We start from the raw sequence: 72,089 nt of genomic DNA, 5'->3' as shown, positions 1-72,089 counted from the left end.
TGAGACAGCGCTTCCATAGAAAAGATGTGAGACTAAAGGAGAGAGGGTTTAATTGTGTTATAGTGGATGAGGTGGACTCACTAATGTTGGACAAATGTCTTGAAGTGGTCTACTTGAATAGTAATATTCCTCTCATGGAACCGTTGAATGCAATACTAGCCGAAATTTGGTTGATCATCAACCAGCTGAAACGTTTAGAGACTGGTGAGATTTTAGGGCCCCCTCGGCTCTTCTCTCAGGTTCTGTCTGAAATCATGAATGAAAATAAAAACACTGATCAACTCAGTATTGTGCAGAATACTTTAGATGCTGCAAAACAACTAGATAACGCAAGTGTTAACCAAACAGAAGCATTTTTAACCACATTTATGGGAAACTTCCCAGAGTATTTCTTCATACTTTACCAGGAAGAACCTGATGGGAATTTACAGAAACTGAATGAAATTAGTCCCACAAGAACAAATAAGAAACATGAAATATCCGTTCTTCTCCTTGGAAATGGAAAATGTCGTTTAGTGTACTATGACGAGGACTCACTAGTTCAGTCATTGGGTAAAATCAAAGTATCTGAATCAACAAAGGAACAAAACGAATGTCATATTCCGGGTCTTGAAGAGCTCATCAATGCCAAGGTACAAACCTGGATTGAAAATGCTCTGCAAGCAACCAAAATGACTCTGGGCCACGAATACATCCTTCATGGAGATGGAGTCGTTCCAGTAGATTATAAATTCACTGGTGTTGTGCAGAACAACATGAGATGGGGAGAAGGACTTCAGCAGTTTCTGGAGATGAAACACCAAACTAAACTGTCCAACATGAGTCTAATCACAAACTTCATGTCAAATGTAGGATTGTTCAAAAAATACACAAACCAGATTTATGGGATCACAGGAACTTTGGGGGACCAAACAGAGCTTGACATGCTGAAGAAGCTCTACGGTGGCATTGACACCTGTAAGATTCCCTCATTTCGACAAAGGAAACTTTATGAGCTGGAAGGCATGGTGATACGTGAAGAAAAAGAGTGGATCGAGACCGTCTGTAAAGTTGTTCGGAAACAAGTGACTTCCACAGTCTATCGAGGTCCACGAGCAGCTCTCATCATCTGTGAAACAATCAAACATGCAGAAACGTTACACGAGACCCTTACAGACACCATCTCAAAAGACAAACTAAAACTCTATGTGAATAACAACATGAACAACTCTACAATAATAGACTCAACAGTCCAAGCCGGAGATGTCATCATTGCAACTAATCTAGCGGGTCGAGGTACAGACCTAAAGGTCTGTGAAAATGTAAATGAGGCAGGAGGTCTGTTTGTGGTCCAAACCTTCTTACCTCTGAACATCCGTGTTGAACATCAAGCCTTCGGACGAACGGCTCGTCAAGGGAGTCCAGGATCCGCTCAACTCATCATGTGCACCAGTCATTTCTCTGACTCTGTTAAACTAGTGATGAGCCTAAACGCATCTGTCACCAGCTTACTCAGCCATCTAAAACGTCTTACATCTATACTGATGTCATGTGTTTTTACAGAGAGTGCATTTGAGGAAACTGTTAATCACTACCTGACAAATCACAGCTTTCGTAATTATGAGGCAATGGTCTCTGCTTTGAAAGACCTTTTAACCATGAAATCATTTCCACCACAAGACAGTAATTTGAAAAAGGCAAAAGAAGCCAGGAACATTCTGGTGAACATCAGACTCTCTGGGTTTCTTGAAAAAGACATTCCAAAAATCACAAAAGAGGAAGAGCTTTTTTCTGTTTACCTTGGCGTGTTGGACAAAATTTATAAAGATGATGTTTTGTCTGACCAGCGTGAGGTAATTGTGTCCTGTCTTCATGAGTGTTGGGGTTTGTGGCTCCTGATTCACTCCAGTAAGGACACATCCATTGAGACACTGAAGGAACAGCTGGAGGTGGACTTGTTGAGTGCAAAGATGGAAATTTTGAGTAAACGGTCACCATCCACCATGGTCTACTATTACATCAGGTCTGGAAACAATCTCCGTGAGAAGGGACGCCTTGCAGAAAGCATTGAGATGTACACCAAAGCTTTGGAGGACGGTGCATGCGGGGAGATTGTTCCTCTCTATAATCGAGCACTGGCCACTATTATGAAGAAAGACACTGGCTATATTACACAAGCACTGGCTGATCTAGAAAAGGCTGACAATGCAATAGATTCATACAAGTTACATCTGACAAGGATTTTTACATTTGTGCAACTATCAAGACAAGAGCTAATAACAGAAAGTGATTCTTTGCTCAGAAAACAGTTTCAAATAAAGTGTGTAACAGTAGACCTACTGAAGATGAACATTCAAAATGCTGTAATGAAGTTGAAGAGTGCTGAAAGAAGAGGAGGAAATGTGAGCTTGACAGAAAAACTTACAATCTTTCTTGTAGAAGACTTTATTTTCAGTTCTCCAATAGTTCTGAGAGAGCTGCTAATGGAATTAATGCACATCAAGTCACTGGGTCTTGACACCGTTTTCTCTTTGGACACTATGTTTTCTCTCAGCGGCCTTTTGTCAAAGGTGTTAAAACGGTTCTGAAATGTGTCACATCTCTCAACTACTGACAGCTCTTTGGGGTCAAATTTACATTACATTTATACACATTACGGATGTGATGCACTTTGATTCTAATTTAATTTTATGTGCTAATAACTGCTAATCTAATGATTTAACATGTTCATTAATTCTTCATGCTGACACTTGTTTATTAATTGAAATGTCCTTCTGAAAATTAGAATTACAAATGATGAAAGATGGTTGCCAAAATATACAGTACATATTTATAAAGATCATACTGTACCATTTTTTTTTTAAAGAAATGTTGCTGTATATTTATGTATATAACCTTTATGGCTGATAATCTGCAACATGCATGCTTTAAGTACATGTAAGTTAATGTATTTAATCTATATGTGTATTAGAGGAAATATTATTAAGGGGGCTGTTCCCCCACAAATTAAAATACCTTTTATTCTCCCTCATGTAATTTAAAACCTGCATGATTTTTTGGTGCACAGAAGATTACAGGATAACAGAATTTTAATTATTGTGTGAACCATTTAAGATGATCAAGATTATTTTCTGCTCATCATTTGTTCTTGATTTTCCCATTTCTGAATGCTGAATGCATATATAATACAACACGTCAGAACAATTTAGGGCATGTTTGATACGTACATGGCAAATTCTGATATTTGGGTGTCAAATTAAACAAATAAACCTTCTAAGATTGACCTATATGATGAAACAGCATTGCACTGCATAAAACCAGTAACAAAAATATGTTGCATGATTTCCAAGAATTTAACACTGGTTAAATAAAAGTTTGGTAACACTTTAGATTACAGCCTTGGAAAGTACTGCGTAATTAAAGCAAATTTACAGTGTAACTTTCGGTAATTATAGTGTACCTAGGAAGTACTTACATGTAAGTATAAGGAAACAATATGTAAAGTTCGGGGAATAAAGGGGTAACAACCAGGAGAATAAAACAATTATTTATACTGTAAGTATTATAGAACTAAGGTGTACTTATTCTACTATTATGATACAACAATCTTACATTTGGGAGCAATTTAGCAAGAACATACACTGCGTACCTTTTTGTAATAATGGCTTTTTAAAAATTACAGGGTAGATATCTATGTACTTATAAAGTAATCTTTTTAACAAAAGTGCACCGAAAACTAAAACTATTGCAACTTTTACTTAAATATTGGGTAAAGATACTCTTGTTTCATGTAGTGGTGCTTGTTACCCTCTTGTTTTTATGTAGTTACAGGGTAAGTGTGACATTGCGGGCCGTAAATTAAAGTGGTCCTTGTTTCCCTCTTGTTCCATGTAGTTACCTGTAACTACATGGAACAAGATATATTTCCCAGTATTAAAAAAAAAAAATTGCAATAGTTTTAGCTTTACTTGCCTTGAAACATGTAAGCCCCCCCAAAAAACTGTATAAATGCATAGATATTACATTTACATTTACATTTACATTTAGTCATTTAGCAGACGCTTTTATCCAAAGCGACTTACAAATTAGGACTAAATAAAGCGAGTCATCATGAAGAGGCAAAAACAACAACAACGCAAGAAGTGCTCAGAATACAAAGTTCAGGCATTATTCAGAGTAGCATAAGTCTGATAAGTGATGTTTCAAAGGATTTTTTTTTTTTTTTTTTTTTTTATGAGGTTAAGTGCTCACGGAAGAGATGGGTTTTCAGCTGTTTTTTGAATGTTGCCAGTGATTCTGCATTCCGGATGAGGCCGGGGAGAGCGTTCCACCAGCATGGAGCTGTGAATGAGAATGTTCTGGAAAGTGATTTTGTGGCTCTCTGTGATGGAACCACGAGACGTCGCTCGTTGATCGATCGTAGGCGTCTGGTAGGGATGTAGACTCGTAGGAGTGAGTGAAAATAGTAGGGAGCTGAGCCTGTGATAGATCTGTAAGCAAGCGTCAATGCCTTGAATTTGATGCGAGCAGCGAGAGGTAGCCAGTGCAGAGAGATGAACAGAGGAGTGACGTGGGCCCTCTTGGGCTCGTTGAAGACAAGACGAGCTGCAGCATTTTGGATCATCTGTAGAGGTTTTGTTGCACATGCTGGAAGTCCGGCCAAAAGAGCATTACAGTAGTCAAGCCTAGAAATGACCAGGGCCTGGACCAGAAGTTGTGTTGCATGCTCAGTTAGGAAAGGCCTGATCTTCCTGATGTTGTGCAGTGCAAACCTGCATGATCGAGCTGTCTTTGAAATGTGATCTGTGAAGGACAGCTGGTCATCAAGCGTTACTCCGAGATTTCTGACCGACCTTGATGGGGTGATTGATGATGACTCTAGCTGGATGGTGAAGTCGTGTTGTATAGACGGATTGGCAGGGAGGATGAGAAGCTCAGTCTTTGCCAGGTTGAGCTGCAGGTGATGTTCCTTCATCCATGTGGAGATGTCCGCCAGACAGCTTGAGACCCGTGCAGCTACTGTGGGATCATCTGGTTGAAACGAGAGGAAGAGCTGTGATTACAAAAAGGTATGCAGTGTATGTTCTCACTAAATTGTTCCCAAATATAAAACTGCTATAGCATAATAGTAGAATAAATACACCTTAGTTCTAAAACACTTAGGCCTACAGTATAAATATTTTTTTAATTCTCCTGGTTGTTATCCCTTTATTCCCCAAACTTTACATATTGTTCATACATATAAGTGAAAGAGAAACTAAACACAGCAGCAAATTACCCAAACAAAGAAAACCTGTTTGAACTGAACACATTCTGTATTATTGTGATGATCAAAACTGAATGTTTTATACTTTGTGATTTTATGTGTAATAATTTAAAAATATATCTAAATATTTGGGGGTGGGGAGGAAATCAATATTGACAACTACATTTATCAATTTAGATTATGCTTTTAACCGAAGCTACTAAAAAACACAGTTTACAACAGTAAAAAAATCTGTTAACAGAAGACTACAACAGGAGAGAGAGAGAGAGAGAGAGAGAGAGAGAGAGAGAGAGAGAGAGAGAGAGAAAGGCACATTATGCTGGATAATTCATTAATTGTAATATCTCAAGAGAAAACATTAAGTAAATCTACTTGGTGTGTCCCACAAAACAACAATTACCACACAGCAAGTGTACTATTGTCCTGTGAGGAAAAGCATCAGTCAGTAACTAAGATTTCTTGAATAGTTGCATACAGTATCTATCCAGGGTGGACCAATATAAGGCAAGGTGATATGGCAAAACAGTTTTTTGGCTTAATTGGAATATACTGAGGTATTGTCTCAATTTGTCTATTTGGACTGAAAAAAACACCACATCACAAATGCATTAAACTGCACAAGTATCTGTCAAGATATTAAAGCAACAGCAAATAACTTTTCCTCTTTGGTCGCCCTACAGGTTTGAAGCGGAATTGTCCATTACCACTGTCGTAAATAATTTAGCCTACCGTAGCCTACTGTCGCACGCACGCTCGCTGTTTATCTAGCACTGGCTTTGGAATGAACCACATATAAGGTAGAGTATGTTGTATGATTTTATGAAAGTATGATGTATTGCGAAATCAGAAATGAAGAAAAACTAAATAATGACTACTGTAACGCTTGCCGTAAAGCAAGTCAAATTGTAGTTTCTTATGTCTCATTCGAACCTCAAAAACGCTACCCGATCTGGCAAACTTGCATAGTGCGGTTATAGCAGATATAGGGCTGCAAAGCGAATGCTCAAGTGCCGTTCACCCTGTTACGACTTGATGAACCACTAAAACGGTTTTGGAAACATTCTTTTAAGGTAAAAAAATTATCTATAGTGTTGCTTTAATACATATAGTTAAGCCCTGTCAATTACTCTTGAGTTATTATGAAGCCTTTAATATATAAAGCATGTCTCATGTTTAGGAAAAACTGGATTATGCACTTTCCCTGCAGCAGCTCACTCTGAATCTTCTACTATTTTTCATATGTGTTTGTACGAAACTAATGTATACAGATTTAAATGGTATTGCCTCATTCCATGTTGTAAAAAAAAAAAAAAACATTATACAAACTCGATTTACCACCCAGCCCTAGACCCTGGTACTCCTGTATTATTTTATAAAATCCATGCTGGCTGATAACAGAATAAGGATAAGAAACCAGCATGGTTTTCATGGCATCCACACCACACCTGAAAGACAAAGAAACATGTTTACACAAGTGATCTGTTATACCAACACCATTTGGATTTTCGGTATTTTCCAACACAACTGAAAGTGAAAGAAATGTCCTAGCAGAAAACTTCATTTGGAAAAACAACTAAAGACAGCCATGAACATACATAATGTTCAGTTAAAATGTTGTTATAAATAGACTAAATGACTTAACACAAAGTCAGCAAACATACTTCACATTTGCACCTGTGGGCATTATATACTAAAAAAACACGTTATAGTTGTAAATCTTTATAGGTGCAGCATTACCTGAAAGTGAGCACAAGTGTATAGATAAACAGTTCTTTATAACTCCACTGTTATTGTCTGATTTGGCTGATGCTCAGTGGGCTTTGTGACCTTTGGAGAAGGGGTGGCTGAAATGCAGCTTTATGTGAACTATTCCTTTATTTGACAAACTTTCCTTAATAAGCCTTTATAAATCTGATCGAGTTCTTCTGTGCTCTAAGTCACTCAAATTTTTTTTGAAAATTCAAGAAACTCTATTCAGTTTTTACAAAATATTACGTTTTCATGCCTTTTGCAAGATTATGCCTTTCATAATCAGAAAGATCTTCCTCCTCATATTGCATTAAAACTGTGACCTGCTTAAAGCAGAACTATGCAACTTTGCCGATTTCTTCGCTGTTTTCTCGCGGGTTTCTCTATAGAGCTCCCCTACAGCTTCGGAATAGATATTTGACAACACTGTCGTCAAAACTCGTTGGCGACTCGCCCCCCTCCCATCTTCTCCCGCTGGTCCTGAGCATTTGTTTTCAAAGAAGCCGGCGAACGCACGGAGCCATGTCCACTGAGGTATGTATGATACACAGAAGGCTAGCATATAAATGTTTAGATAGTGTATGTGTGCAGTGTCGTAAAGCAATTTGTTACATCGCGAGACCTGATATCACGCGATTTGGGCCCGCCAGCCCAAAGTTTGCAAGGGTGGTTTTTCGTCTCACAGGCGCTCGAGGGGTGCGAGACGACCACCATTCAACCCAAAAACAGTCATATAACCATTCCAATGACTCCGAAGCTGTTCGGTTAAGATAAAAAAGTTACTTAGTTCACCTTTAAAGGCTTAGTTCACCCAAAAATGAAAATTCTGTCAATAATTACAAAAATCTTTAAAAAATTCCGTCACCCTCATATTGTTCCAACCCCGTAAGACTTCTCTTCGGAACACAAATTAAGATATTTTTGATGAAATCTGAGAGTTGTTTCACTCCTTCATAGGCTGCTAGGTAATTGATGGTGGTTGAGCCACTCGAATTTAAAAAAAGACACTTGTGATTCAACGCTTTCAATGGCATAGACAGTAGTGAGTAAGGCTTGCAGACCTGGCTTGTGACGCGATTGACCTTGGTTCAAATCCGTCTTTTGTCAAATTCTTCCTTTTCCCATCACATCGGAAAGTGTAATCACAATAGAAATTAAGAATTTTTTTGAAAAGTGGAAATAAAGTGCCTAACGAGCAGTGTTGGGGGTAATCAGATTACTTTTTCAAATAACTAACGCTAGTTACTTTTTCACATTTATTACAGCTCTCCTGTCCCCATGTTGAGAGAAATAAAGCAAGGTGTTGTGTGCGCTGTGTAAACATGATGGTTATTTTAGTTCTAGACTAAATGTGAACATGCATTTACTCATCTCACTGGCATGAAAACATTCAGTATTCCTCAAAATGAATAAACAGTAGAATGCAATTCAGAATTTAACGCTGTTTCAATTTACAAAAATCACAAATAAAAAGACTTTTCACACATGAAACCTACTGAACCTGCATTGATGTTTTGCATGTATATAAACTACTTGTTTATTGTGAAATGTATTACAAAACAGTACTAGATATCCAATCCTAATATTTATTCATTATTTCAATTGCAGTAGTGTTGGAAACTACCAAAAAAATTACAGTGTTGGTACAGTTGTTTCGTTGTTCATACAGGTTTCTTTGTGTTTCAGGTGTGGTGGCATTTACTTTCACCAACTGGTTATTTGTGTTGTACAGTGTTTGACTGGCATGACTAAATATGATGAAAAAGAAACCAGTATAGTAGTTTTCTTCTTCAGAGATTCTTATGTTATTGTCCTGCATGATTTTATAAAATAATACACAGGAGTACTCTTTGTCTTTAAATGGAGGGACTGGTCACTCACTGATGTGTATCTTCTTTGAACACTGTGTATTGTTCACTTGCTGTGTGGTAACCAAGGAGAAATGGAAATGTGCAAATCAGTCAGATAACAAATCATCCATATGTGTGTGTGTGTGTGTGTGTGTGTGTGTGTGTGTGTGTGTGTGTGTGTGTCTTTTCACCATGTTTATTTTAGTCAGAATGTGGTGATGCACATGACAGGTGGGTAAATTTGAACTTCATTGCCGTTTGCATCTCACTTTCTTTTCTGTCACCCTCTACAGCACAGTGAGTGTGAGGGCAATAGTGCAGACGTAGACAGAGCTACCTATCACACTTACTGAAGGTTTCACCAGGAACTGGCAGTTATTCAGGAGAGAGGACTTTGTCGACCATTAGCATTCCATTTTCTCAGCTGTAGCCCTCTCAACCCGAGCTGCTGAGTCTTTAGCCATTTTCAAGAAACGGCTGAAGATGCATCTTTTTCTGCAACACCTGATCCATTAATAATAATTTTTTTTTTTTTTTTTTTTTTTTTAATGTCTGAGTTCTTTGTTAGACTAAACTGGGAAGAGTCACAGCACTTGCATATTGTTGTCCTATTGTTAGTTTAATTGCTTCTATTGCTCTCATCATTTATAAGTCGCTTTGGATAAAAGAGTCTGCTAAATGATCAAATGTAAATGTAAACTAATAATGACGGTAACTATGGAGACAAGTGGCGGGAGTCAAAACAAGGAAACACATGACAAATGAAAACAGAATGGTGACACACCTACTCCTAACAAACCTTTCAACTGTGCTGCCATTCTGGATTAATATACTTTAGAGATGCACCGATGTATCGGCCAATAATCGGTCTTTAGCCAATACATTGAACAACCCAGAACAAACATGCATACAAATGAAGGCATGAGACTATAAAATATTCCCACTGAAGAAAACACTTGCATGCATACACGCAGACAGTCAGTCACAATGCAGACTGCACACAGATATAAAGTGATTCGATTTTAACACAATTACAATGCCGAACAACAACCCCCCACCACCACTCCACACAAATGCAAAATAAATGGTGAAATTATAACAGCATTTTTAATCTGTAACAGCATTTTTTATTCTGAAATAAAATGAGCTTTTTTAAATAAATATTCTTCAAGGTTTTACTTGTCCAAGGTTTTACGATGACATCATGCACATGCGTATTACATGGTCAGTCCATAGTCTTTCATCGCAGAATACAGCATTTTTTGTCGCTTTCGGGGATCCGTGTGAATGGGAATTTGACAATAGTTTCGTCTGTACGTGGAAAATTAAAAGGAAAAACTTCTTCATTTTAAGTATATCGTTGCCATGTAAACTTACCCATCCCTGAAATTGACAATATTTTCCATCATTTATGACACAACACTTCCCAGACATTGGGGACAACGTTTTTCCGACAATTCATTGTTATACAGTATTACACATCTAACAAGCAAAGATGACGCAGGAACAAGTGATAGAAGCATTGCTTACACATGTAAGCTAACCCGATCATCAAACATTCAACAGCATATGAATCAAAACTGCCTAAACTTACTAAATAAAATGTCAAATCCACAAAGAGGATCTATCTATCTATCTATAAACACATCCATTATTGTAATAAATACAATTCATACTAGTGCATATAATTAATGCATGTTATTTATTAACATTAATATCTGGTTTATTGAAAATAAGTTCATTTCAATACATTATAATGAGTAAAATTCATTAAAATAATTTAATTTCAATAATATGCATTATATAATAAAACTGATTAAAAATGTTTGTTTAAATACATTATAAATAAAATTCATTAAAATAATTTGATTTTAATACATTATTTCCAATCTATCTATCTATCTATCTATCTATCTATCTATCTATCTATCTATCTATCTATCTATCTATCTATCTATCTATCTATGATTGCCTTAAACTTCAAACTTTCTGGTCCGGCTCTCTCAAACCAACTTAAATTTTGTCTCGACTAACTTTTTTATCTTGTTTTTGTTGTTGTTTAAAAGCAAAGGCTTTGTTATTTTTTTGAAATATTTTATCCTCAGATATTAATACAATAACATATTCTTGGGGCCGATTTTTGTGACAATTATAAAAATCTGACAAAGGCATCAGGCGAAACCTTTTATTTGATGAGGTTTAATTCTATTTGATTTTATTTGATGAGGTTTAAAGGCATCGAGCGAAACCTTTTATTTGATGAGGTTTAATTCGACGCCTCTATATGAGATGGATTTGCATGATGCCTTTGTCAAAGACCTTTTTAACCAATGCATTAATGTCTGAGATGTTTGAGGAAACATATAGGTCCTGAGACCATTCCTGGAGGTGACAGAGGAAATGTCTGCTGAAAGCCACGTCACATCCTCTAAGTTAATTGTCTTGGTGTGCAACTTGCAGAAGCTGACTACAAGTATGGCAAACACTTATGCTCCAGAGTCTGTTGGTCAGAGGCTAGCTAGCTCTTTAAACAAGCACCTGACCAAAAGGTGTGGCGACTATGAATCAACTAGGTTTGTATAGATTAGTTGTATACTGAGATATATACTAAAATTAATCAATTTATAACCAAAGTTGTTTAATTTGCCAAATGTACAACTTTAGATTTCTTGCAGTGTCCATGTTGCTGGATCCTCAATTTAAAAAAGTAGCATTCGGCAAGGATACGAATGCAGACAACGCTGTTCGAGCGTTGACATCCGAGGCCAGCCAGCTTAATGCAGAATGTCAACCGGAGGCAATGACTTCTGTTTCACTGCACATACAACAAACTGGGGCTAGTTGTGTGTGGTCTGATTTTGATTTGAAGGTTAGATTTTGTCATCAGATTCTTGGAAAAACTGTTAATTAGGGGTGTGTAATGAGATCTTGCGATATTAAGATGTGGCAAGATTTCTCTTCAAGTGAAAAGCTGTCCCGCAACATCACCATGACGAAGCGTGAAATTAGCATAGAATATGCCACTGCTATGTTTACATTACATTACGGTGTGCACTGCAGCACTGCCTTTTTTTCTTCTTTTATTAATAAGACTTTTTGGTAACACTTTAGAATAATGGTCTATAGTTAACAAGTAGCTATGCAGGAAGTAATAGGTAGTACTGCGTCTGCATTAACACCGAACTTAATACTATTAACTAATATGGAAGCAATATTAACTAAGCAGTAAGTAATATCTAATTTAGTACAAAGGTAGTTCCTTGGTAGTTATTTTATTATTTCTAAAGAAATATATCCTCATTGAGAACTACTTGTGAACTAAGAAAGAATAACCAATTAATTACTAATCACAAAAGTAACATATCTAAAAAGTGATCAATTGTGGTGTTTTTTTTTACTCTTAACATGGTCATAACATTTCAGAAGCTTGTGCCTCAAATGGGTTCTTTGTGGAAACCAGTTTATGAATATTATATTCCCCCAAATACATTAGTTACAGGTTGAGATTGTGACTACTACTCTTGCCAAAAGATGGACGTATGTTCTCTGTTTATTTCAAACTTAAACATAGAATAATACTAATAATGATAATTTGTTTAAAATTTTAAATAATTAGGAAGTGATGCTGACACTCTCATGATTGGATTAGTTCACTATTATGAGCTCTACTGAATGTCAGTTCAATATGTCTCAGACTCCAAAGACCTACCTTTATGTTACAGTAGCTGCCTGAGGAGGACTTCTCTTTAGGATATGAATATAAACATTGATGTTCTCTTGTCAAAAACAATTTGCATCCTTAATGAAGAAATTGGCTGCATTTATGTTGCGATAAGTGCAAAACCACATCTTCCAGATTACAATGTTTGTTAGAATATTACTAGTGCCTCACAGAAATGTATGCCTGTACAGTATGTGTCAAATATAAAATTAAATAACTTGTATTACTTGTGAAAAACATGCTAACTCCTTACTAATTATTCAAGCGTTACCTTGTCATCCCGCAGGAACTACTAGTGATGTGGCCCATTATTTTAAAGTGAAAAACATGCTAACTCCTCACTAATTACAACTCCTCACTAATTACTCAAGCGTTACCTTGTCATCCCGCAGGAACTACTAGTGATGTGGCCCATTATTTTAAAGTGAAAAACATGCTAACTCCTCACTAATTACAACTCCTCACTAATTACTCAAGCGTTACCTTGTCATCCCGCAGGAACTACTAGTGATTCACTAGTAGTATAATAGTGAAGTGTTTAAAAACACTAAGTGTTATAAAGTGTTTTTCACTTTAAAATAATGGGTCACATCACTAGTAGTTCCTGCGGGATGACAAGGTAACACTTGAGTAATTAGTGATTAGTTAGCATGTTTTTGACAAGAGAACATCAATGTTTATATTCATATCCTAAAGAGAAGTCCTCCTCAGGCGGCTACTGTAACATAAAGGTAGGTTTTTGGAGTCTGAGACATATTGAACTGACACTCAATAGAGCTCATAATAGTGAACTAATCCAATCATGAGTGTCAGCATCACTTCCTAATTATTAAAAATTTAAAACAAATTATCATTATTAGTATTATTCTATGTTTAAGTTTGAAATAAACATACGTCAATCTTTTGGCAAGAGTAGTAGTCACAATCCCAACCTGTTTGGGGGAATATAATATTCATAAACTGGTTTCCACAAAGAACCCATTTGAGGCACAAGCTTCTGAAATGTTATGACCATGTTAAGAGTAAAAAAAAACACCACAATTGATCACTTTTTAGATATGTTACTTTTGTGATTAGTAATTAATTGGTTATTCTTTCTTAGTTCACAAGTAGTTCTCAATGAGGATATATTTCTTTAGTAATAATCAAATACCTACCAAGGAACTACCTTTGTACTAAATTAGCTATTACTTACTGCTTAGTTAATATTGCTTCCATATTAGTTAATAGTATTAAGTTCGATGTTAATGCAGTACTACCTATTACTTCCTGCATAGCTACTTGTTAACTACAGACCATTATTCTAAAGTGTTACCGACTTTTTTATAGAATTGAAAACCTAATTCAGTTTTATAATGGTCGCTTCAATTATTTTAAACGTATGCCCTGCTCATCCAGCACGAGCTGCTGATATCAAAGCTATCTTAGGCTGGGCTGTGTAGGTATAACCACCTCTTAGCTCTGGTCTCTGTTTGCACTTTGAATATTGAGAGAGTACTTTGATTATGGTTGCACTTATTGTTTGCTTTTAATAAGACTGAGAAAAAATGGAATAAAAGTGAATTTTTATTTCTATGTTCAATTTGTGGAAAGGAGTTAATTTTAGGAGGTCAAACATGTGCAGTCTCAATCAGAAGTTCTGGAAGCTCAGAATTCATGTAAAGTAAGGTCTGAAGCGACTCGTGTGAAATCATACAGGAGAGAAGCCAGTCAGTTGAGTTTGTGGCAAAACCTTTTACAGTGCTTGTATATTGTCTTTCATTTGATAATTCATACTCAGAGAGTAGAACTGAAATGAAATTCATTACAAGATGATTAGTTATAACATTTCAAAATGTACCTGCAGAATATTTTTCCAGGCATTAATTTTATCATTGAGGATTTCTTAAAAATACAGCAAAAAGCTTCTCTCGTTCTTGTGAACCCAATCTCGTGTCTCGTGAGCTAAGTGTCTCGTCACACACCCCTACTGTTAATAAATGAGAAAATTAGAATGTGTTTTTCTTTTTCTCCTACCTGAATTCAGGGATTAATAGGCAAGATTTTTCTTGCACTGCTTTTTAAAAAAACAACCACGTACAGTATGGAGACTGACGCTGAATCGCTGAATAAGACAATATTCTGATTAAGGTGTTTACATGACTTGCTTTTAGATTATTCCGTTCATGTTCCCGTTTTACATGTTACAGATCGATTAATGGCACGCGTCATTACGTCTCCATGCCATGCAGTCCAACGTTCCTTTCAGAATTATCAACATACAGTTTGTCTTCGTTATGGTACTATAAACAGTTTAGGCTGTTTCATTTTCAAATTTTACTAAAGCTTCAAGTGCAGTTAATTGCCCCAAAGCAAAGTACGAGTCACTTCGTCGTCATATTAACAACGTTAATAGTTAGATTAAGGTGTGTACATGTCTGTAATGCAGTCCGATAATGCAACTAAAATAGGAATACTCCACCTCTTAATTCAATTTGCGTTTACTTCAATTATGACTTTAGCCAAATTAAGGTAATTAGAAATCACTGTTTACATGGTAGTTTCTTAATCAGGGTATTGATTTAGGCTAATCAGGTTAATATTGGAGTATTGTTGTCCATGTAAACAGAGTGTTTTTTAATTATGTTCCACAGAGAAAAGGCACCACTATATTCTCTCTCTCTCTTTCTCTGGTAAAACAGCAAATAAACACCAACGTGGATACCTTCACTGAAGTGAAATTGTACCTCTCACAGCCAAATGTTAGCAGATTGTCTTCAGCATTGGACTTTTGGCAAGAACAGGGACAAAACTTACAGACACTTACAAAAAAATACTTGGCCATAATGGCAACATCTGTGCCAAGCGAGCATGTATTTTTTTTAAAGTCTCAAAGTTTCAAACCGTCGCTCTTGCCTAAAGAGCTCTCTATATTTTTGCATTACAATATGTAATTGGCCTAGGCTATGATTAAAAGTTTAAAGGCCTAAAAAAAAGTGTATATGTGTAAAGGCCTAAAAAAAGTTTATATGTGTAAAGGCCCTAAAAAAAGTTTATATGTGTAAAGGCCCTAAAAAAAAGTTAAATGTGTAAAGGTCCTAAAAAAAGTTGATATGTGTAAAGGCCTAAAAAAGGTTTATATGTGTAAAGACCTAAAAAAAAGTGTATATGTGTAAAGGCCTAAAAAAGGTTTATATGTGTAAAGACCTAAAAAAAGTTTATATGTGTAAAGGCCTAAAAAAAAAGTTTATATGTGTAAAGTTTGCATGAGTCTGTTGACGTGGCAGATATTGCCCTGTTGTTCCTTATTAGTGATGGGAAGTTCGGCTCTTTTCAGAGAGCCGGCTCTTTTGGCTCAGCTCCCAAAGAAGAGCCGGCTCTTTCGACTCCTGAAAGGCTCTTAATTTAGGATTTTTTGTAGGCCTTTATTTTACCATAACTTTGCAAAAATTAATGGTTTGTGTGTTGAAAACCCTTTCATGTGCAGTGTTTTTATGCATTTATTTTGTTACAAAACCATTCTTTTGTTTAACATTTTAATCAAACATTTTATTGCACAAATTAACAACAAAACAGCAAATGAATCCACAGAACAGAACTAGAACCAAACTCAAGCAAACAGTATTAATGTCCTCAGTGAAGATTGGCATTAAAAAAAAAAACAGATGCCTCAGCTTTGATGGACTGATCCTATTTCTTCTTTCTGTGATTATCTGCCCTGTTTTTGAGAAGACAGAAGAAGCCACAATACACAGTCTCCCCTCCATCACCTTCACCAGGCGTGGAAAGACTGAGGCCTTGGCCTGCCACCAGCTCAGTGGGTCTTCTGCTCGTTGGATGATGGGCTCCTCAAGATAAGACCTCACCTCCATTATAGCATCAGCTGTAGGATTTCTTCTTGTAGCATCTCCTGTAGCTCTTTCATCAAAAAGCCTCCAAACAACAGAGGTTTGTGGTTCCTCATACACTTGGCCTTCTAATGGCGGAGCTGGCTGGCTGCTAGGGGTGCATTTTGCTGCTGCTGCACTAATTCTCTGAAGTGCCTCATCAACAGCTCTGTTGTCATTGAATGCAAGTTTTTTAAACCTAGGATCCAATAATGTGGTTTCTGAGAGGACAGTGTTGTACTCCATACGCAGAAATTTCCAGTCCATGGCTGAACAAAGAGCTGCAACCAATTCTTTCACTTTCTGCATGGTTACAGTCTGTTGGGCTGTCTCACGCTGCAAACCTTTGCATAGCAGGAGCATTTTTGAGGCCGAGACATAGATGAGGGAGAGAAAACAGCAACTTTTAAAATTAAGCTTTTTTTAAAGTATGTGGCATATTATATGTGGCACATTATACTGTATTGTTTCTGCAATGTATAATAGTGACTGAATGGTAGTAGTGAAAAAGAAATGGTTCAAGGTACCTGTCTGCACTTATCTCCACAGTCACCTCCTCAAATGGTTGCAGGACGGTGCAGACCTCTTTCACCAGCTCCCATTCCTCTTGACATAGAGCATCAACTGGTGCGTTGATGAGGGCCAGGGTGGAGATGATGGCATCTTTTGTTTCAAGAATTCGTTTCAACATATAAAATGTTGAGTTCCACCTGGTGGCACACTCTTGTTTGGGCCTCAGTTCAGGCATCCCCATCTGGCACTGTGTGGACTTTAGCCTTTGTGTTGCAACTGTGCTTTTGTGGAAAAACTCCACAACAGCCTTCACCTTATCCACGGTTGGTTTGACCACCTTTAGGGCATCTCTAATCATGAGGTTTAGTGTATGTGCCAGACATGGGTGGTGGGTCCACTTAAGAATTTTTATGGCTTTGGTGATGTTTGCTGCATTGTCACTCACACAGCACACCACGTTGTCCTCTACTTGCCACTCTTTTGCCACTCTTACTAGCTCCTCTGCCAGGTTTTCTGCAGTGTGTCTGTCTGTGAACTCAAAGCAGTCCAAAAGGCAAGATGTCATCCTGTAATTTTCAATGAAACGGCAAGTGACAGCCATGAAAGAGCAGGTTGTTCTGGAGGTCCAGCAGTCATTTGTCAGGCAAACTGATGGAGCTTGTTTCACCCTTACTTGCCATAATGCCCGGTCTGTGTCATATAGTTTAGGTATTGTTGTTTGGGACAATGTTTTTCTACTGGGTAGAGTGTATGTGGGATTTAAAGTTTTGACAAAACTTTTAAAACCTCTGTCCTCCACAATGGAAAAGCGTTGGAAATCAGTAGCTATCATTTTAGCCAGCTCTTCATCAATGCTGTGCTGTTTGGATGGGGTCATCACTTTGGGTATAAACTGGCTTATTTTGCTTTGAGCTGCAGTAGGAGAGGTTATACCTGCATGTGTGGGGAAGCCAGTAGATGCTGCTGCAGTTGCTGTTTTTTTGGGATGAGACACACCAGGATCTGTAGATGGTGTGCTAGCTTGCCCTCTCTCCTCTAACTGCACTGTAGGATGGACAGTTCTCATATGTCTATGCAGGTTTGTGGTGGAACCTGCTCTTAAAGTAATTTTCATCTTGCAGTGAACGCACTCTGCTTTGTTGTTTCCATTGTCTTTAAAGCAGCATGATCACAGTAAATGCCTCCCTTCAAGACAATGCCTCCATTTTTCCACCACCCAGACCAAAGCCAGACACTCTTTTTCAGACGTTGAATAGTTTACCTCAGGTCCTCGTAATGTTTGTGACGCATAAGCTTTTACTCTTTCGCCCTCAGGAGTTTGCTGGGTGATAATAGCTCCTAAGCCCACATCACTGGCATCTGTATGTACCTGAAAGGTTGATTGAGGTCAGGCTGCATCAATACAGGTGGGTCTTGCAATATTTGTTTGATGTTCTCAAGGCTGGTTTGGCACTCAGGAGTCCAGTCCCATTTTACTCCTTTCTTTTTTTCAGGTGATTTAGAGGAGCAGTGATGTCTGCAAAATGGGGAATGAACATGTGGTACCATCCTGCTAATCCCAAGAAGCGTTGGAGGGTTTTAAGGTCTTTGGGAGGAGTATAGTCGGCAACAGCCAGGGTCTTTTCAGGATTGACCTCCACTGCTTTCTCTGAGACGATGTATCCAAGGAACTTTAACTGTTTTTTAAAGAGGTGACACTTCTTCATGTTTAGGTTAAGCAATGCCTGGTTGAGTCTTTGCAGAATGGTGTTCAGGTGTTGTACGTGTTTGTTTAATAATCGTGAATAGATTATAATGTCATCAATGTATACAAAGCAAAGTTTCCCTCTCAATTCTGCTAGGACCTTCTCCATCAGCCTCTGGAAGGTGGCTGCGGCATTCCTGAGCCCATATGGCATGGAGCGGAATTGGAATAGCCCCTGGTTTGTGATGAAGGCTGTTTTATCTGTACTTCTTTCTTCCATTTCCACAGTCTGGGGCTCAGGTCAGGAAGCAGACAGACTGGCTAAACCGACTGTCTGCTAGCGGCCTCGCGTCACCTAGGTCAGATAAATCCCATCACATAGATAATCTTTCACCTAGACAGCATCATATAGAGACTGTGTCTGTTCCCCGAAATAGGACATACAAAAAACTCCTAAACCCATTCAAGGGTAAAAATGTAATTGATGTTCAACAAATTAAAAAACAGCTATAATACGGATGAACAAATGATAAAGCTCGGGTTGCTGAATATTCGATCCCTTACTCCAGAAGCACTTATTGTTAATGATATGATTACAGACTATAACCTAGATGTGCTGTGTTTGACAGAAACCTGGCTAAAACCAGACAATTATATTACTTTAAACGAGTCCACCCCGCAAGATTACTGTTATAAACATGAACCTCGTCTCAAAGGCAAAGGGGGAGGTGTCGCTGTAATTTATAGTAACATCTTCAGAATTACTGAGAAGTTTTGTTTTAAATATAATTCTTTTGAAGTGTTGTTGCTAAATGTAACACTATCTAGAGTAAATGATAAATCACGTTTAACATTTGTGCTGGCTACTGTATACAGGCCACCAGGGCACCATACAGACTTTATCAAAGAATTTGCTGATTTTCTATCAGAGTTAGTACTGGCTGCAGATAAAGTCCTAATTGTTGGTGATTTTAATATACATGTAGATAACGAAAAAGATGCATTGGGATTGGCATTTAAAGACATTCTGAACAACACGTGTCAGGACCCACTCATTGTCGTAATCATACTCTAGATCTAATATTATCACATGGAATAGATGTTGATGCCGTTGAAATTCTGCAGCAGAGCGACGACATCTCAGATCATTATCTAGTCTCGTGTAAACTTCATTTAGCCGAGGCTGCAAAGCCGACTTCGTGTTACAAATATATTAGATCTATCACTTCTGCCACTAAAGATTGCTTTATCAATAATCTTCCTAATCAGTTTCATCATCTCAGCATCCCGGATAGCTTAGAAGAACTCGATATTGCGACAGAAACTTTTAACTCTCTCTTTTCCAGCACTTTAGACAGAGTTGCTCCGTTGCGCTTAAAGAAGATTAAAGAAAATAGTCCAACGCCGTGGTACAACGAGCACACTCGGCGAGCAACCAGTAAAGCAAGCCTTAACTCTGATTTTATCTGTGTTAAACTATGATATCAGTTATTGATGTATTTTAAATCAGTGTTTCTCAACTCCAGTCCTCGTGACCCACTGCTCTGCACATTTTGTATGTCTCCCTTATTTAACACACCTGAACCAGATCATCAGCTCATTAGAAAAGACTCCATGAACTGAATTGAGTGTGTCAGATAAGAGAGACATACAAAATGTGCAGAGCAGTGGGTCACGAGGACTGGAGTTGAGAACCACTGTTTTAAATGTCTACCCACACAGCAGGAGACACCAAACCCGCGTGACTGTCACATTCGTTTTGGTGCCGCCCAGAGGATCAGCTCCGCCTCCGGGCGGCGCCATAAAATCTACTGTCAAACAGCGGATCCAGAGCGGACCCATGTCGGATCCTCGGACGCGGACACGCCTTTACTGTAATGGTTGACCTACGCACACCAAGAGTTGTGAGGGCCGCTGTAACCCAGTGTCCATCCTCACGGGAAGCGGGGGTGGGGGACAGATAGAAAGAGAGAGAGAGAGAGAGAGATAGACAGACTACATTACTTGTACTGAAATGTTGCTCGTCTCTCTTTCAGTGCAGCAAAGCGGTCAATGACTTTCTCATTGAAATCATGCATTTTGAGGAATAGTTCCATCTCCATGGAGAGCATGGCCAGTGCATTCAGACGTTCCTGGCCCATTGAATTTCGCAGGAATGTCTTAATTCTTTTCAAAGTTGAGAAACATCTCTCAGCTTCAGCTGTTGTCATGGGAGTAGTTATAAGAATGTTCAACAAACTCACAGTCTCAGAGAATGCCTCCTGGAGGTTGTAGCTCATGATAACCTGGTACAGTGCAAGTGCTCTCATAGATCAGAGACAGTTCTGTCTTGAACTTTGCCTTGTTCAGCGTGGGATATGCCTTCACAGTGGCATTCAGAGCCTCAGCAGGAAATGAATGGCAGTACCTTTCGAATATATCTCCCTGTACTAAGGTAGCACTCACAAGGTGGCCAGTGAAAGAGAACCTCGCTTTGGTGTGAGCCAGGATGGTGTCGCAGACCTCTTCAGACAGCTTCTGCTTCGCCTCTTCTGTCAAAGCCGTCCTTGGTCTGTCGGTTCCTGATGGCTCTTGCAGCTGGTCAGAGTCTCTGAATGCAAACAAACCAATAATGTGTTTGTTAGGCTGTGTACAGTACTGTAGTCTACGTGATGCACATGTTCACACTTTATCCAATACAAAGATGTCAGTATACCCACTGATGGTCTTCGGGGTCCATTGGACCCCAAATGACTTTTGCTTAGTTACATTTTTTTTTCTCTTTTTCCAAATGGTATTAAACTTCCTACGGCTCTCAACACTTTCTAGATCTACAATTTTTTTTTTTAAATGGAATGTTATCTGTTTTTATGTAGGCGTGACAAAAATAGTGACACTTGTGGTCTTTGGAGTCTATTGGACCCCAGACAATAACATTTAATTTTGTAACAGAAAAATCTCTCTATATTTTTTTTTTTAGAAATATAATTTTACTCTGTTTATTAATGTTTTTACTCAACATGTGTACAGTTTTTGGATGATTTATGATATTTTTAAAATTTCTATAAATAAATAAATAAATATTTATTTATCATTGGACTCAAAATAGACAAAAACCACGAGTGTCACTTTTTTTGAAGACCATCAGAGGGTTAAAATGGGCAGGGATGCATAATGTTATTGTTAAACACTGTTTTTTAAGCTATCCATTGTGCCTCACCTAACCAGGATGTCCAGCACAGAGTAAAGCAAGCTAGATTACACCACTGGCAATATATTATAAAAAAAGAACATATATTATAAAAAAGAACACAAATACAGTCTCCTTTCATGCATCTGTTCTGTTCTCACAACAAAGCTCTGCTTTGAGAAGGATCGAATAATATAAATGTTATCTTACCTAATGGTCTGCACACTGCTTGTGAAGCTCTCGAGGGCCCTTTTGATGAAGACTGCATCAATGTCCTTCTTCTGGAGCTTCTGGTACAGAATGTCGACGTTGGGCATGATTTTGTGAAAAAACCACAGAAAAAAAATAAAATCTTCGTCCTGTAGCATCCTCACGTAGCCAGATGCCTCTCTCACGCTGAGCTGGTCAAATGGACCATGTGAACCCGTCTTGATGGCTTCAAAACATTCAATGAGGTCATCTCAGTTCTCGTACACAGTGTTGACGATCCTGCTGTTAAAATTCCACCTTGTAGATGAAGCTCTGGGCAGTCTTCGTGAAACAATCTTGTCCAGAACGCTGCACCGTTTCGGTGACCGGGAAAAGAAAGACACAATACCGCTCAGATCGGAAAAGAAAACGTTAACTTTTTTGATGTGGGAGGTAGCTTGCTGCATGATCAAATTAAGCTGATGTGCATAGCAGTGCACATAATGGGCATTCTTAAAATGTTCACGCACCTTTTGCTGCACACCAGCCTTCTCTCCCCTCATCACACTGGCACCATCGTAAGCTTGTGCAACGAGTTTCATTTTGTTGTTGTCGTCGGCCAAAAGTTGGTTCAGTCTCTCCAAAAGTACACTGGCAATTGAAACTGACGTTGAATCCGAGATGGGAATAAACTCAAAAAAACGTTCCTGCACTGCATGGTTGTCATCAATGTATCTAAGCACAAGAACCAGCTGTGTCTGCGTGGAGACGTCCGTAGTTTCGTCAGCTTGGATGGCCAGATAGCTAGCTGACTTGACCTCCTCCACAATCCTTTCCCGCACAACCACTAGCATACATTCTAAAAGCTCGTTCTGCACCGTCTTGGATGTGCCCTTGAACACCGTGGCATTTTTCAGGTGCTCATCAAAAACTTCATCTAACTCTGCCACGAAGTCCACCAATCCAAGAAAAATACCTGGGTTTGTGGAGCCCTCCGTCTCATCCTTGCCTCGCAAAGCCAACTCGAACACTGCGCAAAACTTCACACACTGGATGAGCCGGTTGAGGATGTGTCGGTTCTTGCTCACCTCATCGTTGTGGCGACGAACAGCCTACCTGTATCCCTCATTCAGTTGAGTGGCAATGTTCACCCTCCCAACAGTCGCAAATCTCAAGCAGCTATCCATGTGGATCTTTGACATCTCAGGCTTCTTGATTTTCTCAGCCAGATGGTGCATATCTGTCACACCAGTCGAAACCCAAGCAGTGCTGTCTGTCGTCACGGTGTCAGGGTGGAAGAGTAGGCAGGGGTAGCAGAAGACTGCGTTAGCTTCTTCACAACCTGCTAGCCAGCTTTTTTTCACATACCAATTAGTTGAAAATCCTCGGGTGTTGGACTTTCCAGCCTTTATAGAAATTTGTTTAATAATTAATTTTGGTCTTGGAGGTCCTGATTGTTTTAATGCCAATTTGTCTGAATTGGATCGTCGACTAAAAGGAACTTCTTTCAGAGACACAACGGAATTGCACACACTAGCAGCCATTTTGAAAGTAGCAAGTGACTTGATCGAAGATATCCCCCTCGCTCTCTTTGCTCAGTTACGTATGACGCAAGCGCGTAAGTGCGAGTCCCAAATCCTCATTGAAAATTCATTGAAGGCTCATTTTCCGAAAAAAAAGTTTTAACATGAGAGTCAATGGGAGAATGCTTGGGCGATTTTCCACGTCAATGAATTCGCCCAGAGAGGCGGGACTCGGTTGTCGCGGCCAATCAGATTCGTCAGATTCAAGTCACGTTTCAAATGGTCACGCCCGCGACTCGCGTGACTTGAATCTAACGAATCTGATTGGACAATGACAGATCATATGTCTAGAACACTGAAAACTTCTTTTGCTGTGATAGAATTTGTAAAAAAAAAAAAAATCCTCTTTCTCCCAGTTGGTAGTGCGTCGCCCAAATCGCCCCTATACACCATCCGCCCCTGATAGCAGACGCTTTTATCCAAAGCGACTTACAAATCAGACAAATAAAAGCAGTTAAACTAACAGTAGGACAACAATATACAAATGCTTTGACCCTTCTCAATTAAATTTATGTTCCCTTTTGAGAGGTCTCTCGTATTGCGTAAGGCTAGCTTACGCTTTGGCAAAACTCCTTTTCTCGAGAATATTGAAGCCAAATTTTTAAAGAACGCAGTGACTATCTAGCGCGGTCATTGGCTGTGCTGCAGCAACTGCATGAGGCGGCTCAGACGCTTGAACCAATCAGGGCACTTCCCGCCCTGGCACGTCAGAGCCCGCAAAAATGGGTAGCTGCCCAGCCGGAAGCCCTGCCAAATTAGAAGGGACCTGCTATTTCGTGGCAGCCAATCAGTATCGTCCAACGTAGCAGCAACCAATCACATGTAACTGGAAGTCAAGCGACAGCAAGCAAATGGTCAATGGTGGCGCCGGCGATACCTAGTAAACCATACTAGAAACATGGCATGTTAAACCTTTTAGGACCTTGTTTAAATTATATACTACCAAACCATGTTAGAACATTTTCAAACTTTCTGGCCAAATTTTCAATGTTGCTCTATTTCTCTGTTCTTGTCTAGTTTGTAGCAATGAAACACCACCATTCAACAATGTATTTATTTAAATACAACATTAGAAACAATGATCAATTTTACACACCTGTCTTTCTTGAAAAAAACCTGCAACCTGTCTTTCTTGAAACGTCTCTTTTAGAACAAAAATGAATAGAAAGACTGTGCCTGTCTCCTTATCAACCTTAAATGTCCAACTTTACAAAAATTAAGGTTATTTTTTGGGCATCATCAAAGGGGTCTTGGTACTTTTGTTTGCACCTTTGTGTGATTATTTTCTTTTTTTCTTTTGTGACATCCAAACTGATGATCCCAAATTAAACTTTTATAGATTAGAGGCTTTTCACAAAATGTTTGGAATGTTCCTTTTTGATCCATGTTGGAGGTGACAGTAATGTAACGTAATTTAGTGATTCTGACAGGTCAATTTAGCTGAACAGGAATTATTAATTAATTTATAGGGAATTCGAAAATAATCACTTATTACGACCGAGCAAATGACTCGTCCAGGGTTCATTTGAACCGGCCGCAACTATCAGCTCTGCATCGGATATAAATATCCAAACTATAGTGAAACACTATTTATTAGCAAGGTAACTTAGATCAGCAGTTTAAGACATTAAATTCATAAGCACATAACACAAGTAACACTTCTCTTTAAATACAAACAAGACTTTATTGATTATTCTAACACATAAAACTAATATCTAACACAAACACACGCACACACATTCATACGAGTTGCAGAAAGAAAGAGTGTAGCAAATTAGCTCTATGAAATATTAATAATCAATAATAACTGGTTATAATTGATTATGAATATTTGGATCAGTTAATATAATTAACTTACTGTCGTAGATTAATATTACAATCAATTAACCTGTTTGTCCCGTGAACACTCAGGATTAATTGTTTATTAACTCTATGTAATGTACATTTCCGGGGCATGGGAAATGTCTTTCTTAATTTACAGTACTACTAAGAGCAGTAGCGAAAATCTAAATGATTAGTGACTCCAGTTATGAGCTTGAGACACGGACAACTTTACGTGTGACATGAACAAGATTTTATTAACTAGTCTAAACACTTAAACTACTCTAACATACACACACATACATGCATACAGTTTACCAAGGGAAAGAGAGCTGAAGCAGAATACAGGAAAGCAAGAAGTTATAGCATTGTTTGAAATTCAGCAGATCAACAGCCTTGAGCAAACCATCAGTTTAGTTCTAACACGCCCTTCTTTAAAGGGGTAAGGATACTTAATGTATCAAATAATGAGACTAAGTTTGATACTTGCATGTCTCGCCCATTTTAATTAAACTGTCCTGATGCAATCTGTTGAGGCTCCAGTTGATATTTGCTGATGTGGTCTTGATGAGAGAGAACCAGTGGGAGTCAGAGTATCTTTGGTGAATGGAAAGACAAGGCCGCAGCCTGGCACAAACTTGGTGGGTCCTTAGAAACTTCTAGTTCAGCATCATCTTCACGTCAGCATTTCAGAAAGGGACTAAGCGAGCTAAGAGCTGATCAGTGACTTTAACCCTCTGGGGTCTAAGGTGTTTTTGGGGCCCTTGGGATGTTTAGACATTTGTGCTTTTTTCAGTTATTTATAAACATGATAATGGCAAAGGTGTAAATTCACTCTATATTGCACAAACAGGGCTACCATAATATGTGAGCAACATGAATGTAGATGTTTGTATTTTTAAGAGAATAATGTTTATGAATGCACATGTATGTTTTGGCAAGGTTTGCCAGGAGGGGAAACTCCGTTTGATGACTTTTCCACCACTCCAACACCTTACCCCCCAAGTTCAAAGATGCAGTGTCTCTGTACTTCAGCATGGGCCAGCTCTTTAGGGGTCTTGACAGTCTGGCTAGGGTCCACAGTGCAGAATGTGTCACCAAAGAGATCTTCAAAGGGTTTTGACTTCTTGAAAGGAGGAACGTGTTCTAAAATTACAACAACAAAAAAAGCATGGCTTAGTTATGTCAGAGAAAATATAATGTGTGCCTCTTACAGTTGTTACTTGATAAATAAAAGCACATATCACATTTTCAGGCTGTTAACAGCAAAAAAGAATAGACAAATGTTTAACTACATTGTGTACATACATACCTTCTTCAGTGGTTTCAACCTGGAACACTGGCATCAATTCAGGGTCGTCGTCATCAGAAGTTTTGTCAGCAGATGAGTGAGCCGTTGCATTCTCAACCTGTGACACTGTGTCATTCTGTAGATTATAACACAGACACACATTCTCACACACATAGCGAATGGAGAGGCAGTGCATTTTAATACATTTATAAAACATTGCTGGAACTAAAAAATATATTCTTACTTTCTGGATCATCAATTCTGCAGCCTCATGGATGAGAAACTGGAAGGTTGCATCTCTTTCCTCTTCACTTAAAAAAGGCAGCTTTTTAAATCTGGGATCCAAGGCAGATGCTCTATATAGAACTTGTCTCACATCCATATATCGACGTTCTAGATCCTCTGCCATTGCCTGCTTCATCTCTGTAATTACACTGGAGTCTTCAGCCGTGACAGTGAAATGTTTCAACAATTTAGCTTGAAGAGGTGCAATGACAGATACAGTTGGCTGCACTTCCTCGCACATTATGGTGGTGGCAGTTTTCACTGGTCAGAGTAGCTTAACCATATCTTAAGCTACAGTGATGTTAATTTCATTGAGGGTATGCTGCAGGTCATTTGAGAGTTTCCTTAGTTTTTTGTCCAGCAGTGAAGCACACACTGCAGCTTGTTGCTCCAAAAATCGTTCCAGCATATCAAAGGAGCTGTTCCAGCGGGTGATCACATCTTGTTTAAGCTTGTGTTCTGGAATTCCGAGCAACCTCTGCTTCTCTTTTAAAACAGTGGTACCAATCGTGCTGCGGTGAAAAAATGACACGATTCGTCTCACTCTTCCCAAAAGACGTGTTGCAACAGCACATTTCAGGCCTTTCTGTGTTGCCAAGTTAATGGTATGCGCAAAGCATTTAATGTGAGGTGACAGATTTGCCTCTGCTCCAGCTATTGCCATATTGCTGCATTATCGGTGACCAGTGCAGGATTTTTGTCAAGTATATTCCACTTTTCACAAGCTTCTCTCAAGACTTTACCAAGATTTACCCCGGTGTGTGAGTCATTTAAAACACGTGTCTGCAGAACATAATTCTTCATTTGCCAGTCAGTGTCAATATAATGACAGGTCAAAGTTACATAACCTTCGGTTGTACAGGATGTCCATCCATCTGTTGTGATTGCGACTCGTTCTGCATCAGTTAGTGCATGCTGTATATTATCTTTCACGTGTCTTTCACTGAAGTGCTGTCTTGATGGAATGCTATATTTCGGCTCCAGAGTATGTAGTGGGTGACGAAAGCCTTCGTTTTCAACTACACTGTAGGGCCTCATATCCTTGCATATAAAAAAAGCGATCGCGAACGTAATGCTAGTTGCTCTTTTGGAGTTGTGGGCTAATGTCGGGGCGAAGAAGTTCTTCATGGGGGGTGACAGAGGCTGTTTTTCGTCAGCCAAATTACTCTCCTCGATTCCATGTTTTCTTTTCAGATGCGCTGACAAGTTTGTGGTGTTTCCCGAATATTGTAGCTCGTACTGCCAAACGTGTACACATAACATGGGTTTTATTTACCTGACCATCTTTTTTGGAAAATACAAAATGTTTCCAAACCCACGATTTGCGCCCGACAACAGTGTCAAAATGTTCAGCGTCTGTCTTTTCCATGGTCTTTTCGCTGCTACAGCCGCTTTGTTGCTGCATCTCATTCGCAATCCGACACACACAAGTGGCAGTATGGTGAGAAAAACGTAATGCGTAAACGGATGTTACGTGAGGACGTGGAGACTGTCAAAATAAAGGTACCTCATATCGATATTTTGCATCGATGCATTTTATCGTTAGACGTTTGATCGATGCATCGATCCATCGTTCAGGGTTCCCACGGGTCATGGAATTTCTGGAATGTCATGGAATTTTAAAAGGTCTATTCCAGACATTGAAAGTCAGGGAATTTTATATATTTTTTGTCCAAGTCATGGAATATCAGGGAATTTAGTTTGTTGCTTTAAATTTTAGTTTCCATTTATCAAAATGTAATTTTTCTATACCGATTTGTTTCACACATCTTTCTGTATTGTTGTGCTTAGGCTATTTTGAGCGCCATATTTATTCCCTTCCCGCTAAATTGGAAATCACTTATGGCGCTTTTCCACTACACAGTACCAGCTCGCCTCGGCTCGGCTCGGCTCGACTCGACTCGGCTCTGTTTGGTTTTCCACTGTGTAAAAGTTGTACCTGTACCTGCTTCCAGGTACTTTTTTTCGTACCACCTCCGGCGTGGTTCTAAGCGGGCTGAGGCGAGCTGAGGCGATACTAAAATGTGACGTGAAATCATGGCAGACTGCTGATTGGTCAGAGAGAATCGTCACTATTCACTGCGTCATCATTGCACGCGCCAGACGCAGTATCCTGAATAAAAAACAGCAAAAACAAAAACAAAAACATCCAAAAACAGCATACACTCGATTTCCTCCATTGTCCTGTGTGTGTAGGTAGCGGGTGTGTCTCGCGCGTCTCGCGTAAAAGATTAAGTCACGGCAGTTTCCTGCGGTGTCGCTATGACGACCAGGTACTATTGTGGAGGTACTATCTGCAATGGAAAACGGAGCGAAAAGCGAGCCGAGCCGAGCTGAGTCGAGGCGAGGCGAGTCGAGTCGAGCTGGTACTGGTAATGGAAAAGCGCCATTAGTTAACAGGTACAGGTGTCTGCATTCGACTAAGGCAAACATGCCAGGAAAATGTAAATTTCAAGAGCTTTGACTACAAAATTAACAATTTAAAGACTGGGTGTTAAAAGTAGACGACAGAAAAGCTAAATGTAAAGTTTGTAAAACTACTATTGAGCTATCGAATATGGGTGAGGGTGCACTTCGCAGCCACGCAAACAGCAAGAAGCATGCTACTCGTATGAAGCCGACAGGAGCATCATCTTCGGCCCAAGTGCCCATCACTGCTCTACTGCAGCCTCCCCATATAGCTCCAAGAGAACCGCAATCAGCTAATGAAGCCGCTCCCACCCCCAGCAGTGACAGCAGTGTGAGACACAGTGGAGCACGTCTCAGCTTAAAGGACACGTTTGGTATTTTACACTTAAAGCCCTGTTAACAGATCGTTTCTGATGAAATAGAACGGTTAAGATTAAAATTTGGACACATGCTGCTGTCCTGAGAATTTTAGGTTTCTTTCGCTTTTCCCCCCACCTACAGAATGGCAGCCTATGGGCACTGGAACAATCCTTCCTAAAACGCCAGCATCCATCTCTGTGAACGCGTGTCGACCGCTAAAAATATACATATTTAAAACTTTATAAACGAAATAATTGGCTTCCGGTAGCGGTCGGCAGATTTTGTAATCAATTAAATTTCTTTTAATTGGTTACTTTTCTTTTTATAATAAACAAAAATATAAAGGCAAATAGAACTTCATCGTTTAAGTATAAAATACAATAATCATGTTTTGAAACAAAGGTGTAGTAAGCTCTGGGCTTCTTATCTTCTGCTTGGGGTTTCTTGTCCCCAGCTCTGGGCTTCTAGGCGTCGGGGGCTCTGGCGTATCAGTATCCCGAGAGGCAGTCAGTTCATCAGTCTTTTATACTCCTGTTGTTTTCAACAGACGTTAGGTTGACACTCCTCCAAAGTTTCGCAGATCCTTCTCCAGGCAGGTGCAAGCGGTCCATCTCTTCATGTCCTTGAACTACAGTAAACTCAACTAAGATGGCTGAGTTCTAGGAGTCCTCTAGCGCAAAATAATCACACTTTTCTGCTCCTCTCAACATGGGTTGGCACAGTCACATATACATACATAACCAATTACTGTACATCTATGCCAAAACAATATAATCCATCTTTTACAAACAAAATAAATAACAACATTACACTGGCTAAATATGTGTAACAAAAAGGCATCTATAATAAACAGGGAGGCAGGTAAATGCATTTTCTTGATATTATACAACAGTATTTAGGCTACTGTTTTTCATACAAATACCATAGAAACCATAAAGTTACATTTTGCAATGATAGTGAGGTTATCATGATCTAAATGCATGATACTAAGTTTAATAAAACTCAAACAGTCAGAATATTACATTTTACCAAATAAAAATTAGCACATGCAGAAACTAAGGAATTAATTGTCCAATAACGATATTTATTTTGTTAAGGAAAAATGACAAATGTTTGAATGTTCTACCTCAGATTTGTGAAATGTTCACCAGTTTGGTAAGTGTTTGTCCTGATATGTTCTGACAATAAAGAGTAGTTTAAAACCACCATTAACGCTCTGGTTTCTACAACTTCCACTTAGGAGCAAAAATCTGCCTTTAAACTTGAAAGAAATAAAGATTTGACGTTTATCGTGATAATTATCGATATCGACTGATATAAAAAAATGTATCGTGATTTTTTTTTTTGCCCATATCGCCCAGCCCTACTGTGAACTATTTAATAAATAAAACTGTCAAAAACTGTCTTTTTGATTCAAAGAAGAGTAAAAATGTTACTTAGTTCCTTTGTAATCAAGTTTATTAAAACAAATTTTAGATAATTTATTTTTTTAAAAATGGAACATTAAAATGCCAATTAATAAATACAAAAATGAGCAATACAAATAAAATAAAAGGATAAGACAATTAATATGACCTTTATGAGGCCAATAAATGTACTAAAATAAAGAAAGGATTTAGGAATATTAGCATGGCCTTTGTGAAGGCAGATACACATTTTAGGGTGAAGAACAGACATTTAGGACTGTTTCATGTCCTCTATGATCCTCTGACCTTCATGACCTCTAAAATAAAGAGTAATTATTTAGGACAACTTCCATGACCTTTATGAAGGCAGATAAACAATATAAAGTAAAGATCAATCATTTAGGACTATTTACAGTTGGTACTCAACCAGAATAATACTTTACCATTCCCGTAAAATTGCGGGTGTGTATTTGCTGCCTTTAGAGGCGCTACAATCACAGACTTTGAAAAGTGTCAGTTCATTCTCTCTATTGCGTAATCTGCCACCGCGCTGCGGCTCATTGAGAGCGATTGAGAGCTGGTAGCAGATCAATTCAAGTGAAATATTGTAGTTAAATGAATTCATAATCACAATACTGAAATTACAATAAAAATTGAGCTAAAACAAATGTAGGCTTCTATTATTGCATCAAATTTAAGCAAAATAGGCTAAACGTTAACTTCGTGCGTCCAATTTTTCTATAAGTTAGAAAGACTATGCATGTCAATAGGTTATACTTCGTGCTATTTTAATTTGTTAGTAGATTATTAACTGAAACATAACAGTGAAATAAATTAAACTAAATGATCGTAAAATGAAAACATTGATCAGGACTTGCAAACCGATGTTAGTCGCCAGTATTTGTGTTTTAGCATTCTTAATTAAGAATTAAATAGGCTTACAGTAGGTTGTTCTGATTAGCATATTTTTCTTTAACACATAATGAAAACATTTCAACAAAAAACCTTGCAATAGAAAAATATTAGGCTACATCAATGCGGCCTTGCATGAGTATAAGAGGTTAAAGACAACAAAGCCCCCAACGGCGCCTTCCAGGCAGCGAGGGGATGGGTAGGTTTAAGGTTGAGGGTAGGGTTAGCTGCCTCTAAGGAGCCATTGGGGGCTTAAAACACCATCGAGCAACTTTGCTGAGCAGAATCATTATCTTAACCTTAAAAGCTAAATACAATATTCTTTACCGTGATGTTATGTATGGAAGCATATTTGTATAAAATTTGTCATTCTTCATAAGCCTGGGTTCCTTTGCCACTAATGATTGAACTTAACAATTGAGATGAGTGTGATTGCTGGTTAATGCCTCTTTAACTATGAATGCCTCTTTTAACTGCTAATAAAATACTTTTGTACGATTATTTATGTCTCTTGACTCCAATGGTGATTAGGACCTGTGCGTGCCTTTAGAGGTTGTGTTTAATTCTTGGGGTGAAATCCCCCAGGTGGCGTAGTCGGAAATTATATTAATTTGAGTTCGCTGAGGTATATTTTAATTTAAGTATAGTAAGCGCATCCGTCCCACCCCATAGCATATTCCCTGCCCTGCCACAATACACTGGTAATGATTTCCTTGTATTTTTACAGTAAGTTACTGGCAGCACGGTTGAAATATCTATATTAATACATTACTAAACATTCTAAACATTTTTGTAGTGCTTGTAAATATCTTCATTTGTGTTCTGAAGATGGACAAAAGTATCACGGGTTTTGGAACGACATGAGGATGAGTAAATGATGACAGAATTTTAACTTGGGTCGGTTTAACTTTGTAAGAAATCAAATTGTGTGGAACAATAATAATTTATCCTCCATGTTTTTAAAAATCCTGAAGTATCTTCTCTCAGGAAGTTCACGTAGCACATTGGGTCGTCTTGTGTGGATTTCATGTTGACCCTATAATTACATATTCAATACAGTGTTAAATACTGAACATTGAAAAAGGCATCTACAGTCATGGTCAAAATTGATGGCACCACTGATAAATATGATAAAAAATGGCTGTAAAAAATAAATCTGCATTGTTTATCCTTTTGATCTTTCCTTCAAAAAATTTGCCAAAATCTAACCTTTCATTGAAGTAAAAGAATTGAAATTGGGGGGTAAATCACATTATGAAATAAATGTTTTTCTCCAAAACATGCTGGCTGTAATTGTTGGCACCCCTAGAATTTTTTATGAGAAAAATATCTCTGAAGTATATTCCCGTTAATATTTACATTTTTAAGCACACCAGGGTGACTAGGAACATGAAATTGTCCGGCTATGACTTCTTGTTTCACAGGAGTTTAAATATGAGGAAACACAAAGGCCAAATTCCATTAATCATCCATCACAATGAGTAAAACCAAAGAATATAGTTCTGATGTGCAGCAAAAGATTGTTGAGCTTCACAAAATAGAAAGTGGCTGTAAGAAAATAGCTAAATAATTTAAAATCCCCATTTTGACCATCAGGGCAATAATTAAGAAGTTATAATCAACTAAAGATGTTACAAATCTGCCAGGAAGAGGATGTGTGTCTATATTGTCTTAATGGATGGTGAGGATGAAAGTTTGAGTGGCCAAAGACTCTTCAAGGATCACAGATGGAGAATTGCAGAGGTTACTTGAGTCTTGGGGATCAGAAAGCCAAAAAATTTTTTATCAAACAACCCCTACATCCCCACATGTTGTTTGGGTGGGTTTCAAGAAAAATCCTCCTCGCTCCTCCAGAAACAAACTCCAGCATATTCAGTGGTCAGACATGACTGGATCTTCAAAAGGGACCGGATTCTGTGGTCAGATAAAAAAATAAAAAAAGGGCTTTTTGGCAGCAAACCCAGCAGATGTGTTTGGTGCAAACAGGGATGAAGAGTACCCCATGCCTACGGTTAAATACACTGCTGGATCTTATATGTTGGGGGCCTTTTTATTTGCTGGAGGTCCTGGACATCTTGTTCAGATACATGGCATCATGGATTCTAGCAAATACAAACAGATAAAAAATCTAAACCTGACAGCCTCTGCTAGAAATCTTATAATGGGCCGTGGTTGGATCTTCCAAAAACAAACATCAAAATCAACACAAAAATGGGTAACTGAGCACAAAATGAAGCTTCTGCCATGACCGTCCCAGTCCCCTAAACTGAACCATATAGAAAATGAGTGGGGTGAAATGAAGAGAAGAAGCACCAACATGAACTTGTGAATCTGAAGGATCTGGAGAGATTCTGTATGGAGGAATGATCTCTGATCTCTTGTCAGGTGTTCTCCAAACTCATCAGGCATTATAGGAGAAGACTCAGAGCTGTTATCTTGGCAAAAGGAGGTTGCAGAAAGTATTTAATAGCAGGGTGTCAACAATTATGGCCAGCGTGTTTTGGAGAAAAACATTTATTTTATAATGTGATTTACCTCCACTTTCAGTTCTTTTACTTCAATGAAAGGTTAGATTTTTGTGAATTTTTTTAATGAACGATCAAAAGGATAAACAATGCAGATTTATTTTTTACAGCCATTTTTTATCAAATTTATCAGGGGTGCCATCAATTTTGACCATGACTGTAGACCAAACATTTATGAATGATCTGAATTTACACACATCAATACCCAGTTTTTGTAACCTTAATTTTGTTCTGAAAATAGGAGTGCTATATAATCTAATTTACTGTAAGTATGGTGTCACATTTGATGAGAACACATGTTCACATAAAATAATAAGACACATGGATACTGAGATTTATTTCTAAACTTGGGCATTAACCGTTGAACACAGCTCTTCAGATCATAAAAATAATCATAATGGAAAATCATTACTTTTTTCATATGAAGCTTCTGCTTGTAGGGTTTCAGTTAAACCACTCAACAGCCTTGAACGACCAAGACCAAAATACCATTATATCATGAATCAGAAAAATCCTATAAAGTGCATCAGAAGTTTTTCCAGTCTTTGGCGGTCGAGATCTGTGTAGAAGATGTTCTGGAAGATTCTGGTTCATAATGCATTCAAATTCAGCGTACACCCGAAACAGAGGGAAATATAGATTTATACACATTAAAAGCAGTCAGACAATACGTATGTACTCTAAACAAAAGAGGGAAAATCAATTCATTCTAATGCGTACCATATTTATTGTAAATACAATAAATTACTTTTATAAAACTAGTTACATTTCTAATTGTTTCTTACTTAAACAAGTAATGGCATCCAACTTGTTTAAATCTGATAAGAAAAATTAAGTCCTAATAGCATGGATAAAAAAAGCTAGTTTAATTTCAGCAGTTTATTAACACAAGTGGTTAAAACTGTGTAGTCTAAACATTCACTTGCTTATATATATATATATATATATATATATATATATATATATATATATATATATTTGTTTGTGGAAATGTGTGTTTAAATACCATCATCCAGCAATAAAGCTTGGTTTCCATGACCGTAAAAAAAACTTTTGTTTTAAATAATCGCGTCATATTACGTCACGAGGAGGAGTCATTTGGCGGGCTGTGCGTTTGCTCAGTGCAGAGTCAGACTCGGTTGGTGTTCAGTGAGAGCGGTCGTGATTCAGTGTGTCTTCGGTAGTTATTGTATTTTGATTGATCATCGTCATGGTAAATGATTGTGTTTGTGGAGGTTGCACAAACTCTAGGCTGTCAGGACATCGAGTCCACAGTTTAACGAGCAAGAAAAAGGACGGTACTATGATATCTAACGTGTCTGGGTGTGTTTTGTGCGATGAAGAGACGGACTTAACTTCTTTTTCTGTTTCAAACACGCGGTGTTGTGTAGCGTTCACTTTATATCTGAGGATTATCATCCCAGCGATATGATGCAGTTCAACACGGGATGCTGAAGCAAGAAACCAAGCGAGGCTCACAACACTTTCATCGGTCCGTCAGAGATAAAGCTCGACGTGAACTGCACCGTAAAATAATTGTGAAGTTAAATCAAATATCAGGACTGTTTTGGCAGCAAAAGCAGGACCGACTCAATATTATGAATGTGGTAATAATATTCCTGATCGGTGTGTATTTTAACAGCTGCAATGTTGTGTTTTGAGTTACAGTCAAACCAAAAGTTTTTCAGACACCAGATATTATTTTTTCACTAGTGGGTGCCGGACACTATAGTTAATTTATGTAGGTGAGGATAACAAAATAAAGTAAACTGTGACATTATACCCAAAAATTCCAGCATACCCAGAAAATGAAGCATTGCTTGGTATTTTATTGACCTAAATTGGTAGTATCTAATTGTGTAGTTCAATTTAACTATTCAACATTTTGTTGAACATTTGGTATTTTTCACTAGTATATTATATTAAGCCGGTGTGTGTGTGTGTGTGTGTGTGTGTGTGTGTGTGTGTGTGTATATATATATATATATATATATATATATATATATATATATATATATATATATATATATATATATATAGTCACTTCCCCTGTTTTTTTTTAAATATTTGAAACCCAGAATTAATTTTAATTTACCTTAAATGTTGAATGCCATTAATGCTGACCAAGAAATATACTAGGAATAGTGTGAATACTTTCCTCAAACACTTGGTGACGCCACAATTCAAGGTTCAGTTTAAGCACATTATATGCCTGTCTAACAGGTGTTTATTATAATTAACTTTTAAATTCACCCCAAGTGTGTGTGTGTGTGTGTGTGTGTGTGTGTGTGTGTGTGTGAGAGAGAGAGAGAGAGAGAGAGAGAGAGAGAGAGAAACATGTATTATTTCTTTGAGTCCTGCTGGTGTCGCAGTTGTGACGTCAGTGGCTTCAGTCAGTGCGCGGGAGGTCTGAGTGAGGGCAGATGTGTGTGTTGTTCACTCCCGTTCAAAAGTGTCTTAAAAGGTAAAGAATCGATGATTCATTTATCTGTATTTCGGTAAATGTACAAATGTACAACTTTAAAGCCGTTATATCGGCAAAAGTATAATTTTAACCGAGGGAATGTGAGCGTGAAAGTAAGCCTACAGGTGTGAAGAGTGACTGCTAATTTCCCTTCTGTGTTTTAATATTTGGCAGGAGCAGACAAAATAATTATATAATGATTAATAACTGAATTTGTCTAACTATGTATTTTATGTGATGTCTGAATTTGATTTGGTTATATTTAGCCTATATTAAATGCTGTGAATGTGGGTGATTAAGAGGTACGTTATAGGAGTTGAGTTTTAATAATAAGTGTGGTTTATTTTTTGTGATTGTATTAGATATATTTCTTTGATATTCAATCACTGTTGACTGCTTTAAATGAAGTCTTATATAAAATACATTTATTGCATTATTGACATCATATTGAATTTGATGTGATATTAGTTATGTCATTACTATTAACTTTATACTACTTTATTATTGTAAAATATGAGATTATTTATATTGTGAACTTGATTTAGTCTGTCCCAGAATAATGTGGGAAGAAATTAATGCATGATTTGTAATTAAACCCTTAACATTAGTGCTGTAATTAATTGCACCTAACATTTCAGTTTTAATATATTTTTATGTTGTAATAATTTAACGTATAAACTCAGAATTAAAGTAGAAACGACAAAGACAGTATATTTTAACTATTTCTTTTATGAAAGAAGGCATCGATTATACTTCTACAGATGTCTCTTGTTAAATAGTTTTTTGATTTTTCAAGTTTCATTTTTTTTTTTGTAAGTGAAGTGAACCTAAAACAATCTTCACATAAACCCATTATAACGGTCACATTTACCTGTGCGCTTCAGTACATCAGCCACACCTCTGCAGTCGGATGGTGTCACAGGAAATACTCGCTCCAGTTTGACTTTCTAAAGATTAAGCCAACTGTGCTGAACTTGCATGGTGATTTTCTTCAACTTCTTTCATCAGAAAACGCTCTAGACGAGGTGTGACTTCCGTAGACATCTCAGTGAGCTTCCAACAAGTCCATCCTTCCTGAATTTTTGGATCACTTTTGTGGCAGTTATTTAAACTAATTAATGTTTTACACATTTTATGTTTTTTATGTTTTTCACTCTTTGTGCAAATAAATTATTTTCTCGAGATTTCTGATCAATGTAGTGGATTTTCTCTTTGTTGTCAATAGCCACCTGTGTGTGGATTGATTAGACTCGTCTGCTGGTGAATTCCTCTCAACTACAATTTTATTTTATGTTTAATTTTTATTTAAACAGCTCTGTATTGCTCGCGACCTTGTTATAATATTTTATGTTCACTGGAGGCTCCCATTAACCTCATATGGTCTTCGTTTCCTGTTTACACTTATGGTCTTTCGGGTCAATATGACCCCAACAATTGATAGAGTAATTGTAAAAAAAAAAAAATATATATATACACATTTTAAAAAATACAAATATTATCTTTATTTTATTGGTTTTACTTCTCATCTATACATTAATGCTGTGTTTTGGGAGCTATGAAGTACTTTTGTACATATTTACCACACAATTCCTCAACTACACCATTAGCTTACATGTGAAATAAAAAATATGTATGAAAAATTACTTAAATGATACATTTCACTCTTTGATTAATAATAAAAAAAACATCTCGGTTTCTTTCTTTTTTTGAAAATTATGATTTGATTTGATTTGATTTGATTTATTTGACACTAAAAGTTAAAACAAGTACAATCAAGCCCAAAAGACCAATTCATACACATTTAAAAAAAAACTGTCGAGGATAAGATACACAACAAAGCCACAGGCTTATTTCCATTGTGGTCCTCTGTATTCAAAAATGGATGAGCAGTTCATAATGGGAATGAAATCAAACAACACACATCAACATATTAAGCCATATAGATATATCATTTTTTTTAAGCCACGTACACAGACAGTAATCAACAACTAGAATGTACATTTCCTGAAGAAAATGTGAGTGGTGCTTGCAGTGGCAAAACTTGGTTGCTAGGGTGTGGTACATGATTGCATACAAGCCAACAATCATGTCTGTACGATGTTCTGGTGCTGAGATATAGCTTATTTATGTGTTTGTACGGTTACTAGGGTAATCTATATAGTTGTTATAGTGTGCTTATACAGTTTATGGGATGATATTTAAAGAAGAGTTGACAGCCTGAGTCTAAACAGACTATTATTTTCTGGAGCTGAAATATGGCTTGTAAATGTTGTTTTATAGTTGCTAGGGTGCCCTAAGTGGTTGCTAGGGTGTTCTGGGTGAGCACTATATATATTGATACATTTAAAATCACATTAAAAGCACTTTTTCGGTTTACACATTTTGGGTGCGAGTCATTTCAGCTTTAAATGGTTTAAAAAAAAAATCACATTTTCTGTGACCGCACTTTTAGATGTGTGCCATATACATTTTTATTTTATAACAAGTATCCGATACCTGACCTCAAGTAATGTGAATAACAAAGAATCTGACACACTTGTAAAAATGCTCTTTATGTGAATGAGTGGGTGGCTCTTAAAAGAGCCGTTGTTGCCTTTAAAAGGACATTTGATGACTTCAGCTTTGGAGTTCCTCCCGCAGAGTTTCTCTGAGGTTGCTCAGCAGAAGCTGGTTTCCCTCTGGGCTCAGGTGGACTCCATCGCTAGACACGGTTCGTACGGGTGCTTGAAATCCTTGAAAACATTAATAGCTTAATAGCAAACTAATAACTAATTTATTGCATAAATAATGCAAACTAATTGTAAATGCAAACTAATAGTTTTTTTTTTTTGCTTAATTGCTTTAAAATTATTTTTTTGGGCACTTTTAGACAGAAAATGTAAAGACAATGACACATACAGCGAGCCAATATAAATATAATTTAACTCACCTAACCTATCGCTTGAAGCAATAATCCATCATTTGTCCTTTTGCCTATATCCAATTTAGGCATGGGGTTTTCCCTCAATTTTTATTTTCTAGCTGCTGTTTGAATGGTACCGTGGTAAATTTGTTGGCGATGAAATAAAAAATACTTCTAATCTCTATAATTAAGGTTGAAGGAACTGTAGGGTGATGGGAATGGTTCAGGTGCAGTGAGGGTTTGGTCAGCAAACAGAGTCTCGGTCAGAAGACGTCAGATGATATGGAGTGATGAAAAAGTAAGTTATTTTACCTGTTATATTTGCACTACATTGTTACTGTGCAACACATATTTACTTCAGCATTGCACTAAGTTCATGTTATGTGACACAAATAAAAAGATTTAGAATTGGCGTAGGTTTCCATCATTTATTAACACGTGGTGTGAACTTGTGGTATCAACTTGAAATACAGGCATATTTTTGTAGATGTGTTCCTAAAAATATGCATATATTTTTACGTTTGATGTGATTGTTTTAAACCCGTGTTTAGACCCGTGTTTCCCCCGTTTGTTGAAACTGCTTGAGATGTCTGTTTTTTTGGAGTAGAAAAAAATACACACATTTAAAATCAGCGTGTGTGTGTGTGTGTGTAACATGCTGGGACACACAAGGTGGTATAGGTACATGTACATGTAGTATAGGTAGGCTATGTTATGAAAAAAGAGTATCCATCGCTACTGTAAAGTAAAATTTAAAATATTCTAATAATTTCCTACCTATCTCTTGCTGCCACTGAAAAAAAAAAAAAAAAATCCCTACCGACCCATGACCTCAACTGACAACCAACAGGAACCAAACTTTTTTTTTTTAGGCCCAAGCCTGCATTTGATCAAGCATACCATAAAAACAGTTATTATGTGCATGTATATTACTACAATAAAAATAACTTTTCATAAATATACATGTAAATATATAAAGTGTGTAATTTATTCCTGTGATGCTATGCTGAATTTTCAGCATCATTACCTCAGTCTTCAGTGTCACATGATCCTTCATAATTCATTATAATATTAATTGATTCTCAATAAACATTATTATTATCAGTTGTACGGCTTCATATTTTTGTGGAAACTATGATACAGTTTTCAGTATTCTTTGAATAGAACTTTCAAAAGAGCAGCATTTATTTGAAACATTTTTTTTAAACAATTCAAAAGCTTTTACTGTGACTTTTGATCAAATTAATCTCTTTTCTGTATAAGCATTTTTTCAAAACAATAAATCTTTAAAATATTGAAAATGTTTATAAAACAGAACAATGACCAATTATAACCACATTAGAAAACTTTAAAGGGATAGTTCACACAAAAATGTAAATTCTGTCATTAATTACATACTCTCATGTCGATCCAAACCCATTAGACTTTTGTGGAGAACACAAATGAAAATATTTTTAACAGATGCCTTTGTGTGTTCAAACAATTACGTCTTTATTCACAAATGATGTATCTCAGACGCATGAGATGGCCGGCTCTCTCGCCAACACAACCCTGATGAATCGTGGTGCTCCGTGAACACGTGTCAGATGTATATTTTGTAGGGCTGGGTACAAAATATCGATTTCTCGATTTTAATCGATTCTCATTTTTCAGGGTGGCCGCGGGTCCTTAAAAAGTCTTAAAATGTCTTAAATAAAATATTCAAATGCCTTAAATTCAGATTCAATAGGTCTTAAATATTTCTGGTCACGTTACCGCTAAAATTTCTCCAGTCTGACGGACATAAGTGTCTAATGTCTAATGTCCGTCAAATAACCAGTGAAGCATCGAATCGTGAGAATGATTCAGATTTTATTACATAACCAGTAGGGGTGTAACGATACGCGTATTAGTATTGAACTGTTCGGTATGAGGCTTTCGGTTCGGTTTTCGGTAAGCATTTTCAGATGGTTCGTTGGACCATTTTTCCTGCCGACCAAAATTTCGTTATTTCAAATGTAGGTGCGTTGCGCGTGGCAAGCGCGCTCATAATGTAACAGACACTGGCGCGACCACAACATTACCCAGCATCAAATGGCAAACGTAATGCAAGCGGAACGAAACTGCTCGTTATTGTGTGGTTGAAGGACCGTTTATCAGTTTGGACCAGTTCAGCGCGAGCCGATCGTGATCATGCTACACTGTTACTACACAGCGCTAATAAGAGATCCAGTAAAGAAAGCATTTGAATTCGCCACAAAAGTAATAACATCGCTGCGAGATCTAGTGAGAAACATTCACATTTCTCCGTTATTCACGGATCAAACAGCGCATGGAAACCAGGAAGAAACATTGTGCCATGAATGAACTATCAGTGTCCACAGATCAGCAACATTCACCATGGATTTACTGTAGTAACACTAACTGCAACCATGGAAGTTTGGAGGAAAAGTAGGCATAATGCCTTCAAGTAACATTACATCGGTTTTATTTTGACATTATGAATACAATTGCTGCCCTCAAATGTTAATCTGAACTAAAATAAACCTTTGTTTATAACTACAATATTACATTTCATTTTTTTTCCAAGGAGCTGTTTTGTTTTATATGCTCCTAAGAAAAGTCAATTATAGCTCTAGAATTGCTCAAAGTAAAAAAAAAATATCAAAGTAAAAAACAATATTTATGATGTTAGTTTTAATTAGGCTCGCACTGCTTGTCTCTGTGATAGATTTTATAGGAAGAAATCAAACAAATGAGCATAACGGCAAACACAAAAAAACTCCCAGAAGAAACATACTGAGGTAAAAATTCAGAATGTTGAGTTTTTTATTTATAACGTGATATAGTTAAGTAACATAACATGACGGGAGAAATTTTGCTGAATATTCTCACGATTGCAAATGTTACATTGATTTTAGTTCAATAAACAAGTGAATATTAAATTATTTCAATTACTTAGGTTAAATATTACATATACACATGTAATATATTGTGTATTTCCATCACAGGTTTGGTCTTAAATTTCATTCAAAGTGGCGTTAAAAAGGTCTTAAAAAGTCTTAAATTTAACTTGTTTATATCTGTAGACACCGTTTTTACGAAACGATATTGATTCTTAAATCCCAAGAATCGATTAGTCATCCTGTTTTCAGTTGATGAATGAATGGAACATTGTTGCGTGCATCCCATCCCATCCAATAAATCGCAATAATCTTTGTGCTTTGTTATTATTGATATGAAACACAGTCTCAGATTTCAAATCTGGGTTCGGGCCTAACTCCGAGCTCGGAGCCCTCTCCCCGGACAGCACGCCAAATACGCATTTTTTTATTTGTGCATGGCAGAAAGCACATACTGATACTGACGTAATGACACGCATAATAAGAGTTATTATTTTGTATGGTTTTACACATCGCTTCACCCTCAGTACGTGTTTTGGACATTTGTAGACGGTTCTATTTATATATGTGTGTATTTCAGAGAGGAGGCACAGACCGAAGTTGCCATGATGAAGAAGGATTTTGCGGAGTACTCAGCTGAGAAGGAGGAGCTGAAGAGAGCTATCTCTCATAAACACAAACTCAACAAGTTCATGACCACCAAGAATAAGGCGAGAACCGCCATGGATGATGGACAGGAAAAGAGAGCTATCTCTCATAAACACAAACTCAACAAGTTCATGACCACCAAGAATAAGGCGAGAACCGCCATGGATGATGGACAGGAAAAGAGAGCTATCTCTCATAAACACAAACTCAACAAGTTCATGACCACCAAGAATAAGGCGAGAACCGCCATGGATGATGGACAGGAAAAGAGAGCTATCTCTCATAAACACAAACTCAACAAGTTCATGACCACCAAGAATAAGGCGAGAACCGCCATGGATGATGGACAGGAAAAGAGAGCTATCTCTCATAAACACAAACTCAACAAGTTCATGACCACCAAGAATAAGGCGAGAACCGCCATGGATGATGGACAGGAAAAGAGAGCTATCTCTCATAAACACAAACTCAACAAGTTCATGACCACCAAGAACAAGGCGAGAACCGCCATGGATGATGGACAGGAAAAGAGACGCAGACGAGGTCAGAGAGCAATATTTGTAACCAAGAATTGTTGTTGGTTAAATTGTGTGCACTACCAACAAAGTTCTGTCATGAAACTCTAGATGGCGCCGGCTGATAGGCCCTTAACTATGTTTGCAATCACATCTGTATCTATTGGGCACAGCTGATTGGTTCCTGCTGTATCAGTAGCCAATGAGCTGGCTGCTCAGCCTTCAAATACGCTTTCAGAAACCCTCCGCCTGTACACATCAGCTACGGCTAATTAACGAATACTGTGTTGTACTCTATCTTGCTCACAGTGGTGTGTTGGAAATGCAGCAGTGTAGCAGATCTATTTTGCAGATCTAATTTACTTTGCTGAGTAAAAATAGAATTTACTTGCTAATCCCAAACTTTTGTTATACTCTGTAACAGACTGATTGATTAATTGATTCTGAATCCAGCTATTTTTTCTATTATGGCAGAGATGGAGGAGCGGAGGAGGGCAGACGCCGAAGGGGAGACGCTTGACCCTCTGGAGGAGGTTTTCCAGGAGATCCAGAGATTGACTGGGGAAGATCATTTGGAGATGTTGGCTACACATTTCAGTCAGGGTGAGCTTTACGTTTTCTGTTTTGTGCAGACAAATGATTGCAATGCATTCTGCTACAACTCTTTATGTGTTTCTTAACAGTTGAGGACCAGAACTTTTCTCTTTGCAACTTTGTGATGAATGAGAACGTGAAAGTTGAGACAGCGAGAAAGCAAATCCAGGAGGTCAGTGTGTGAATCATAGAACTAGTCAAATAAAGACCCGTTCGCAGATTGGAGAAGAGATGAAGCGGATCCACATGAAATGTGTCCAAAAGGAACAGAAAATTCAGGTGGAATTAAAAGAGTTGAAGGGACTACAGCAAGAGTGTGAGACAAAAGCTCAACAGCACGAAGCCCAGGCTGATGACATCAGCAAGTTCCTTCATCAGATCAAAACAGGTACTAGTAAAATCACCCAAACATGCGTTAACATAATCACGTGGAAGAATCAAAAATGACAACATAGAAGAAGAAGAAGAATGATACCTGCGTTTTTATACAGTAAAGCTTATGTTGATGTCATTCTAGGGACAGACACTGTGTTCCAAAAGATTGACTGCGACCGAACACAGGTGTTAGACGTGCTGGGCTATGCCTTTAGCATCAAACACAGTAACATCATGAAGTACCTCAGCCTGGTGGAGCAGAGAATCAGTGAACTGCTCATCATTCAAGCCTTCATTAATTATAAGGTACAGAAAGGACCAGAATGTACCAACAGGTTATTTCATAGGCAGTGTCCGAAATCACCCCCTGTAGCCTTAAATAGGGCACTATTTGAGTGCACACATTCAATCCCCAGGGTTCCTACGCAGTTTGGAAAAGTATGGAATTTGATTTGAGTAATTTCCAGGTCTGGAAAAGTATGGAAAAAAGAAAGCAGATTATGGAAAAATATTTGCATTTCCAGACTATTGCCCCTGTTTAGTTTTCTATAATAGACAATTAAGAATTTAATGAACAAAAATGTCTCATAGAAGTGTGTTTTCATGGCAGCTGTTTAGTGATTGTCTAACACAACTGAATTCAAGGTGCACTTTTTCATTATGCAAAAATGCAGGTTATAAGTGTTCTGGGTTTCTTCTCGTGATATTCTTAGCACCGTATTACAGAGCCACTAAAAGGATCTTTGCAAAAATAAAAAATATGCAGACTTTCGTGTGCGCATGAGAAACCATTAAACTTAGCATAGACAATGCACACTGAGCGAGCACTATTTCAGATAGCCCGTCGGCCAGGCCGGTTATGCATTTTGGTAGCCCGACTGGAAAACACAATAGCCCCGGGACGTCGGGCGAGCGATTTTGCGAGCCCTGTGTACAGTACATGTATTGCATTGTGTCTTGTATGGAATGTGTGTGTTTGAGCATATTTTGTTTGTTGTGTGGTGTTTGTCCGCAGCCAGGAGATTTCTAGGCTGCGTGAGGAACATGAGGAGTTTCTTCGTGAGCTCGAGTGCCGATCGCGCAGAAAGAAGGACAGCCAGGACACTGAGAGAATCCAAGCTCTGCTAGAGCAAAGAAACACGGTGGAGGATCAACTAGATAATATGAGACAGACCCAAACACAGATGGAACAGGAGGTGCATATGTGCAGAGTTATTAAACTTATTAAACACACACTGTTGGTGCTACAGATGTATGATTATTTGCATGCATTTTGTTTACAGATCATGAATATGGAGAACAAACTGGTGGAAGCGAGAACGTCTCAGGCCTGCCAGACTCAGAAGGCCACCGACACCCTGCAGAACAAACTGGACTGGGTAAACAGAGAATCAAACATTTCACAGCATGCAGTTTCACTGAACACACAACTGTGGGCACCAAACATTTGGCCATACAAAACGGTTCATTTGTTCCTTAGCCTCTTATGCTCCTGGACCATTTTTGGGGAAAGCCTCCCACTTCCACATCTTTTTTTCAAAATAGACAATTTTGGTGTCATTTTACAGGAAACCCTTTACAGTTTCATAAAACCGTGCTAAAAGTGATAAACATTGAAGTATATGTTGTCTGAGCTGTAATAACCCCCCCAAAAAAGAGGCGCTTTTTTTTTTTTTTAAATCTTAAATTCATTTTTGAAAGTGTATAACTCAGGCCCTGTGGGCTCTAGCAACATGCAGACAAGTATGGCTGTTTCCTCTAGATGCCAGCAAACACTGGAAAGTATTATTTTTTTTTCTCTATAATGAAAAAGATGTTCATATTAATCTGAAGGGAGGAATATTACCTTTTTTTTTATGTAATTTCCACCTACCCAAATCTAAACTCTGCTCATACCCATATACAGTGGTACATATGCAATATTCCAGTGTCATTTTACAGAAAACCCTTTGAAATGATATAAAACACTGCTGAATGTGATCAATATTATAGTATATGTTGTCTGTGCTATAATATAGAAAAATAGGTGCTTTATGATTTTGATCATTTTATTCTTTCAGAAGATACAAGATTTAATAGACAAATTCCTTAGAATGAGAGCTTTCTTGTGATATATGACTTGACTGTTTTGTGAAATATATAAAAAAATTATATTTGTAGAAAGATTTCTTCGCAATCATAAAGCAGAATTTTTTGCCTGGGACCAATGCATATTTAAGCTAATGTTGCATTTGACTCGATCGGACTGAAATATACAATAAATACTCTCCTCTCATAAATACTGTGTCTGAAAGGGAAAGCATCTGCAATGATGTCAGCCGCACGCGATAATTCTACGGTCATTTTTCACTGCGTGTCTTTAGTACATCCTGACAGTCGTTTTTTAACGCCAAAAGAGGGTTTGCGCTGGCGAAAGCTGTTAGTAAATCATGAACTTCTCCTTAAATGTTTTTGCTGTCCCTGCAGGCTCTAAATCGGTGTAACAAACGGCTGACGAAGAACAGCCAGCTCAGAGAAGAGGTCAAGACACTTCACATGGAACGCACCCGATTCCAGAAGCTGCATGGCAGACGGGAGAAGGTTGGTCATTCTGGGTGTTTAATGAGTGTGAGGGATGCAGTGATTGAACACAGGTCAAACAAGTGCTGTTGTCTTTCTTTCAGGTCTTGCGAGATGTCCGTAAGGAAATCGGTGAAGTTATGGACAATACAGCCACAGCTTTTGATGACAGGTACTTTGAGATTTTAAGTTTCTTCGCTTATATACAAAGTTCACAAAATCATGAAAAACTTCAAAAAAAAAAAAAATCCTGTTTTAGTTTTTTATTTAGGGACCGTTCGGTATTTATGGAAGGGGCCACCGGAGGAAAATAGGGGAGGGTCATGTCTTTTTATTCTTTGTTGAGGGGAGGGTCATCCAACTTTTTTTTAAGTCTAAGGGGAGGGTCACCCAACTTTTATATTCATGAAAATAGCAACATTTCAAAGTGGCTTGTTTGGTGCTATTTTTTTCCATTTAGCTCCATGACATGTTGATCTCGCGTTATCAGCCCCCCTTCGATATCAGATGGGTCTGACCCAACAAAAATCACGTTTGCCGCTGTTCGCGCACTTCAGTTCGTGCTTAGAAAAAGTGCATCATGTCAGAACAGAATGCCAAAGACATTTTTTCCCGGCAAAGCTTTAAAGCACGAGCTAATAATGAACTTTTGTGAATGCGAATAAGTGCACAGTGTCCTGTGAGTGTACCTCTACCACTGCATTAACATGTGATGTGAACGTACGTCGAGTTTTACAGTATTGGGACTGAGGCACCAGAACTGCAGTTGATAGAATGTGCGCTAGCGCGCTACTACCATATTTTAGTTTCTATTCTTATTTTGTTTCCACGATGTGTAAGATGTAGGACTACCACATCTTTAAATTACTATTAGTATTATTTAAGTTAACATTAAATACATAGACCTACACCACAAAAACTAGTTGAGGATAAATTCGTTAAAATTGGGCGATTCCAGTGTTATGGACGTGACATTTGCAGTCAAAACTTGAAATATAAATTCTCAGAAAATGCATTTAATACCAATATGTTGAAACGTCTGAAAGGAGTCAAGACATTAGAAAAATATCAGTCTACAAATGCGTTTTATATTTAATATGAGGGAAATACTAGAGTTGAGCCGGATACTCGGCTGAAACGAGTATCCGGTACGGATAAAGCACTTTTGTCGAGTACGAGTATTATACGAGTAATACGAGTCAATATCTGTGCTCGGATAAAAAAAAAAAAAGAAAGTTATGTTGAGATTAGGGCTGGGCGATATATCGATATAAAGAATATATATATATATATATATATATATATATCTTTTTTTTTTTAAATGCGATATGGAATTAGACCATATCGCATCAATATAGTTCAAATTTGCGCTGTGATCCTTGCTCCAAGCCAGCTGACCCGGAGCTCTCTGCACTGCTCCCCGCGCCCCCGCCCATCCTTTTCCACTTTGCGTGCGTGTTTAGAGCATGTTATGTTATAACATGAAATAAAGTCTTTCACCTCAGAAAAACGGACTTTCTTGTCCTGTCAGCCGTTATACTGTAGTCGTAGTAGCGCACACTCAATTGCACGCGCAAATGCGGCGGCGCGCGCTGTGTATCCTGTATATAAAGGGCAAAATAAACTACGAGCATGCAACGCCGTTACGTTGTAAATTACACGAAATAAAAGTAATGCAGGTATAATTCTCATTCTATTCACCAGGAGCAGTTTCCATGTTTCATTAACAGTTCTTGTTAGTATTGTGTATTCACCATGGTAACTGTCGTTTCAATATTAACCCCAAAATGCCACTATTTTTCTTTGTGTTATTTTTTTATATTTTTAAATGACTGTGGTGGCTCATACCAACATTGTATTAACAAAAACTAGTTTGGGACTGTACTTTAATACCCTATAGCATAGACCAATGTTTATTAGTACTAGTCTTTACTATTAGTCATATTCTTACAATTTATGTTAAGTAAAGGGGGACAGTACTTCAGTGTGTGTGTCAACAAATTTTGAAAAAAATAAAACATGAAAAATAAAAAATATTGGGATATATATATATCATATATCGAAATTCAGCCTAAATATATCGGGATATGACTTTTGGTCCATATCACCCAGCCCTAGTTGAGATGAAAACTCTTGTTCATTACATTTTACTTCATAATTGCAACCGCATGTGTTGTATTCATTGTTGCAAAACTTGTTCTGTAGTTCGTTTGTTATCGTGATCAAAACCATTGATCTGAAGCTCAATGCTGATGCTGTCATGTAAATAGTTTTCTAATCAGCAATAAATATAACAATTTCTGATCAACCCATATCAATTGCATGCTTAAAATAACATGCCGGTTAAAGCCCCGCCCATTTCAAGACAACCCAACCCACTGCCGGGTTAAATCCCGCCCAATTCCGGGTTAGGCCCCACCCAGTCCGAGTACAGATACAGATAATTCATATGGTTAACAGATACAGATACAGATACAGATAATGCTGTACTCGCTCATCCCTAGGAAATACACATGTGACGTGATAAAAAATCTTTAACTTTTAGGTGGCAAAATATTTATTCTATAAATTACACTGTGCAAACCAAAAGATTTATACCCACCGGATGAATAAAGATCGGCCTCCACAGAACATCAAATATTAGGCTATTTTTATTTTATTTTTCGTGTTCGCATTTATGTGAAAAAATAAAATAAAAACAATGTTACGGGCGTGACAGTTCTCCATTACAGACATGACTGCTCTGCGTCTGAAAGCGACTTTAAAAATATCCCAGAGACCTCAAACAGAAAGCACAAAGCCTTTCTTTAAAGTGAATTTCGATTCTTTATTAATTGTATCTTAATTTTAATCAATGTTTCATTTGTATTTAATAAATAGCCTAAGAAGTAAATATAGTAGAACTGTCTAGGTGATAATGACACGGAGGCGCGGGCGAGTGAACTGGACTCTTGTCTCATAAATTAACCGAAATTCAGCGTAAGGTAGGCTATGCTACTTGCCTCACAGACCTGAGAAATATATATAAAGCTTTAAATGTCTGCTTTTAAACAGAACAATTCAAAACGAAGGAAAACAGACTGCTTTCTGCTTTTGAAATGTGCATTTCTCTCTGGCGCGTTCTGAGAAGATCGCGACGCATTGTCAACTTCATTGTCAACTTCATCTTTGCAGTCGACACAGAAAACACCTGTTTATTAATAAACAATTAAAATGTCTCCTTGCTATATTTGCTATATCTGATATATTAGGCTAATAATCATTACTTTTGCCGGTTATTTTGTGACAGCTTTTAGATGCTTTATTCGCAGCGCCACCCACATGTTGAAGAGTCACACCGCATCAGCACCGAAAACATGATTTTTTTCAAATCTAAAATCAAAAATCTTGATACGAACCAAATCGTGGGTTTGGTCTATCGTTACAGCCCTAGTAAGATGAGAAAGCAAGAGTTTATGGTGTAAAAAAAAACAAAAAAAAAAACAATGGCTATCTGAACATCTTTGCAGAAGTAGGCTAATCAATAAATTATCGGGGAGGGTCATGCCTTTTTTCACGATCATTTTGGAGGGTCATAGAAAAAATTATTGCTGGCGAAGGGAGGGTCATGTCTTTTTTGACAACAGATCTCAAAACTCCTCCGGTGGCCCCTTAAATAAATAACGAACAGTCCCTTACTAGTGCAAAGTGCCCGTGCAAAATCAGTTTTGTGTGTGTTTTTAGTATGTGTTGGTTTGGTGTGTTTGAGTGCTCATTGAGTTACAATTGCACAGCAAAAGTTCAGTGACTTTTTTTATCTGTGCATGGCAGAAAGCACATACTGATACTGACGTAATGACACGCATAATAAGAGTTATTATTTTGTATGGTTTTACACATCGCTTCGCCCTCAGTACGTGTTTTGGACATTTGTAGACGGTTCTATTTATATATGTGTGTATTTCAGAGAGGAGGCACAGACCGAAGTTGCCATGATGAAGAAGGATTTTGCGGAGTACTCAGCTGAGAAGGAGGAGCTGAAGAGAGCTATCTCTCATAAACACAAACTCAACAAGTTCATGACCACCAAGAACAAGGAGAGAACCGCCATGGTTGACAAGAGACGCAGATGAGGTCAGAGAGCAATATTTGTAACCAAGAATTGTTGTCGGTTAAATTGTGTGCACTACCGACAAAGTTCTGTCATGAAACTCTAGATGGCGCCGGCTGATAGGCCCTTAACTCTGTTTGCAATCACATCTGTATCTATTGGGCACAGCTGATTGGTTCCTGCTGTATCAGTAGCCAATGAGCTGGCTGCTCAGCCTTCAAATACGCTTTCAGAAACCCTCCGCCTGTACACATCAGCTACGGCTAATTAACGAATACTGTGTTGTACTCTATCTTGCTCACAGTGGTGTGTTGGAAATGCAGCAGTGTAGCAGATCTATTTTGCAGATCTAATTTACTTTGCTGAGTAAAAATAGAATTTACTTGCTAATCCCAAACTTTTGTTATACTCTGTAACAGACTGATTGATTAATTGATTCTGAATCCAGCTATTTTTTCTATTATGGCAGAGATGGAGGAGCGGAGGAGGGCAGACGCCGGAGACGAGACGTTTGACCCTCTGGAGGAGGTTTTCCAGGAGATCCAGAGATTGACTGGGGAAGATCATTTGGAGATGTTGGCTACACATTTCAGTCACGGTGAGCTTTACGTTTTCTGTTTTGTGCAGACAAATGATTGCAATGCATTCTGCTACAACTCTTTATGTGTTTCTTAACAGTTGAGGACCAGAACTTTTCTCTTTGCAACTTTATGATGAATGAGAACGTGAAAGTTGAGACAGCGAGAAAGCAAATCCAGGAGGTCAGTGTGTGAATCATAGAACTAGTCAAATAAAGACCCGTTCACAAGATGAACTGAACTTTGTAAACAGACTTTTGCCCCAACCTGGGCCAAATGAACATGCACCGAGCATAATGTTATTCATATTCACATTTTTATACAGACACAACAGTAGGAATCCATTTTTTGTGTTGATTCTGTTCCAGATTAGAGAAGAGATGAAGCGGATCCACATGAAATGTGTCCAAAAGGAACAGAAAATTCAGGTGGAATTAAAAGAGTTGAAGGGACTACAGCAAGAGTGTGAGACGCAAGCTCAACAGCACGAAGCCCAGGCTGATGACATCAGCAAGATCCTTGATCAGATCAAAACAGGTACTAGTAAAATCACCCAAACATGCGTTAACATAATCACGTGGAAGAATAAAAAATGACAACATAGAAGAAGAAGAATGATACTTGCGTTTTTATACAGTAAAGCTTATGTTGATGTCATTCTAGGGACAGACAGTGTGTTCCAAAAGATCGACTGCGACCGAACACAGGTGTTAGACGTGCTGGGCTATTCCTTTAGCATCAAACACAGTAACATCATGAAGTACCTCAGCCTGGTGGAGCAGAGAATCAGTGAACTGCTCATCATTCAAGCCTTCATTAATTATAAGGTACAGAAAGGACCAGAATGTACCAACAGGTTATTTCATAGGCAGTGTCCGAAATCACCCCCTGTAGCCTTAAATAGGGCACTATTTGAGTGCACACATTCAATCCCCAGGGTTCCTACGCAGTTTGGAAAAGTATGGAATTTGATTTGAGTAATTTCCAGGTCTGGAAAAGTATGGAAAAAAGAAAGCAGATTATGGAAAAGATTATGTGTTCTGGGTTTCTGGGAAACCATTAAACTTAGCATAGACAATGCACACTGAGCCACCTATTGCACCATCAGCCCATTTCACGGTGTGGTTTCTTGGCCGCCATTAAAGTGTGTTAAAGCAGTGTGTTAAAGCAGACCTAAGGCCTTGAAATATAATGTACTGCCCTACACATTTTGCACACTTTTTTAAGTAATTTGAGTCTGGAAAATTATGGCATTTTTAAATGGAATATGTGTAGGAACCCTGAATCCCACAATGCACTGTGATAAAGAGTTTCTTATTATTAGAGCTGCCAGTTTGCTAAGTTTCAAATGACTATTAAGCATCAAGCACAAACGATGCAAACCGGCAGCCCTTCCGGCGCACTCAATGTCCGAATTCACTCACTCGTTTTCATTCACTCCTTTAACTCGACTATATTAGTGGAGTGATTTAGGGAATAGTGAATGAGGGTATAGGGGGCGATTTTGAACACAGCCATAGTGTTAAAGCAACACTGATAAATATGCAGCCAACCCAAGTGTATTTTACAAAACAAAAGAAAATGTACAATAATACAATGTTACACCACAACGATAGTGTGTGTGTGTGTGTGTGTGTGTGTGTAAAGTCTTTTAGTCCAGCGTGCACTAACACTGAAGACTGGAGTAATTTAGTTAAGTTTAGTTTGTTTATTTGAGCAGTAAACATTCTGCTCAAAAGGAGTGGACCGAAGCAAAAGCGCCCTCCCCCAAAATTAATACAATAAAAATTCTCATTTTACAATAGTACAAAGGAACATAGTGCAAAAGCAACAAAACAACAACAAGGAAACAACAGCAAAAAATAATAATAATAATAATTTGATTATATATTATATTGATTATAATTTGATTAATTAGATTATATACACTTGCAGTGTCTGATCATGGTAGAAATACCCCTAATGGCAATTTATTTATTCTTCTCTAACCTTTTCAAAAATCTTTTGCTTGTATTTATATTTGAACAGGTTGATGTTTGGACATCGTTTCATGTCCATCTCCAAGTTATTGCACAATTGTACCCCATTAGCTGTAGGGCTAAAACTTTTTGTTGCGCTATGTTTCTGAGTCCTAAAATTTAATTCATCACGTAATTCATAACAACCAGTACGTTCTTGGAACCTTTCTATAGCATCTGAACTGTTTGGAACTCAACAATGTCATAAAACTTCATGATCTTTGATTTTAAAAATAATGAGTTTGTGTGGTCCAAAAACAACTTTATGAATTAATCGGATAACTCTTTTTTGCAGCATTACTATTGGTTTTAATGTGCTTATATAAGTACTACCCCATACCACAGAACAATAATGTAAATAGGGCAAGATCAGAGAACAGTATAAAGTATGCAGAGCTTTGATGTTTAAAGTATGCTTTACTTTTGCAATTACTGAAATGCTTCTTGATATTTTAGTGATTATGTATTTAATATGAGAGTTCCAAGTAATTCTATCATCTATAATAACTCCAAGGAATTAGATTTCATGCTCCCGCTCTATAACAACACCCTCTATCTGAATTGATTCCTGAGCATTGGAATTACCGTTGCCAAATAGCATCATTTTGCTTCTACTCAGATTTGGTGATAAGTAATGATGCTGAAAATTCAGCTTTGGTCACAGGAATAAATTACATTTAAAAAATGTATTAAAATAGAAAAGTGTGCTTTTAAATTGCAATAATATTTCACTGTTTTTACTGTATTTTTTATCAAATAAATGCATCCTTGATAAGTATAAAAGTACTTATTCTGAAATGCTGACCAGTGGTGTAACTAATGTTAATAAATAGGACCGGAAGAAGAGTTGCGACCTGAAAGAGGTTGCTCAGGTCCTGCTGGGTCAGAAACCAGACGTGCTGAGACACACAGAGATCCTTCAGGAACGTCCGTTCAGGCCCATTACCAGGTGAGAGAAGCTTCTCATACAGTATGTTGAGCTATAGACACAGTCTATGGAGATAAAACAAAAGTACACAAAATAGGTGGAAATGATGACTTTATTGTTTTATTAATATATGCTCCTGGTCTTATTGTGCAAGATTAAGCTGTGATTATGAGGACTTTGAGGACTGTGAGGAGGATCGAATTTTGACCCACGAAGAACTCCGTCAGCTTGCTTTGAGAAATGTAAGGCACACAGCATAGCTCTTTCCCATTCTGATGTATTCATTAACAATGGTTTGCATTACAGTTAAATGGTGTTTGTGGGTTTTCTGTCGCAGGTCATGCGTAAAGAAACTCTGCGTGCAGGAGGAGGCAAAGATGGGAAAAAGAAGAGCAGGACCATGTCTAGCAGCAGACAGCGTTTGCTGAAGTCTTAAGACACACTAAGTATTTGTGTGTGTGTGTGTTGTGTAATTTATCAGCCCTATTTTTTTTTTTATTTCAGCTGGTCCCTCCCACTGGCAGAGGTGTCAGATGAGAGAGGGTGAGTTTTAATCCAGACTAGATCTGCCGGCTGAAACTGCGCGAGCTCCGGCGAGGGCGGCGCATCTTGGATGGTGAGAGTGGCGAGGAGAGTTGAAGTCAGGTCAAATTTATGGTAATGAGCTATAACGCGTTTCGGCGGCAACCGATCGGAATGTAGAAGTGCTCCACTTGAGAGGATTCCAGAGAGCGCAGTCAAGTAAACTTTGGTTCCGACCACATTAGTTCCCAAGCAAGCAGGAGTGATGAGATAGTCAGTAGATTGTATTCACTTAATGGTTGGCTGTCGAGGTGGTGTCCGCTTAAAGGGACAGTAAGTAAGATTTACTCCCATCTAGTGGTGAATTTGTATTTTGCAATCAAACTAATTTTGCTCTCCAGCGCCTCGCGTTTTCAAATGCGCATTGCATCTACGGTAGGCGATATGTACCAAAAAGCTTTGACAGGATGTCTTCTAATAGCACTTCGTCGAGTTTTCCTTCAGGTGAACAGGTGTGTTATTTCAAACAAACTGCAACATGACAACAAACATACGAATGTTACATTAGGAATTACTGACTGTGAAAAACATGAAATACTGTAATTAGGAGTTATGCCTTCTTTATTCGGTATATTTTCTGAATTATGTGTATTGTTAGATATCATCATCAGATGATTCAACAATAGGGAGAGGTAGAGGGAGAGGGAGAGGACAGAGAGGCAGTGGATCAGTGGGATCTAGACGAGGAGTTGGACGACGAGGAAGAGGAGGAGAGCGAGAGTCAATACCACGACGACAAAGATGCCCGGCAGCTACGAGAGACGATCTTGATAGAATTGAAAGTTTACAAAGGCAGAGAAGAGAAGCGACCGAGGTTTGTACAATTTATGTTTAGCAATAGCAATGAATTTTTATTGTTTGTACAGTTCTATGCACGTAGCAAAATATTCACAACTTGAGCTAATGGATTGTTTTTGAAAAAGGAGAGCTAAATAAAATGTTACAGAGAGCACTGATTTATTTTGCACACAAATAAAATTGTATTTTGTCAACATTGATACATGAGATCCCTGCAATGCCTCCAGTGCAATATACTGCAAAACATGTTTTTCTGCCTTGTGACTATATAGGTCTATCTAATACCTACATGTATATCTAATGGACTAACCCTATCTTATTTCCTTTCATTTCTTCAGAGACTTCTGCAGGATATGAGCCTTGACGATCACATATGCCTCACAGGTAGACTGTTAGAGAGGCAGCCGGGTCTGGTCTTTGATATATTGATGGAGCATCAGCAAAGACATGGTGCTCCAACATCTGCGGAGGTTCTGGGGGTACCTTGGTGTACCTGTAGCCACTGCAGAGACATGCCGACCGACAGGGAGCGGAAATGCTGTGGACAAGACCATGCCCACTGTGTGAGCCTCCTTCCTCATTTTACACAATACTGCCTGGATGAGGGATATCTGCGGATACATAGGCAGTACCGGGAGGATCTCACTGCTTTTGGAAATGTAAGGGAGCCTGGTGATGACAACCGTGAATACAGACATGCAGCTTACAGACACTTTATTTTCTGGCAGCATGGCTCATTAGGACAGGGGAACAGGAGAGTCATTCCCAGCTGCTGTGTTTGCAGGATTAGGGAAAAATTCCCAGACCCTCAGGGACAATACACCGGCTACATTCCAGGGATCTAATAACATTTTTTTAAATATTGTAAATAGTTATATCAATTTATATATTTTGTATTCTTTGAAGTTCTGTGGACCTCAAACTTTATTTTAAACAAAACATTTTTCAATGGACTCTGTGCTGTATTTGCTCTACACTAGGGATAGAGAAAAAAACTCAATTATGTGCAAAAACTTTTTGATACAAAAAAAAGATTTAAAAGAAGTTTGTTTGAAAACACAAATATAGATTTATTTACAATGAATTTTGATTATGCATTTACAACTCAAATATCAGCAAAACAACATCTCAATCTGTCTCCAAGTTGGAAACAGCATGGAAGGCTGATCCTGTGAAAGACATGTGCACAAAATTCAGTATCAGTTTGAGGCTAAGTTAATGGGCTACAATAAAGGCAAGTAGATGTTTGACACTTACCCAGACCTCTGCTGACCTGTGTATTTACCAACTCTGATGTCAGTGGTGGCGGTATCGGTTGCACAACACCAAGCCGCCTTGGGTCATCAGCTCTTAGGGACCTCTTTCGCGGCATCCCAACTCCGCTTTTGACTCTTCCTTGCAAGATGCGTGCTTGTAACTCGGTGATGTAATCATATGATTTTTGACACTTTATGGCGTAAAGGCTGTATCTCCTCGCATTTTTATTGTACTTCTTTCTGTAACTAAAATTCACAAAAGACAATTATTACAAGTCATTTAGTCATTCTGTGAAGTAAACCGTCATACTTGTGAATACAAAATTTATATTGTGAATATGCAATTATTTGATTACAACAAATTTTGATGAGAGTTTGACATACACTTGATGGCCCTCAGCCGTTCTGTATGTTGGCCGTTCGCGGTGAAAATTGTAGTCCAGTGCTGCGAGCAACACTCTCGTGTCATACACTCAGGGAGTGAAGGCCTGGCGCTTGCTGGCATACATTAGAATGTGGTTTTGAAATGACTCCAGATGTGCAGTCGATCTGAAAAAAAAAATGAAAAAATTGGACCCTAAAAACACCCACCCACACATGAGTTGTGGCACTGTTACATTTCTTTTTAAATGGCATGTCCCCACACTTGAAGCGCAGATACTTGTGGACATCCTTTTGCCAGCGCTTGTTGAGGACGATCTCCACTAGCGCTTTATGGCTCTTGGAATCTCTCTCAATCCACTCTTTATCCTGAGTGTCTTCAAGGTGATCGTGTTGGCAGCTTCCCGTTTCCCAGGTGTGATTGTTGCAAACATGATGCAGAACTCCAATCCAAAGTGCCTGAGGAAAGTAAAACAAATAAACACAAAAACATTATCATATCACAAGTATTTGAATCATGGCATTATTACCTTTTTTTTTTTTTATAACATTCCTTCTGCTTACAAGAAACTGCTGAAATGTTTCTGCTGTCTTGCAGCACCACCAGAAATGGTTTACTATATCCCTCAGCCAGTGAAGGAGAAGAGACTGTCCTTTCACCTTTCCTGCCTTATGGTGATTAATAAAACACAAACAATGGAAGTTGGTCCTTGTAAATATTTTGATGGAGATCTAACATAACAAAATGATTCCATCGACATGCAGGAAGGTACAATTCATTATTAATAAAATTAGATTAGTGTTATAATTTACGGTTGCTATTTTTTTGCACAGATTTTTGGCACCATGCCACATGTCCAGGCTGTGGTGAATTCTCAGATCCTTATATCTGCCTTTGTCTGGGTCTGTGAAGCATGTAATAATTTTAGTCCCAAGTGTCTCAATCAGCAATTCAATATTTGTATTCAAACATTTTATAATCTGACCACTTACTCAAAAGGGCTCCAATCTGGACATGAGCATCCGTGCAGAACTCAACTACCTTTTTCTCTTGGGTAAGCTTGTCCACTGTCTGGATAAAACCCTCCTTCTCCATGATATTGGAGTTCCAGTTGGTCTGCCGCTTGTCTACAGTGGCCACATGGATGATTTCCTTAGAGTCAAGCTCCATGGTTGTGTAGCTACAGTATTGGGCAGAATGCCCTGGTGAGTCATTTCTGCCGTCACCTAAAGGAAAAAAAGGTAATTTAAAAATACAACAACTGTATGATAGATGATTGCAAAATTAGTTTAATTGAATAGTAACATAACTTTTTATGTAGAAGAAGGTCAAATATAAAAATAAACACACCTAGGAGCACAACATCTTTCCCTTTTAGTCGGCTGATGGCCTCAGACCTCTTCTCTTCCCAGAAATCTTTAATAGGGTCAACACAGTAGGTTTCCTGGATGGTGTAGTGTGTGCTACTGTTTACCATTTGCATGTTCATGAATTTAAATAGGAGAGCAACTTTAGTGTAGTTGTTTCCAGAGAGTAAAATGTTTGTGGAAAGAAGAAAGTCCCCAGCCTGCATGCCAAACTTCAACACAGGCTGTGAGTTCCACCGCCATAGGCAGTATCCATTGGGGCAGATCTGGTAAGATAAGGGTAGCCGTATAAATTCATAAGGCATATACAGTGCTGTCTGTTACCATACATTTTGATGTGATGTGAAAGGCTTACCCATTCAACACTCATTGCAGTGCCCCTGATGGCGATGTTTGTTGAAAAGGGGGCAACACTGTCACACACCAAACCAGTCCTCAAGACACCAGTGCATCTGTTCACGGGCAGAGTTAAAAATGTGACAAGCTGCCTCAAGCAGTTCTCATAGAGCACTGCTGCTCTGACGCCAACAATGTCATCCTCTCTGAGGGCCTGGCAAAATTGTCAGCTTGTGACTCAAGGGCTCATCAAGAGGAACTTCAGAATCAGGCAGATCATGCACAGTCTCATCAATCCCAATAGTTGGCAGATTATCAATTACCTGTGCTCCCTTCAGTGCACCACCCATTCTGGGAAAGCAGAAAATCAAGAATCATACACAGAAAAATTGAATTATTTCTATTATTTGTTGCCATATAACCATGATCTTATTTATCACCCGCATCATCAGTGTGAACTAAAAGAATACAAAAACATTTCAAAATAGCACTGAATCTTTTTAAAATGTAAAAACTCAACACAAAGTAAAAAGTAGTAATAAATAACTCACTGCAATGAAATGGTTGGAAGGTATCAATCCTGTAAGAAAAAAAAAATGAATGAATAAAATAAATTCAATAAAAATCAAAAGATAGAATAGAATATAAGCCCACTTACACACTGTTCATGGGGTCAATGAAGGCATTTTCATTCAACTCCTCTTCAACAATACTCATGACATGCATACTAAGAGAATAAAGGATAATTTAAAACATGTATCAGATGAAAACATGCAATTGAGAAGGGACACAGATTAAAGAACTAAAAAAAATTTTTTTTTCAATTTCCGATGCACTCATATGTTCATCTCTACAATAAATAATGGTAACACACTATGAGATATAGGTAGATACAAGTTTTATATGAAACCTGAACAATTACAGAATAATTTCCATGGAATGACTTACCTATCTGTTCCACTTGAAATGCTTGACAATGCTGGAGCATTTGCCACTTGAGAACGTTTTGCCTTGAGGGGGGTTGATGTGTTTCTAATCAAAAGGGTACTCTCATAACTGGACAAATGAGATGGGAAAATCAGATCAAGGTTTATTGACCAATTAATCATACTAAAAAAGCAAATTGACTACAGCAGTTGTTGACCCTCTTCAACATGTTCACAAATAACACTATATACACGTAAGATGCATACATACTGAATTACTGTATGCGTCTGTATTACTCAATGCGAGAACACAGTATAAGTTATAAATAACAGAAAATGTCAGATAACATTAATTTGGTAGCCTTAGGTGTGCAAATAATGCAAGAAAAATCATATGCTCTGTTAAAATAATTGTATAGAATTTCTAGGGTACAAAAAGTAAAACTTACAAACCTTGTTTTTAGCACCTTCGCTACTTTACTCAATAGCTGCTATTCATCAAGTAAGTTAACATTAGCCTGTTTAACTTTTAATTATAAATGTTCGTCTAACTATATAATAACAACCAAGCAAATAACAAAGATTGTAATTAAGATTGTAACACTGACTTACCTGTCGAGAAGAAAGCAGGCCACTTCAGCGTCTCTTTTGAAATCTTTCTCCAGCATTAGCTCTTTCCACCTGGAAAAAGCTACCCCGACATTAACTCTTGTTTTCTGTAATCTACGGTCACGTTTCCTTTTACGTTCTATTTTTGACTTTTTTGACGACGATGTTTTCTTCTCCTGTGGCGCGGCATATGTATGGTCCATAATAACAATGCAATCCAGACAAGCGCCTCTCTGCTATGCACCTGCGTTTCTGCTGGCAGGCTCTGAACGAAAGCGCGTTGTGGAAACGCGTTGGCTTAGTACTTTTTGTCCCTATCTGCTATTATAGTTTTGCAAGATGGCGGAACTACATGGAAGCCTCCGTGAACCTACCCGTCACATGTATGTAAAGATAATAAATTCTTCATTTATAAGGATAAGTCAGATAATTGGCCGAGGTATTTGTACACCATTGAGGACATATTTATGAAAAAAAATATTGATTTTAGATAATAAAATACCAAAAAAGTTACTTATTGTCCCTTTAATAATATAGAATTCATAGACAATTGGAAAAGTTTTTGGGGCAGACCTGACCTGTTGAAAAGAGATGGTATTCATCCCTCCTGGGATGGTGCTGCTCTTCTCTCTAGTAATATGGCACATAGTCTTAGAGATAAAGCATGACAATCTGGGGCTCAGGTCAGGAAGCAGACAGACTGGCTAAACCGACTGTCTGCTAGCGGCCTCGCGTCACCAAGGTCAGATAAATCCCATCACAAAAAACATACAAAAACATACAAAAAACGTCTAAACCCATTCAAGGGTAAAATTTTTATTGATGTTCAACAGCTGAATATTCGATCGCTTACTCCAAAAGCACTCATTGTTAATGATATGTTTACAGACTATAACCTAGAGGTGTTGTGTTTGACAGAAACCTGGCTAAAACCAGACAATTATATTACTTTAAATGAGTCCACCCCGCAAGATTACTGTTATAAACATGAACCTCGTCTGAAAGGCAAAGGGGGAGGTGTTGCTGTAATTTATAGTCATATCTTCAGAATTACTAAGAAATCAAGTTTCAAATATAATTGTTTTGAAGTGTTGCTGCTTAATATAGCAATATATAGTGTAAATGATAAATCATGTTTAACATTTGTGCTGGCTACTGTATACAGGCCACCAGGGCACCATACAGACTTTATCACAGAATTTGCTGACTTTCTATCAGAGTTAGTACTGGCTGCAGATAAAGTCCTAATTGTTGGTGTTTTAATATACATGTAGATAATGAAAAAGATGCATTGGGATTGGCATTGAAAGACATTCTGAACTCTATTGGAGTTAGACAACATGTGTCAGGACCTACTCATTGTAATAATCATACTCTAGGGGCACTATCTTGCACCCAGCGCAACTTACTTTGTACACCGACGCATGTATCATTCCTATTTTGCACCCGCGCAAAGCGGACTTTTCCCTCCACAGACGCACGTCGGTTAACTAAGAAATACACTTGCGCTCCCCTGGGCGGTTCAGCGCAAAGAGGCGGCGTGTTCCGGCGCAAACGTTCCCTCATGCTATTTTACAGGTTTAGAAAACAATTGCGCCACTGACCGAAAAAAAAACAGTTTAAAGTCAGTGGCGCGTTGCGCATGTTATTCATATGCTATTTTAAGGGCGCATGCTTGGCCATAATCAATGTAGCGTGTGCACAACGCGCATACACTTTGATTCTCTCATCTACACAGAGAAGCAGCAGTTATCATTTTTGCAAATCATACATTATTACGATAGATAGATAGATAGATAGATAGATAGATAGACATTTTATTATAAAAGCATACATCTAGCTTACACATTTACCCAAATTATCATACGCCTGTTTAACCGAAGTTAATTTGGGTGTGTTTCTCCATCCCCAACGTCTCTGACGAGAACGTCGGTCTCCTCGGCCTTGAACCTTTGAACTTTCTCTTTGGCTCTCAACGAAGGCGGTCGGATTTTCTTACCCTCCTCTCCCTTATCTCCCCTGCTTTGCTCCTCTCGTCTCGTCTAGTCTACTGTCTTGTACTTTGAGAGACTCTCTCCGCACTGCTCTCCAAACTAAGAAATTATGGATTTGATCAACTGGTCTCTCAACGCAATTGACACCATCTTCTCGACGAGAAGCTTGGGTTCGGGGGAACCTGACTGCCCTGCCGGAACGTTCGCAGCTGGCTACACGATGGACGCGTGGGAGAGGTGGCGGGTCGTGTGTCTGGCGGCTCTTTCCGTGGAGGACATTGAAGATATCTACCTTTTCGGAACCATGATAACAGGTTTTCTGCTGTTTGGATTAGGCATTGCCCTGGTTTATCGAGGAATTAAGAAGACGGTGACAGCTGTCCAAAACCCCACAAGGCTGCCTGTCATGATTGAAGCAGTGGGCAGAGCTGTCAGCACTCAGACTGTGACTTTGGTGACTATGAACCAAAATATTGATAACATCTTGGAGAAGCTTACAGCTTTGCAAAGGCAAATGGATCGTTTCGGAGACCCAAATGGACCAGGAGCTATGTAAATTGGAATGCGGCTACTCGTCCCAAGACCAAACAACCCCAATCTTATCTGCTTTCGGCCCCCCTCTACCAGCACTGGCCTTGGCCGAGGCTGCTGCTGCAACAACAACTCCCTCTGGAGAGAGCACTGCAGCGAGACGCTCTTGCGTTCCTTGCCCCACTCCCCACTGACACCTGCTGATTGTTGACTCTGTCTGGGACCTGATCAAGGTTGACTCCATGGCAACTGCTGTGTATCGCTATGACATCCTGCGGACTGAAGCACCTAGATTAGGATGTCAGGCGTAGCGACTCTCGAGGCCTACACATACACGGACTCTTACATATACACAGATATGCAATCACCCTCCCCCACCCCCCATCCCTCGCCTTCGACGCTTTGTACCCCCAGTCTGACAGGCGGGTCTGACCAGCGCCGAAAATGGCTGCAGGACCGGATGGCTGCTTGCCTGTGCTGGGTTACCTCCACCCCCCACTCCCCTCCCCTGTTGCAAGTCTTGTGTGTTCATGTTGTGTACTGATTATGTGCTAATGTTGCTGAGGTGTTTTTTTACTGTTCCCAAACTGTACTCCTTACAGGAGCATAGTCTGGGGGTTGCCTTTTTTTCCTCCTCACCTCTCCTCATGTTATGCTGTATTTTTTTCCTCAATGCTCTGTCTTCCTGTCCTGTCTTCCCCCTTGTCATATTGTATGTATGTTTGTATGGACAGGTTGATGGCGGAATTTCGCTGGTACCTGTGACTAGTGACCAATAAAGCTACTACTACTACTACTACTAACCGCTCCTGTCGTGCACCTGGCAAATCCGCCGTTATAATAGGAATCCACTTTAGAACAAGCGCGCCTGCTCTTAAAGGGAATGTGAGATGTCGCTCTGATTGGTTTATTTCACGTTACGCCCAAACCACACCTATGAATAATGAAGCTACTTCAGACCAACCCCTTTTAGATTTGCGCCGGGCACAAGAGTCATTTATCCCGCCGGGAAAATAGCAACAGCGCCAAGACCCGCCCACAAAGTTACTTGAGCTTTGCGCTTTGACACTTGCGTTTCAGATCGTTAAAATAGGGCTCTAGATCTAATATTATCACACAGAATAAATGTTGATGCCGTTGAAATTCTGCAGCAGAGCGATGACATCTCAGATCATTATCTAGTATCGTGTAAATTACATTTAGCCAAGGCTGCAAAGCAGACTCTGTGTTACAAATATGTGAGACCTATCACTTCTGCCACTAAAGATTGCTTTATCAATAATCTTCCTGATCAGTTTCATCATCTCAGCATCCCGGATAGGTTAGAAGAACTCGATATTGCAACAGAAACTTTTAACTCTCTCTTTTTCAGCACTTTAGACACAGTTGCTCCATTGCACTTAAAGAAGATTCAAGAAAATAGTCCAACGCCGTGGTACAACAAGGCAAGTTTGGAAAGGCAAGTTTATTTATATAGCACATTTCATACACAATGGCAATTCAAAGTGCTTTACATAGAAGAAATTAAAATAATAAAAAGAAATAAGAATAATTAAAATAGTTTAGAAAAGTAAAATAAAATACAGCACAGTACAAACAGTCGGACGAACAGCGGCACAGTGCTCATTCAGTAAATGCATAGCTAAACAGAAGTGTTTTGAGTCTGCATTTGAATGTGATTACTGTAGGAGCACATCTGACCTCTCCTGGAAGCTGGTTCCAGCTGCGGCTGGCATAATAGCTAAAAGCAGACTCGCCATGCTTAGAGTGAACCCTTGGTATTTCAAGCTGATATGATCCTAATGATCTGAGTGATCTGTTGGGTTTTATATTCAGTGAGCATATCTGCAATGTATTGAGGCCCTAGGCCATTGAATAATGTATATACCAGTAATAATACTTTAAAATCAATCCTAAATCTAACTGGGAGCCAGTGTAAAGACCTGAGGACTGGTGTGATGTGTTCATATTTTCTGGTTCTGCTCAGAATCCTGGCGGCAGCGTTCTGTATGAGCTGCAACTGTCTTATGGTCTTTTTGGGAAGGCCAGTGAGGAGACCATTCCAATAATCCACCCTGCTGGTGATGAAAGCATGCACAAGTTTCTCTAATAATAATAATAATAATAATAATAATTCGTTACATTTATATAGCGCTTTTTCTGAGACCTCAAAGCGCTTTACATATGGAAGGGGGGAATCTCCTCAACCACCACCAATGTGCAGCATCCACTTGGATGATGCGACGGCAGCCATATTGCGCCAGAACGCCCACCACACACCAGCTTACTGGTGGAGAGGAGACAGTGATGAAGCCAATCAGTATATGAGGATGATTAGAAGGCCATGATGGACAGAGGCCAAGGGGCAAATTTGGCCAGGATGCCGGGGTTACACCCCTACTCTTTTTCGAAGGACATCCTGGGATTTTTAATGACCACAGAGAGTCAGGACCTCGGTTTTACGTCTCATCCAAAGGACGGTGCTCTTTTGGCAGTATAGTGTCCCCGTCACTATACTGGGGCATTAGGACCCACATAGACCACAGGGTGAGCACCCCCTGGTGGCCTCGCTAACACCTCTTCCAGCAGCAACCTGGTTTTCCCAGGAGGTCTCCCATCCAGGTACTAACCAGGCTCAGCCCTGCTTAGCTTCAGTGGGCAACCAGTCTTGGGCTACAGGGTGATACGGCTGCTCTAAGTCTTGTCTGGAAACAGAGCATCTAATTCTTGCAATATTTTTCAGATGAAAGTATGCTGATTTAGTTATTGCTTTGACATGACTACTGAAACTAAGGTCTGACTCTAGTGTCACACCAAGATTTCTGATTTGATTTTTAGTTGTTTGACCCCTAGAGTGAAGGTATGCGTTCACCTTGAAAGCTTCATCTTTGTTTCCAAATGCAATGACTTCAGTTTTGTCTTTGTTTTACTGAAGAAAGTTTTGGCACATCCAACTGTTGACTTCATCAATGCATTGGCACAGGGAGTCAATGGGGCTGTAATCGTTAGGCGATAGGGCTAAGTAGATCTGTGTGTCGTCTGCATAGCTGTGGTAAGCAATTTGGTTCTTTCTCATTATTTGGCTCATTGGGAGCATATACAGGTTGAACAAGAGTGGCGCAAGAATTGAGCGTTGAGGGACTCCGCATGTCATGGATGTCCACTCAGACTTTTGGTCTCCTATACTCACATAATAACCTCTCCCATCCAAGTATGACCTGAACCATTTTAGGACTATCCCAGAAAGCCCCACCCAGTTTTCCAGCCTGTCAAGAAGTATGTTATGATCGACAGTGTCAAGTGCAGCACTGAGGTCGAGTAGCACCAGCACTGATAATTTGCCTGAATCAGTATTTAAGCGAATATCTTTTATTATCTTTATGAGCGCTGCCTCTGTGCTGTGGTGCGGTCGGAAACCAGATTGAAAATTGTCAAAGTATCCATTCGAGCATAAGAATTGGTTCAGCTGATTGAAGACATTTTTTTCAATGATCTTACCTATGAAAGGAAGATTTGAGATCGGTCTATAGTTGCTTAATATGGTCTTATCCAGATTGTTCTTTTTCAGGAGGGGCTTGACAACGGCAGTTTTCAGGGAGTTTGGAAAACTCCCAGAGAGAAGTGAGGCATTTACCACTTCTAGAAGATCTGCTTCTAAACTGTTTAACACACTTTTGAAAAAAGATGTGGGAAGTGTGTCAAGAGCGCAGGTTGATGTTTTAAGGTGCTGTACGGTTGCTTCCAAAATTTTGACATCATTTTCTTTGAAGTCAGACATAGTAACTACTTTCTCAGGTGGTCTGATCTGTCTGACCCCAGCGCAACTCAAGGATGTGCTGATCAACTTTCTGATATTATTGATTTTCTCAGAGAAGAAAGAAGCAAACTCACTGCACTTGCTGTCTGAGAGCATTTCACTGGGAATCTGGGCTTGGGGGGTTTGTCAGTCTCTCTACAGTAGCAAAAAGAGTGCGTGCGTTGTTTAAATTGCTGTTTATAATATTTGAGAAGAACGTCTGTTTAGCTTTGCCTAGTTGAAAGCATGAAGGCTGTCTTTGTAGATGTTATAATGGACTACAAGTTTTGTCTTCCGCCAAATGTGCTCTGCTTTTCTGCACTGTCTTTTCATATTTTCTCCAAGGTGCTTTTTGTCTGCCACTCTTCTTCCTAACTTTCACAGGAGCAATATCATCAATTACACTTTTAACTTTTGAGTTAAAAGAATCAAGGAGAAAATCAACAGAGTCAGCAGATATGCATGGTGTTAAGGATATAGCCTTCATAAATAGCACACTAGTGTTCTCATTTAAAGGTCCCATGACATAAAAATGTCACTTAACATTAATATGAGTTCCCCTAGCCTGCCTATGGTCCCCCAGTGGCTAGACATTTTGATAGGTGTAAACCAAGCCCTGGGTATTTTTGAGAAAATGAAAGCTCAGACGGGCGAATCTGAAATCTCCCCTTATGTCGTTATAAAGGGAAAGGTTACCTCCCCTTTCTCTGCTTTGCCCGCAAACAGACAATTTGGCTACGCGAGCCCGATATTGTTTTTTCCTCGAGAGACATCATGGCTTGCAAATGAGCGAAGCATGGCAGTTGCTCAGTGTTTGGATGTACAAATGAACACAAAAGTATTTTTTTAGTTCCTTCATCCAAGCCTCTGAAGAACCAGTGGGTTATGTGAATTTCTGATGTGTAATTGTTCAAGTTCAGACAGATAATCTTTCTCTCAAAATCGTTCAATACTGTTTATGCATCAGTAAATCAAGCCAGTGACTAAAATATCAACTTCACATCGTTTCTCTTGGTAGGATAAAAATAATCTTATTTAAACTGTGATTAAAATATATACAGAAAGCGATCAAAGAACAATCCCTTTCCAATCGCCCAAGCTGTCAATCACACAGCGCGAGTTTATCTGGACACTTGCCAAAACTCGTTATGAAATCAATGACGCCGTTACGCTGCACAACGAAGCTCTTACTGTACTTACCTCATGTTTGCATGATTGAAATCATTAGGGAGAGTGCAGAAACTGCGTTGCAATGATAAGATCTTCATTCACGCGATCAACAGGCTGTCATCTGCTCAATGCTCATCACTGATGGGAATAGATCTAAATACTTAAAAAAAACTTCTCACGATTCATTAATCTCGATAGCTGTAATAGTAAAAACGTATAATAGCTGTAATCGTAAAAGCATATTCGAGAGAGTTCCACATGTAATGCTAGCTATTTAATATGCAAGCATGTCAGCCAATCACAGCACTGGGCGTTTACACTGAAGTCTCACAGCAGACACGCCCCTTCAAACAGAGCGTTCAAATCAGAGGCTAAAATCAGGCTAGGAAAAATGCCTTTTATTTCTAAATTATTTTTTAAAAATTATCTTAAAAACATACTAACATTATAAGGGCACACCATTGTCACACACCAGGACACATTATAAAATAATAAAATAATCCATGTCATGGGACCTTTCAATTTTACACATTAAGAATATTTTCTTGTGAACTTCAGAGAAGATCCAGGTAAATTCACAGATAGTAAGAGGGTCATTTTAAAGCTTACATTTAGTTTAGCTTTATATACTTAAAGCTACAGTTCATAGCTTTTTTGGATTAAAAAATTATCCAAAATAAATTGAGCAAGTACATAACCAGCCAGTGTTCAAAACTATCTGCTTGCCCTAGCTCGATTCAAAACGGTAAGCTTGTAATAATGTTTTTAATTCCAGTGGTACTGGTGGATTTCCAGGGGAAATTCTAGCATGTCTTTACGTCATTACATCACATCTGTACACATAAAGAAGGAGTCTCGGCTAGTATGCTATGTTGAGTGCGAGGATGCTGGAGGTGGAGATTTATAGCCTTTTCTCACAGCACTTGATATAATTAAACTTATAAATTTGATGGCGGATCTAGAAAGGTTCAAACGACAATCACCAGTGACAACTGGAGATTCACTCGTTGTAAAACGCGAAAGACTTCGGAGAAAAAAAGAGATTACAACCGGACCCATGCGAAAACAAGGATAAATATCGGAAGGGCATTAAATGTAGTCACGCAATGATGTTGTTAACATTAACAATTTGAGTACAATGTATAATTTGCACGGTTTGACGTGATATGATAAGCGATCGTTAGATTTAATCAGCGCGATTTACTGCAATGCTTTTTCCCCCTTAGTTGGTCAGAAATTTCTGAAAATTCTTATGTTGGTCATACTTCCAAAAAAGTAGAATCTGTGATTGCGAATGACAGTATCCACACTACCAGCGTGGTGATTGACGCACATTCCCTTTAAAACATTGGATTCATCCGTACTGTGCCGTGTCGAGGCACAACCCACGTAAAGTTGATAATTCCGCAAATAACTGCAATTGCAGATTTCGAACAGAGATGGTGACAAAGAGGAAAAACCGTGGACTGCAGCTTTAAAAATCAAGACCACAAAATTTACAGGATATCAACAATCAATCAGTGTTTTATTTTTTATTTTATTTTTTTAATAAAGAATGACAACATGCATACATGTCTGTTCCAGAAAAAAAATTATATATATATATATATATATATGAGTGCGGATTACAACCCAGGACCTCTGACTCTGGCCCATTAGTTTACATGAGTAAAGGACGCAGATCTATGCATTTATTCACGTGAAAATTCTCGCCATTAACAATATATACTAGTAGATCTCATTAAACAATAAATTCAACAACAATGTATCATTTCTAGATTTCTGGACATCATTTTTTTAAACTGTTATTGTACATATTCACAGATGGTACTTTAAGATGGTAAGAGGGTCATTTAAAAGCTTAAAATCAGTCTAAATCATAATACCTTATAAACACTGCAACGTTTAAACATTAATTGTCACAAATCATAAACATCAGTTCATAAGAAATCAGTTGGCATAAATGTGTGATATAATTCATTGATTGCTCTGAAGTGCTGTTATACACAACAACAGCCAATCAAACGTGCAGAACTCATCATAAATACTGGAGGTAAATCGCAGTTCTGGCAGGACTGGCTTCTTGGCAGGGAGACAGATGCGCTGCATTCACCACAGAAACATCTGTCTACAGGGTTCGTACACCTTTTCCAAGGTCAAATTCAAGCACTTTCAAGGTCCATTTTAAAGCTTTTTCCAGCACCTTACATCGCCGTAAATTACATACCAATACATAGTCAAAATTATTATTTAGCGTTTTTATCACATTAAAAGAGATAATGCTATAAACAGCAAAAATTGTGTTTCGTAATCAGATATTTAAGCAAATCACAAGTTTTATTTTTCAAAATATATCTAAGTAGATAATGCCTATGAATAATACTTTTCATTATATTAATGTCCAAATATTGCTTCTCAGATCATTTTCAGGCTGTAAAACTGAAGTAATTTCAAGGGCTGAAAATTAGTGGTGGGGGAAAAAATCGATTCTGTTCAGTATCGCAATATTTTGCGCACGCAATTATATAGATACAGTAGCGCAAAGTATTGCAATATTTAATTATAAAATTATCTGTTTTACTTTCGGGTTATAAGGCTGTGACGGTCACGGTGGGAGTTTTTTTTACCACCGCGGTGGTAATGGACCAACTACCGGCAGTGGTGCGGTGGTAGGGTTTATTTGAGAAAAAAGCGTTTATTTGAGCAATTCCGTCAAAGAATCAACACACTAAAGCCTGTAAAGCATTGAAATAAATATCAGTAAATATTGGCAAATTAAATAATATAATAAAGTTAAATCTATTTAAAAAAAAGAAGAAAAAAAAAAGACGCGTGACACAGCCTACCGCTCTGCGCTTTGAGAGAAAGGGATGTGGGACACGAGCAGGAAAGAGACCATCGATCTCTTTTCTGATATCTTTATGTTTTGGAGGCTATTTGTTGTAAAAGGTCTGAAGAGCGAATTTATCTTCCACAAGGGCAAGACATTTAGGTTATGTTTGATATTGCGCTGCCAGAGAAAGCGTAACTAAATCACCCGCGCGTGTGAAACGCGCTTTACAAATAAACTTGACACACCGCATGAATAATAACAAGCACAAACTGTGTTAAAAAGAATTTGACGTACAAGGAAAAAAGTAGGCTATCTGTCCTATAGCGTTATACTTCACCACAGTAAATAATACGAAAATAATAGGCCTAATTAAAAGCG

General features: G+C 38.4%; 2 protein-coding genes and 1 long non-coding RNA gene across 3 annotated transcripts in view; all 3 read left to right on the top strand.

The window, feature by feature from the left end:
* LOC311289696 (protein translocase subunit SecA-like) overlaps positions 1-3,259 on the top strand; it is a 4,993-nt gene extending 1,734 nt beyond the window's left edge. The window contains exon 2 of the mRNA XM_084407920.1: positions 1-3,259. This exon is cut by the window's left edge and continues 841 nt beyond it. Within this exon, the coding sequence (XP_084264046.1) occupies positions 1-2,567 (2,567 nt within the window). The 3' untranslated portion in view covers positions 2,568-3,259.
* A 36,418-nt stretch (positions 3,260-39,677) lies between these two features.
* Positions 39,678-43,631, top strand: LOC311289749. Its single transcript, XR_014627217.1, has 3 exons — positions 39,678-39,752; positions 40,137-40,242; positions 43,407-43,631. It is a non-coding gene; the product is annotated as an uncharacterized lncRNA (long non-coding RNA).
* A 198-nt stretch (positions 43,632-43,829) lies between these two features.
* Positions 43,830-57,464, top strand: LOC311289057 (coiled-coil domain-containing protein 63-like). Its single transcript, XM_084406817.1, has 17 exons — positions 43,830-44,017; positions 44,464-44,592; positions 44,673-44,971; positions 45,101-45,264; positions 45,974-46,154; positions 46,242-46,337; positions 47,425-47,538; positions 47,622-47,689; positions 51,464-51,624; positions 52,077-52,205; positions 52,286-52,368; positions 52,554-52,722; positions 52,849-53,012; positions 55,037-55,152; positions 55,286-55,373; positions 55,469-56,527; positions 56,850-57,464. The coding sequence occupies exons 5-16, from the start codon at positions 46,122-46,124 to the stop codon at positions 55,565-55,567; spliced, it is 1,320 nt and encodes a 439-aa protein (XP_084262943.1). The 5' UTR covers positions 43,830-44,017; positions 44,464-44,592; positions 44,673-44,971; positions 45,101-45,264; positions 45,974-46,121; the 3' UTR covers positions 55,568-56,527; positions 56,850-57,464.
* The last annotated feature ends 14,625 nt before the right edge of the window (positions 57,465-72,089 follow it).

Source organism: Rutilus rutilus, assembly GCF_951802725.1.
Source record: "Rutilus rutilus genome assembly, chromosome: 4".
NCBI lineage: Eukaryota > Metazoa > Chordata > Actinopteri > Cypriniformes > Leuciscidae > Rutilus > Rutilus rutilus.
Note: the sequence above shows the minus strand (reverse complement) of the source record. Positions and strands in the feature narration are given on the sequence as shown.

Coding starts and splice junctions, on each gene's coding strand:
- LOC311289057 (XM_084406817.1), top strand. CDS start 46,122: ATGAGACAGACCCAAACACAGATGGAACAGGAG. Junction 46,155..46,241: donor AAACACAGATGGAACAGGAG/GTGCATATGTGC, acceptor TTTTGTTTACAG/ATCATGAATATGGAGAACAA. Junction 55,374..55,468: donor GTCAGCTTGCTTTGAGAAAT/GTAAGGCACACA, acceptor TTTCTGTCGCAG/GTCATGCGTAAAGAAACTCT.